General features: G+C 26.0%; 6 protein-coding genes across 9 annotated transcripts; all 6 read right to left on the bottom strand.

The window, feature by feature from the left end:
- Positions 1 to 34,577: 34,577 nt before the first annotated feature.
- LOC112593123 (probable ATP-dependent RNA helicase DHX34) lies at positions 34,578 to 52,225 on the bottom strand. The gene is made up of 17 exons (XM_025337418.1): positions 51,732 to 52,225; positions 51,550 to 51,668; positions 51,313 to 51,479; positions 51,015 to 51,218; positions 50,632 to 50,919; positions 50,361 to 50,565; positions 50,088 to 50,302; positions 49,039 to 49,233; positions 48,791 to 48,982; positions 48,479 to 48,727; positions 48,287 to 48,403; positions 47,982 to 48,157; positions 43,503 to 43,613; positions 43,304 to 43,425; positions 42,989 to 43,229; positions 42,784 to 42,923; positions 34,578 to 34,751 (listed from the first exon to the last, which is right to left on the bottom strand). The coding sequence occupies exons 1-17, from the start codon at positions 52,223 to 52,225 to the stop codon at positions 34,624 to 34,626; spliced, it is 3,363 nt and encodes a 1,120-aa protein (XP_025193203.1). The 3' UTR covers positions 34,578 to 34,623.
- Positions 52,226 to 53,223: 998 nt separating this feature from the next.
- LOC112593124 (methylmalonic aciduria and homocystinuria type D protein, mitochondrial) lies at positions 53,224 to 58,227 on the bottom strand. 3 transcript variants are annotated; one of them, XM_025337420.1, is made up of 7 exons: positions 58,074 to 58,227; positions 57,621 to 57,868; positions 57,097 to 57,201; positions 55,685 to 55,748; positions 55,498 to 55,607; positions 55,162 to 55,375; positions 53,293 to 53,387 (listed from the first exon to the last, which is right to left on the bottom strand). In XM_025337420.1, the coding sequence occupies exons 2-7, from the start codon at positions 57,768 to 57,770 to the stop codon at positions 53,293 to 53,295; spliced, it is 738 nt and encodes a 245-aa protein (XP_025193205.1). In that variant the 5' UTR covers positions 57,771 to 57,868; positions 58,074 to 58,227. The 3 variants fall into 3 exon arrangements, with proteins under 3 accessions (XP_025193206.1, XP_025193205.1, XP_025193204.1); XM_025337419.1 differs by having other exon boundaries at positions 57,621 to 57,780; XM_025337421.1 differs by lacking the exon at positions 58,074 to 58,227 and having other exon boundaries at positions 53,224 to 53,387; positions 57,621 to 57,770.
- A 2,654-nt stretch (positions 58,228 to 60,881) lies between these two features.
- LOC112593161 (phosphomevalonate kinase) lies at positions 60,882 to 66,469 on the bottom strand. 2 transcript variants are annotated; one of them, XM_025337491.1, is made up of 5 exons: positions 66,183 to 66,469; positions 65,847 to 66,125; positions 62,603 to 62,811; positions 62,393 to 62,539; positions 60,882 to 61,022 (listed from the first exon to the last, which is right to left on the bottom strand). In XM_025337491.1, exons 2-5 carry the CDS (start codon positions 65,951 to 65,953, stop codon positions 60,889 to 60,891), a joined length of 597 nt encoding a protein of 198 aa, XP_025193276.1. In that variant the 5' UTR covers positions 65,954 to 66,125; positions 66,183 to 66,469; the 3' UTR covers positions 60,882 to 60,888. The 2 variants fall into 2 exon arrangements, with proteins under 2 accessions (XP_025193276.1, XP_025193277.1); XM_025337492.1 differs by having other exon boundaries at positions 66,245 to 66,469.
- LOC112593163 (phosphopantothenoylcysteine decarboxylase) lies at positions 62,980 to 63,570 on the bottom strand. The gene has a single exon (XM_025337495.1). The coding sequence runs from the start codon at positions 63,549 to 63,551 to the stop codon at positions 62,994 to 62,996; it is 558 nt and encodes a 185-aa protein (XP_025193280.1). The 5' UTR covers positions 63,552 to 63,570; the 3' UTR covers positions 62,980 to 62,993.
- Positions 63,542 to 63,903, bottom strand: LOC112593164 (cytochrome c oxidase assembly protein COX19). The gene has a single exon (XM_025337496.1). The coding sequence runs from the start codon at positions 63,824 to 63,826 to the stop codon at positions 63,554 to 63,556; it is 273 nt and encodes a 90-aa protein (XP_025193281.1). The 5' UTR covers positions 63,827 to 63,903; the 3' UTR covers positions 63,542 to 63,553.
- On the bottom strand, positions 64,363 to 65,313 carry LOC112593162 (39S ribosomal protein L21, mitochondrial). The gene has a single exon (XM_025337493.1). It carries the CDS (start codon positions 65,022 to 65,024, stop codon positions 64,440 to 64,442), a length of 585 nt encoding a protein of 194 aa, XP_025193278.1. The 5' UTR covers positions 65,025 to 65,313; the 3' UTR covers positions 64,363 to 64,439.
- Positions 66,470 to 72,089: the final 5,620 nt, after the last annotated feature.

Raw genomic sequence — 72,089 nt, 5'->3', positions numbered from 1 at the left:
GAAGCTATTAAAAATTACAATGAAGTTCTCTAGAGGCATCATATATTTTTCAGTAATGTTGAAATTTCAGCTTTGGACTACAAAATGAAAACGCTTAGTATAAAGTAGTAATAAAGTACCTGAGTCTTACCTTAAGTAATAGAACAATGTAACACAGATTTATATCCAAATATTCATGTTCTATTGCAAATAGTCACTACACTTCCTTTAAGTGCAGATACAGAGGAGCAATCATTCTCTCCTATCAGGTGCCTTAAGTTGTAATTTCATTCAAACATGGAAAAATAACACCTAACTGGCTCGTTTTGCTCAATATTCAAAAGAGTATAGCTATAAATTATATTATTTTCAGATTTTGAAAAACAATACAAAAGAAATTAAACTTAGAAATTTTATTTTAAAAAATTAACAATTAATTAAACTCTAATTTTAATTTATAATTCACTTTTATTATTTTTTTAATTGTGAATTATCTCTTTGTCCTTTCGAAATTATGACTCTCCCTAAATTTTAGTTCTAAATCCTACCTTTAATTTTAGGGATTGCAAGGCAAATACTGATTAACTATATGAGTAAATTTTTATGTGTGCGTATTATTATTTATGTAGTTATTGATGTACACCTAGCCTTTTATATCAAACATTTCAGTCATGTTATTTTGGAAACTGCGTCCGAGTTAGGTCCCAATTTTAAAATCTCTACACTAGTTAGGTCCCGGATTTTTATAAGTACTATACTAGTTAGGTCCCAGATTTTTATAGGTAGAAGACTAAATCTTGAAATTTTTTGATAAGTAATACACTATACTAACATTCTCCTTCCCATTTTAACAGACTTAGGACTGTTTGTCTGTATTAGGACCACAGGTATGGTTAAAAATGTTTTTTACAGTTTTTTTTTTTTTTTTAATATTAAAAACGTTAAGAACCATGTATAAAAATACATATTATATAATATAAATATAGCTATATAGGTGTAAGCGAAAAATTATTAAAAATATAAATTATTAGAATTTTGTAAAAAATAAATTACTTTTATGTTGATAAAAGTATTAAAAATGTTAAAATAACTATATAATATAAATAAAAATAGAATAATATTTTTTGAAAAATCACTTATTTGTTGGTAAAAATGTATACGACATTAGTTTTACAAAATCGAATTGATTTATTATTCCTGCAATTTTTTTATTCATGTTGTCTGCTATAAATTTTTCTTTTAGTAAAATGTAGTTTTATTATTTTTTTACTTACCTATTTAATATATATTTAAACTATATACTGTCTATTTTTATACTTGGTTCTTAACATTTTTAATATTTAAAAAAAAAAAAACTGTAAAAAACATTTTTAACCATACCTGTAGTTTAAATAGATCATAAACAGTCCTAAGTCTGTTAAAATGGGAATGAAAATGTTAGTATAGTGTAATACTTACCAAAAAATATTCAAAAACTAGTGTAATACCCAAAATAATTCAGGACCAAACTAGTGTAGTACCTATCAAAATTCGGAACCCAACTAGTACAGTACCTGCGATTAGCCCCTAGTACTCAGATCCAACTCGGATGCGCCGATTTTGAATACGCATTGCTAAATAATAATAAAATAGTAAGTTATTCACAAATAAATATAATGAAACTAATGAGAACCTTAATAGCTCTTCCGGAATTTTGAACTAACAATATAATAATATAATGGCCCTTAAAAATAATAATAATCATTCATAATTTTACTAAATAAATAATAAAACATCTATAAATACTTCAGTAGATATTGAAAAACCGTCGGTGCACAACACACAGACACAAAAAATAAAATAAATTAATATTGACTTATGAGTAAATAAACATGTACACACTTTTGAAGTAGGTAGGTAGTGAATATAATTATAACGATAAATTGTTCAAATATTCGAGTCAAACTAAAACGACATTATAATAACACATTATTACAAACCATTTGTAGAATTAGATGATATATATTAAGAGCTATAAATAAAGAACATGTTTAATCGCAATAGATTATGTCGCGTTACGCACGTATATAGTATGCGCGCATGATAAGTGCGATTTTATAGAAATTGGGCCGAATAATTGTTACAGAGATTCAAATGCTTTGGTCCTAGTTTGTTTGTTTTTTTTTTTTTTTATCGAACTGTCATTTTGAACCTTAATCACTATTTTGTTACTAATTCATTTTCACATTAAATGTTTTTTATTTCACCTTAATCAATTAAGAGGAAAAAGGAGAAAAGTGGCAATTATTTCTACGAAACTTGAACATTTAATAAGAAGACTTGAGCTACAATTTCCTAAGAACACATTACATTGTTATGTAAAGAATATAATATTATTAGGTTTAGGATTTTTCCTATATTTTTTTTTTTTTTTTTTTTTTAATTAAATAAGAAATGAAAGATTAATGTATTCGTTTTAAACAACGAAAAAACCTAATTTATCGAATTCAATTATATCGTTCTTTTAATTGATTTAATTTGTGTTTTACAATATATATTTTGCTTTAATTCTATAAAAGTATAAAGCTAATTTAAAATGTTAGTGTAGTGAAATTTTATTTTTATTTTTAACAATAACATTTTCAAAGATAGCATATTATATTATGTTTATTATGAGTATTTTAATATTGTGTTTACTAATAAAAAACATCAAATATGTTTCTAAATATATTTTATTTTGTGTTGTAGAATAATATTTTATCCGTTTCTTGACTTTTAAACCATACTTTATAATATAAAAAAAATTATGAAATAACTTATCAGATATTGTTTTTGTAATACGTATATTAAACGTCAATCAAATATTGTTCTAAAATAACTAAATAATAAATTTTTTTTAAATTGAAAGCAATGACTAGATAACATATTTTTCAAGATTTATAAGTTATTAATCCGTCATACTAAAAGAACATTTATCACATGATATATTTATCGCATTTATTGATTATTCCAAAAATAACAGTATACCTAGATTCATAAAAGTTATATAATATGAACTTAAAATGTTTACTTTGATTTTTTTTAAATTGTTTAATATTTATTTAATTTTTAGATTATTTTGTACTGTAAAAAGTGTATTATAGCGTATTATTGATCGATTAAAAATGAATATTTCTTAAGTTTTTATTTTTTATCATTACGTAAGGAATATTACTGGAAACCATCGAAAATGTCTGATAAAATTTTCGTCTATTTTTTTTTTACCAAGTATAACCAAATATCTACGTGAATTCCACCTTATTCAAGCCTAGGTTACGAATTTCCATTTCCACGCTACAAGTGTAATTTTGTATTTGTTCAAAGTAGAACACTATTCTATTATTCTACTTTTCTCATTTATTTTTATGGCTTTATTTTAGATTCAAATAGGTTTTAGCCACTTTCTCTTTTCTCTTAAAATATGATACTTCCATCCAACCTACACAAAAAATGCTTCAAATTTATTTTTATTTTCATAGAATTCATAAAGGTATAACAGCCATTATTTCGATAAACTGTGATTATATTCGACATATGCTATTTACTTGGTAATCCTTGGGACAAGATTAAACATTATGATAAATGTCATAATCAATATCTAATTATTTACCTACTCAGTATAAATGACAACTATTTACCATTAAAATATATTATTGTATGATAATCTGAAGACTATAATGTTTTTAAATATAAAATTGAAAGGATGTTTCTCCTGTTATCAGGAATCGTAATATAGATTTCCGATTGGATAATAGCGTGGTTCTATCAACTTTATAATTTTATTCGACCATGTTATTTCCATCTATTCTTGAATCAATTTATTATTGATGTGTTTTTCATTAATATGTACGCCAATTAATTAACTTATTTTCGTTGTCATTCGTATCTATCCACTATTGTTTCGTTTTTTATTTAAATACGATTTCAATTATATTACCTTCTTGTCAAACAAATTAATTAAAACTTAATAAAATTCTATAAATATTCCAACAGATGGTTATATTATTTTTAATTGTTGTAATAATTTGTGTACAACAATAGAGGTTTTCCTTTTTATTAATTAACTGCCAGCTGAAGTATCAAATTATAATTATTTGTATGAACCATGAACAATAAAAACTGTTTTTTATGCAAAATTAAAATATTTGATTATTTTCTGTTGGATTTAATTAAAATGATAGCGATTCATCGTGTTTGGTTCGATGATCAATTTATTTTATAATCATTCATGTCTGAAAAAAAGTGAAGTGTGGATTATTATTATTTGGTTAACGCTTTAACAGTCCAGTTTAAATAAATTTATCAACGAAAAGATTTAAAGCAAATTGAATAAATGTTGATAATAATAAAGATGTATCTTATATACAAATATTTTATGTCCTACAAAACATAATATCGAATATAATAATATTGTTTTTTTTAGTGATTAAACACAATACTATTAAAAAAAAATAATAACTATGATTTTATTTATAGTAAAAATTAAACCGTGATTTGCTATTTTTGAAATTTAATTATATTATGCTGAGAACAAAATATGATATATAAACCTGAAAAACTAAGAAGAAACTTAAATGATTGTAATCAAAATATGTATGCAAAATAGTTTTAATTGAAACAAGTAAATTTGTATTTCTCTTTTACGTTGAGCTAAAATTATTTCGTAATGGAATCTTGCACTTGAAAAGCAGTAGTTTTTATGTTCGTTGTGTTAAAACCCATATTAATTCCATGATTGCAAATTAATGAGGCACGTGAAAAGAACCACCCTCGTAAGAGAAAACTATATGCATAATGCGTTGAGTGTACCAAAAATTATTTACTCTGAACAAACCTAATGTTATGAGTGCGTTGAAATTCAAAGGAGTGAAAAACAGTTGACGTAAGCTAAACGTATCAGAAATAATTTATTGTAAACATAAGCTAAACATCTTAGTTTATTACGAGACATAAAAATGGTATAAAAAATACCCTTCGTCTAGTACCTTTATAAAACGTTTGAAAAATTACTAACATTACAAATGTTACTTATAAAAAGGTTTCCTACAGTGCAGATTTTTTTGTGTACAAAAAATAATCAATTTAGTATAATATATGCAAATACATGTATAAATTCATTTTCATATACATAAAGTCATATTATTATGTTCACATCAAGCGCCGTTAAAAAAAACAATTCTATAGTATAATATACGAAACGCGTTAAAAAGTGATGTAAATAGCTCAAACGTCCACTCTGTAATGGTACATTAATAAACACTCGTATAATAATTTATTATCGTAATTAACTCAGGTAAGTATTAAAAAAATATACATTCAATAATTCAGATGTAATATAAATTAAATTAAATATTATATATTAAGTATTACGTGGTAAATAGGTATATTTTTTATAAATTCTAATTTTAAACTCAATGAAGACGTAAGTAAAATGATGCTGTCTGTAGAATGGTTTACATAGTATTGTAAAATTTAAGTAATTAATATATATTTTATGGAAACTAACAGACGAATAAATGTATATATGTTATTATGTTACGAACATTAATATAGTGCAAAAATAAATAAACTTATACAAAAAAAAAAAAAGTAATTAAAACTTTGCATCTATAGTGTGTATGAGTTGTAATGCAGTGATGTATGTGAATGTAAATTATAAACTGATTTTCATAAAATGCAATTGTATATTATCATCAAACGTCACGGACACCCTTACGTACTATTCAACATCGTTAGTGTTTGCATCATCGTCTTGAAATTATTTTTCTTAGTAGCATAATCATTAATCATCGTAATATTCACAAATAATAAAAAATAATATATTGTATATATATATGTATATAAAATTATGAATCTCTCAACACCATTAATATTTGAAAATATATAGTTTTAAAATAACTACAAATTTTTAAAAACTAAAATATCATATATGAAGCCCTAAATAATGTAACAAACATTTTTATTTTGATATGTTCGGCGTTAGTTTAATGGACAACACATACGTGTATTACGTTCTCTAAAAAGGTTTTGTACCCGGAATGGCTTCAGGGGAGGATTCAAGGGGCCGCCCTTCAAGCCCGTATTTCTAAAAAAATTATCCTCTCTTCCAACTAAGTTTCTAAAGCTGCCACCGTTGTGTATAATTATGATACTATCAGAGATTTCCATTAACTTTATTTAAATACTTTAATCTAGCTACGTATAGCAACTTACCAAGGAAAAAATTAAAAAAACTTATTAATACTAAGATAACTAATAAAAATTAATAATATAATAAACGCAATGTTTTCGGGAAAAGTTAAATCAATTTACCTTAATGCACTGTAGTAAAATAAACTACTTTAATATTAGTGTAAAAAAAAAATACATAGTAATATCGTAAAATATACAGACCTCATCACTCAGAATCATTTTTAGAATACAATAATTGAATCCATATTTAACATATTATCTATTACAATGACCTACTCGACAACTATTGTACAGCAGAATAGTACTCACTTGCTCACTTTTTAATTATATTTTAAATTTTTTATATAAATAATTTTTAAACATTATATGTATTATACAAATATTATTAAAATAAAAATTATATCTCGGTATTATTATATTAACAACACTGTTATCTTTTTAACAAATTTAAATAAAACTATTTAATTTTACTTATTTACATAAGTTTAATTTATGTATAACAAGATGGATTATTGATTTATCTCGTTAGTCCAGTTGTGATTTGTTAATAGGGATATCACAAAAAGAATTATTTAAAATGGATAATTCATTTGATGCAAAAATAAGAAATGTTATATCACTTATATATAAAGATTGTTCCATTTAAAGAACACCTTTCGTAGTAAAATCCAAGTAACCAGACTTTTAATTTTTTTTTTACTTTGCTTATTGTTATAGTCATCAGATTTTTACTCACAAAGTAACAATTATTTAAAAAAAAAATTATAGATGATATACTTATTTTTTAAATTTAGTAATACAACTTTTACATGTTGGTGATTTAGTTATAGAATTGTTTGATAATTATTTTACATATGTGGTAGGTATCTTGTTGCTGTGTATTATTTCATTAAAATTCCAAACCAATTTTTTATTAGTCAACAATTTTATTATGTTGAAATTGTTAAAATATATTGATCAGAAATTTCATCTAGATAATACACTAGAGTGTTATGTTTATCCACCTAATATTAGTGAAGATGTCAACTCAAAAATCTACCTGGGATCAACTAAATAATACTAATACAATAAATAACAAATAACTAAACAATAACGTAGGTACTTACCTAATTTTACACACTTTTGATAAACTAATAATTAATAAAATGTAGGTTAAAAATATAAATTTCATTTAACTCTTTATGAAAATTAATCAAAAGTTAAAAATAAAATAAATAAGAACTTTTCATAATCACCTGATTAAAAACACCATTATACATACAGACTAAAATCTAAATCATACTTAATAAGAAAATAGTTTGAATATGAAGTAAGTAGTGCTTATTAAACATTAAAATAACTGTACCAGTATACCTATTCTAAAACCAATGGTAGTACCTGACTACGTTTTACATAATTATTTATTATTAATTATTATCAATTATTTTATGTATTTTAAGTTATTTATAAAATACGTAAACGTTTGTTTTAAAAGTAATCTTTAGAATTCTCTAATAGTGTTAAGAAACCTTGTAGAAATGTAATAAAATCTTTTGTACAAGTTATTTAAAAGCGGTTTGCCTTTTAATTAAAACTGATATACCTCGATATAGTGCTACATTTTATGTGTTTTCATTTTTTGTTTCACGTAAAATCAGGGTACACGGGTAATTTAAATATTTGAAACAAAATTAAATACTAGGTAATACAACCATAATGATTGACAATTGTAGTATGATATTTTCATATTTTATTTGACATTGAACATCAATAATTAATAGAGATTAAAAGAAAACTCTTCACTCAATTTCGACATGATCGTTTCACAATTGAATTTTTGATCCAAGAATGGACAAAAAGATCTATCAAATAGAACACGTTCAATTTCATTCCTTGTCACGGAGCTTAACTAAGAAATTCAATACAATCAGTGACGGACGATTTCGAAATCGAACATTTTTATTGTTTTGTCTTTGGTAAAAAGCATTTACTATCACACTATAAGAGCTTATCATATATCAACACGACGATCGAAGTATTGATGATAGTTGTCGAGAAAAAAAGTGGTTAGGCGATAAAATGAAAAGACAAAGAAGATGGGAAAGAAAATCAAGACCACACGAGGGCAAAACAAATCGCCACCAATTTGTCAACGTTGATTTCCCATGTTGCCCCAGAGTTACGACTTAGTAAAAGATTCAAACGTACAATCCAAAAATTAGGCTCGTAAAATTCCTGTAGACGATGCTCGCATTGCGCATAGTCCATTCAATATCGATACCCGTCAGAGAGCATAAAAAAATACGAAATGACCGGAATAATATTTTATACAAGTATACCTATGTTATGTTATATGGAAACATTGAACGGAAAGTATCACATTATCTTTTAGATTCTTATAATGATGCGAAGAATTTAATAATTATGTGTTTTTTTTTGTTTTAATTTTTTATAATATCTGTAATTATTTTTTCTGGTACCTAGCAAATATCTTGTGAAATTATACACTGTGCATGCCATTTATTTTTCTCACTAATTAATTTACAACAACAAAAAAACTACAAATAAAATTTAATACATTATATTGAAAACATATTGGTGACTGAAATTTTGAATTTTTATCTAATAAATTTTAAATTTTAAATTAAATTTTTTTTCATGACTTATTGACCATTAAACAATAGTTACAATAACCATTAGTTGTGTTTTTTAATTATCTAGATTTTCCTAATTTTTATACATATCAGGTTTTTTTTTATTTAGGGTGTTACATAAAGTGCACAATTTTTAATATGCAATAAATCAGCTAAAATCATTGGCCTATATTATTGAAGACACTATTAGTTATATATATATACGAGTACATTGTAAATACGAATTTTAAAAATAGATGTCAACGCATATTATAATTATTTTTAGTTTTAAATAAAACTAAATAACATTTTAAATAATATCTTCTCAATAATCCAACTCTGCTTGATAGGAGCTTCAAGTCTTATCTAACTTTATTCCCCACCCCCACTATCCTGACTATCCTATTGATCTGGTTTGATCTGGCTTCTACATTTTAACCTGGTGTACTGTCATATCTTTCTTTTTCACTCATTTCTGGCCCCACTAAGTTTTTGAATTTCCGCCTAAACATGTTGTTCGTGATCAATAATACTAAACATCGTTAATAATAAATACACATGAATACATAATAATAATATAATATAGTATATTAAATATTCTGTAATTTAAAATACAATTTATTATGTGTTTTATGTTTAGCGCCTCTTGTTGATTACTAAAATAATATGGATTACAGAACTTAATTTAACCCTTAGCTTCGTTTGTCTAATTTAATTTTCAATAATAGAAAGTAGCCGCTACACAAATACATCGATCTAAAATAACAAATCTACACTCTTGGAATTGTCATGTCACCAACCCAATCCAATTATCCACGGTTCCTGCATTCGTTTTCCTTAATTTTTTTTGTACGCTTGACTTTCATCGTTTTTATCGTCACAATCCAAAATTGAAGTCGTTAAGGATGCGGGCAATTGTATATCATCTCTTAGAAACCTCTGTAGTGATTTATACTTGCCCGAAATAGGGAGTCGTATATATATTTCAATTATGCATTCAAATAGCTTACTACAAATGTATTTTTCTGATTAATCTTATCGACGACTATGCGTCTCGGCACAAATGAAGAATGACTTCAACCATATATTCGCATTATTTTATTTTTTTTTTAAACTAACTGTTTGGTAAGCATTCAAAAATTTAAATTTAAATCAGTATAATAATATTATATTCAACTATACGATTGCTGTGTATATTAACTTAAATATAATACTAAACATTTTTTTTTTTTTTTTATTGCACTTTTATGCCACAAAATATAATAACTATAATATACTTTCCAACTAAGTTCCTTCTTTACTTTTTTTCATTCATAAAACTTTAAATAAACTATTACAAATCGTGCTTCCATATTTTCTCTAGCATATCTGTTGTTGGCAACAAATGATATTTATGTATCTTGTAGGAACATAATAGTAGTAATATATATGACATTTGTCACAAATCGTATTGTGTATTTTAGATTGCCAATATAGGCAATAATCTCAGTTTACATAGAAACTACATTTATTTTTAGATAGTACAGAAGGTTAAATTCGTCTACAAATTCTATCTATTATAAATATTATTGTACATCCGGCATATACATAATATATATTATATGTTCAAAAAAATGTTTATCGTATATTCAATCAAAATATTATTGTATAATAAAATAATAATATAAAATTATTAATTTTAATCATAAAATTTAACTTTCCTTATATGTTTATACAGTGTCTAAACGATGGATTACAAATTCTGAATCTAATTTTATTTATATTTATACAAGCTTGAAAGTTCAAGATCGCTAAGAAATTTTCACTTTTTTATATTTGTCTTTGTAGTAGATACGTCATAGTCCAATTCCTGAAATTATATTATGTAGTACAACACACTTTATGTACTACAAAAAGCAAAGTGCGCTTTAAAAATATTTATTTAGGTAAAATATTACAACATTATTTTAAATTTATTGATTTATTTGTATAAATAAACTAAAAGGTTCTAATATTATATATAATACAATATGTTAAAAATATATTAAAATAAATTAAATCAATATATTAATTAATTATATATAACAATTTAATTTTGTTTACAGTTATAAAATAATATATTTATATTTAATTTATATTATTCTTTTCGGTTAAATAAATTCACAAGCATTAGTGCTATAGCTTTTAGAGCATTGATTTTTTATTTAAATTCGGGACTATGCGTGCAGTATGAAAATTCTAATATTTAGTAGCTGATACATACGATCTAAAAAAAAAAAAAAAACAAGAACAGTTGCTCAATAACTGATTGACGCGGCTTCGGCGGTTATCGTGATTTTGATCCACGTAAAGCCGGTCGCGTGATTGTGGATGCTCGCCATAGGCGTAACTAGACTTTAAAGTTAGGGGGGGGGGGGCTTCAGCCCTAGGATTTTTATTATAAGTAAATTAAGTGAGAGGCTCTGCCCTCCATACCCCCCAAAACACCTTATATTCATTGATTATACATGTAATATAAATGTAAATTAATATTTAATTATAAAAAAAATAATAAACCAAGTAGTATTGAGGTTAAATATTTATATATTAACATATTATTAAGTATTATTTTAGATATAAAGAATTTAACGATTTTTAGTTTATTGACAACTTCTTAGTAGGGAGTATTTGTGTAGTAAAAATTACACAGCATGATACGTCTTACACAGGATCATTACATACAATAATATAGTTTAAATTAATATTTTTCCAAGATATTAATAAAAAAAAAATAAAACGATATTTTAAATTTAAGTTTAAAAATGTTACTATAATTGATGGGAGTGTGGGACTAGGAATTATGACAGGGGGGGGGGCTAAAATTTATGTTGGGGGAACTAAGCCCCCCATGTCCCCCCCTAGTTACGCCTATGATGCTAGCACAGGTGTGAAGCCACACAAATAGGTTGGTTAAACGGATACGGTGAAAAATTTCTTAACCTTCAGTGGTTGGATGCGACTTGGTGAATCCAATATAGTAGAATCCTCGTAGAGCCGTTGTAGAGATCCTTGGACAACGGTCGGAACACTGTTAGACATGCAACGGTCGTGACACCAGAGAGTGATCGCCGGCGGCCGATGCTCGTCCTGCGCGACTTATCTTCCCGTCCCAACTTGGCCTTTACGGCGTTGGTAGGAGAATTGACGATATTGCGTCTTTACCCGTGGTGGTGGTGGTGACAGTGTAGACCGGTCGCTGCGGTGCCTGTACTTAGTACTGGCAAAAGTTACGTACCGTGTCATGATATTATAAAAAAAAATAAAATTCCAAAGAACTATACTTATAGTAAAATTATTAATTATTAATGAGCTCTAACCGTCAAACTTAAATAATCCTTAATTGATTTATCAGGACCTCTTATTTTTCACGATTTTACTAATATTAAAATATTCTCTCAAATCTACGTGTTATTTTAAATGATATTCTTAAACTACAGACGTAGTTATGCTCATTATTGGAAGGTAGTATATGTAGGTACCTAAAAATTTGTGATGAGAGAAAATTATAATTTTATGAGTTGAGAACATCGATTTAGGATACTTGATAAAGTAATTTATCTATATGATAATAATATTATACGCAACAATATAACTTCAATTTGATTTTTTTTTTTTACGTTCCGCTATAATATCCTCGACGCTTTCATATCTTCTACCAATCGTCTTAACAGAGCCCCTGCCGCTTTATTAAAAAATATTTTTGAATTAAATATTTGATTAAATTTCAACTTACCTACAGATTTTGACAACCAATACGTAAAAATTTAATCATCTGTGAGGTATATTGCTTATTGCTATGAACTTTTACAAAATAGCTGTATGATTACAATAATAAATTTTCTGTTTAAAACTATATAACTTGTTTTAATTATAAGAGAACAAGATTGAGTAATATTATATGAATGCCCTTCAATAACTTAAGCTCACGTCAGTCATCGTGTATTTACAATATTGGACCTAAATGTTTAACTGTACTATATTTTATTTGTCTACAATTTTCTACTAAACGTGTTTCTGACACTTTGACGCATGTTGGGCCCATTTCAAATATTATTGTTGTTTAATGTATTATTCTGTAACTCTGTTTGTACTGTCAAGCACTCAGTAATATTTTCCTTCATTTAAAGAATGCACATATACTTCCTCGCAATGTTAAAGATTTTCTGGAACGTGCCATAACCATGCATAACACGAACGTAGGTACACTACACTGACCTTCATTGAATGTTTTACAGCTCGAATCGGTATAATAATAATAATATTATTTGTGTGTGACCTAAGTTCCATTAGCAGCCAAGTGATTTTCCCATTATAATTTACTATTTATGAGACGCCACCATTGAGTGACTTTCTCCTAACGCCTTCTAATTCCTCACCTCCATTAAATCTGATTACGGTAATCTTTACTGTTTATTGTACATATTATAAATAAATAAAGTTAATATTTTTAAATTATTACTAAATATTTGAAAAGTTAAGCAGTATCATAAGCAATCACTAATAGATATAATATCAATTAAATGTTTTTTAATTAATCGTAATAATTGATGCGTAGAATTAAAATTAAAATAAACCGTATATGGTAAAATATAAGTCGTACAACATATAATACTAAAAAAATTAAACTAATTGTTTCATATTTATAGTAGAATTTAAAATAATTTAAATTTATAGATTTTAAAATTATATTTATATAATATTATTAATAAAATCTAACTTCAACAACATGTGCTATTAACTTTATATAGAAGCATCATATTATTATGTTAATCAATTTATTTTAACTTTTTTTTTTCAATAACTTTAATACCACTCACGGATATTTTATAATATTACTATGAGATAACTTTATAATTATATGCTAATTCAACTATAAATACAACCTTTACCAAATTTTCATCAAAGAAAACTTGTTGGTTATTCAAATTTTATTAAGTAATTCATATTCTAATTTGCCACTTAAATTCTGTTCAAAGCTATAAGCTAACAATATTTCTTACTTGCAAAAGTCAAAAATTTTTGGTATAAAATAATAACATAAGTCTAAAATTCCTAAATATATCAATCATAAACGTAAAATGTGTATAGTATATTATTTTAATAAGTTTAATTTTAAAACTATATAAATAATATCTAATAATAAACTTTAAAAAAATACTAAAACAATAATTACACTATATAACTATAATTCAATAAGAATTATAGGTACACTCTTTACTCAAAACAACAATTGAAAGTGTATCTAAAACTTTAGGAAACATTTACAGCATAATTTATTTACCATTTAATCTGTTTAAGTATAAAAAAATAATATAATATTAAGCACAATACACATGCAGTATACTTTTCAAACAATTATTCATTCAATACTTAAGTGTTAACCAGTGTGTTACTAAAAGTAAATTCACCATTATACCTACCATCGTTATAATTGTAATATTTTTTTAACCAAAATTATAGGACTTATAAAATATATACAGATGCATAGATTAAAAGCATTAAATGAAAATCAAATTATATTGAAATGGCACACAGTTGTAATATGGAATTAAAAATGGTTCGATTTTCATTTAATGCTCTAATAAAAAGTATTGTTGTCGATTTTAAAAACTTAAAATAATATTATGATAATATGATCAATTTTTTTCTTCAGTTATAAAAATTGGGGATATCGCTTTGATATAAATGAGTAGGTGGCGAAATTAACTCGTTATGAGGTAAGTATTAGCAATGGATATTATGTTAAATTTTAATTCAGTAGAAAACAACTGCATGCGAAAAATTTTCTTGAGCAAAGATGGTATGTTAGCCCATTTTAAGTGTATTTTATTATATTTTGGAATTCCTATACAAACAACATGTGTGTGATATTGTACCAAGTTCATAAGCATTTATTTATCTTAATGTTTTCAAAATATACTAAAAAATTTCAAAATAAATGCAAAAAGCTCAAATTAAGTCTAAATGTTGTGGAAAATTTGTAGTGTATAAAAATTAATTTAAGTAATAATGTAATGTTTCAAGTTTTATGGTTGAATTTTTTTGAATTATCATAAGATGAAAAAAAAATTGTTAGAGGATAAATTGCTATTATATGTATGTTTGAATATCCAATATCGTTAAAATCTTAATTTAAATTCATTAAACTATGTGGCTTTTCACCAAACTTTTTTTTTTAATTTTCAGTAATAAAATTTATGAGAAACTTTATATTAAATTTTCAAACCCTAGGCGTTAAAATTAAAATTTTATGAATTTAACCCATGAAATAATTTTTAAATTTCCATGATTTTGATAAATTTTGTAAAAATTTAAACTTTAATCGCTTATACAAGATTTATGACAATTTATAATTTATTATAATTAATCCAATCTATTGTATAACTAATGAGAAAATAAATTATTAATAACAATATATTATAATATTATATGATAAGTTTATCCTCAGAAATATAGACTAACAAAATGAGTTATCTTGCATGAATTAAATAAAAATTTAACACATCCATTATAGTAACGTGTTCACTACAAATATTATGCTGCATATCAACTTTTACGGGTTTTGATTATTAAATATTTTAGTTTTAGTTTTCAATGAATTCATATTTTTTTTAATTTTTACTCAATTTTTGTTGATTTGTTTTGGCATTATTTATTTAGGTATTAAATATAAATTGATATTTTTTTTATTCACATTCCATCAACGTTTAAGCTAGCTAAATAATACAAATTACACGAATTTACTAGTTTACATGATTTCGGGTTAATGCAGAAATGCATCATTTGCCGTAATACAGGAATTTCTTATTGGAATTTTACTTGAAGCGTTTGAAACATGCAGCTTATTGAGCATCTATATATTGCGGTGAAACGTGTTCGTATAATCGTTTTTTTCGGTGTTCTTAGCGCATCTTTTTGAACGACTGCGATTTTTATTGGTGAATCGTTTTTGACCGAAACGATTATCAGACGACGAATATAGTTTTATAGCTATACGATATACATTATATATATTAATCCTAGATCGCGAATGCCGTAAAAAATAATAACTCACCGAAATAAGACGAAAAAAAATAACGGCCTATCCTGTATAGAATGTAGTACAATATATAATATAGTTCCTCATATTATAATGTGAGGTTGTACATCCTGTCGGCCATGCATAATATAATCGATCTATACAAGTACATAACAATGATGGTCGTAAAAAAAAAACAACCGAACATGCAGTCCGGAGCGATGGTGTATACGATAAAATAATAATAATAATAATCATAAAACAAAATCGAACAATAAATGATGACTAATAGAAAACAGCCTTAAATTCATGTGCGTGTATAGATCGTGTTTTTACAGAATCCAGGGCGTTTGCCAATTTCCATGAAACCCATTGAAAGTTTGAGTTTCTTCGGCCACCAAAAGTATAACCGAATTACTAATGGCTGGTATATAAATTTAATATTTTATTCGTTTACAAGACTGCAGTGTCGTATACATTCTAATACATAAATAAAATATATATATAATATGATAAATTGTTTTACATGTATAGAAGTATATTATAATCGACACACGTCTACTGGCACCAATTGATCGTAACTACGCGATTTTATTTTTTTTTTTTTTTAAATAGATTTACGAATTTTTCCTCGACCATCACAAGCACTATTTATACGTACACGTCACTTGCGGTGATCTATATAATACGTCAGTTTCCACCTGCATCGCCGCCACCACAGCTGTAGTAGTTACCCAGCTTTTAAACTAATTTTACGTTCCGTCAATATTTATTTTGGCTTCAACATCGAAGTAATGTTATATTATATTATCTATCTCCAATATCCAATAATAGTTCGTCACAAACGTCGAACGTCTATTTTTAATAACACGAGCAGCTATCCGACTTTGACACCGCAACTGTGATAGAGATGGGCATCCGCTATCCCGTATAATATGTATATATTGTGTGGGCACATACTAAATCAGCCGAAACTCGTAGCTCCCTCCAAAAGAAAAAAAATTGTCTAGTTGGCTCGGTATGTGTGTAAGAAAGAGAATGCAAAATGTCATACCTAGATCTTTTTTGTTAAACAGTGATTACGAAAATATTTCTTATCTTATAATCCAAGTATTTATATTTTTAAAGAATCATGGAATTTTTAATTGATTTATATCTTAAGTCCCTAAAAAAAAATTCTGATACGTAAAAATTGAAAATTAAGATTCACGTAGCAAACGTAAAAACATAAAACAAAAACCGTATATATTACATAAGGCACACTGGTACACAAGACGCATGCGTTGTATATTAGTTGTATTGTAAGTTAATAATAAAATAAACAATATATTTGACACATGCAATAGATTAAAAACTGAAAAGATATTTTATTATTTACTTAAATCGATAAAAATATAATACATCGATTTAGAAATTCAAAGCTATCGTTAAATGTTTGAAATATTTAAGTTTATAATATTACGATAGTTATATGGTCATAACAATTATAAAATATAATTTAAATAAAAAATATGAATAATCTGTTATTTTGTAATTGTCAATAAAATATCTATAAATTAATTTTATATCAAATATGCCAGGTGCAGAAAAATATATTAAATGAAACCGTTTTTATTTATTTATTTTTTTTTTTTTTTTTAAATTCAATATTATACTTTTAACGTTTGATATTTTGATTGGTGAAATAATTTTAAAAGGTTTCCTAATTCGAGACCACTTTTTTCAGAATATTGTATACAATATAAAAGTAAAAGGTAAAGTATAATACAAATAAAAATAAAAGCAAAAAAATAAGATAACATTTTTTCAATTATCTTAAAAGTTTACGGAAATTAAATATGAATTAACAGACTATTAATGAAAAAAAACATCCTATGAACTCTTCTCTTCTCCAAAAAAAAAAAATATATATATATATATAAAACAAATATGTGAGGTTATTATGAATAGCCAATCTAACTTTAAATTATTAATTAAAAAAAAAAAAGCTTTAACCATAAATTCATTATTTTCACAATATTTTAATGCCAAATTGATTGAATTCATGATAGAATAAACCTAAGAAAATAATTATGAATATTCATGTATAGTTAAACCAATTTTAGTTAAATTGTTTATTTAACTATAAATCGTTTAAAATCAACAATAAAAATGATTAAATATTACAGTAATATGAATTAGATATTTAATTTATAATAATATAGTATCTATACCTAAAATACATATACATATTATATAATCATTCTGTTAAAATAAAGGGTTAACTATCTTAATTTCTATTTAAACAAAATGATTATAGTTATCACATAATATGTAATTACTAATTATAATTTACAGTTAAAGATGCTGTGATTACAATTAAATTAAATTTTCACTTTTTTCTCATTGAATGCCAACAGTTATATTTAGCTGTTGTATTTTGCGTTTGCAATCGCTATTTTTTATACTGTTTAATGTACACCACACCTAGTCCAAATTGTTCTATATGTGACCACAATGTTACTAGAGAAATGAATCATGCTTAAGTAAAATAAGTTTACTTTTTATGTGCATATAACATACTACACCGTAAAAAATCAACAATCACACAATGAAAAAAAAAAAAAGAAAAAAATGAAAAGAAAAGTATTTCTAATTATCGTATAGGTTGCAAACATTGCAATTACATGTATTAACGACACTATCAAATAGTTATTATTAAAGAACTCGATAGGTATATCTTAAACTATACCGTTGAATAAACGCATTAGTATCATTAGAATCCGCCTATTCGCAATAATTTCTTATGGTTATTATATGAATGAAAAAATGGAAAACGACAATTTTTTTCTCCAAAAACCTTGTGCCGTCTGCTTGTCAATGACACTTTCAGACGCAACCGTTTTCAAGTATTATATAAAGTTTTACGCACAAAACTTCGTTCGCATTGCGACGACATTCCAGTGAAACAAGTCTCGAGTACACGTACGTATATACCTATTTTTACGCATAAACACTTAACAACGAAACGCGTTGACAATTATTATCCCGGGATTACTCAAGCCGTAGCGTAGCAACGCATCTATTGATAAGATATTTATCAATCACCTACGCTGTTTATTTCAATCATTGGTTAAAAATTCATTATAGTTATTATATAGTCTGTGAATAAGATTTGTAAAATATAAGTAAAATCTGATATAAATTAGTAGTTACGTAGTCGCCAAATCCTTAAATTCCGTATAAAACACATTGTCATTTATATGCACTAAAGTATACATTTATTAAGGCCCTTATTAGTTGATTATGTAACGAACAACTGAAAAACACTGAAGGTTATGATCAAATTCCTTGTTAATAAAATGTGTTTATTTTTCATTATTGAATGTGTTGTTCCTCATTAAGTACCTACGTATAATGTATATAATTTATCAGGAAATCAAACATTGACCTTTTTATTAATAGGGAGCAAAATTTTAATTACGATCACTATTAATGATTACGTATAATATGTGAACAAATTAAATAAGTAACATAATACTATGAAATATACTAGTAACTCGAGTGTGCGAAAATATATGATATCGAATAACCACTAGATATTTTTGATGAATAAAAAAAAAATAACATAAAATATATAGCAGCGTACACTGATTACAGATGTGAATATTTAAATAAAGGCCATTATTATATCGCAGAATAAATTAATTTATTACAATACGTTTCAATAGTTAGGGATGTCTGTCTCAGACAGAAGAGACCGTATCGGTGATTTATGATTTGTATAATACGAATCAGTGTCGACGCCCAAAAAAACTAAAAATCGAAGAAGTAAATAATAAAATGTAATGATGGAAATTATAAAGTAAATGCGCACACTGTTGAATAAGACTGTGTGAAGTTCATCAAGATATAGGATGGAAAAAAAAGGGAGTTCAAACATGAATATATTCGTAGATGGAAAATAACTGAAATACTTGGAGAGATTACTATATAGTGTCTGAAATAAACGACCGAAGATTCTGAGAGTGATGCAATTATTTAATGGGCCAAGGTATTAGGATAAAAGCATAGACCCAACTATGATCGATATTTTTTCTTTTTCGGAAAGTTTATATTTTCATTTATTAATGTGAGTATGTAAAAATCTCCTCAATGCCCCTCTACTAAATATAAGTACGTAATAACTTTATAAGTTATAACTTGTAGCAAATATAATATTTATAATATTAATTTGTATACGTGTTTATCTAAATATAGATATTATTATAGTTATAGATTATAAGTATATAAGTAAGCTAATCAGAATTTTGTATTTATACACATTTTTTGTATTTTAAGTTACCTATATATTTCCAACATAATATCGTGATTTTTTAATCATTAATAATATTTCTTTCAAAATCAAGACTATTCAAATTTTTGGAAATAGTCTTGCAGTATGGGTAATTATTTTTTTAGCCAATTTTTTACACGTCTAAGATGAAGGTAATATTTTTCATGATTTATTCATTGTATATTTGGGAAGCTTTAACTTTCCGAGCCGCCACTTAATGGCGCATAAATCTAAGACAAATAAAATATGTTTTTTTTTTTTTTAAATATATAGATACATAATGATTGGCAGAACAATAATTAATAATAATAATTTGCGGAACGTAAATATAAGCAGTGGTATTATATTGTAATCTAAGAAAATTATTTCACAAATTAATCACTTTAATAGTTATTCGATATTAATCAAATTGTGCGAGGTTAGACTAAGAGTATTATATTATTTCCCATGTGTATTTATGTATTGTTATTAAACAATTTTATTATTTTATCATACAAAACTTCAACCTGTGCCATCACTAAAGTTACACATAGTTTGTGTTCTAGAAAGTGAGGCACGTGTTGCTAAAAATCACACGTCTGGGATTTAGTTACACTCAGCGTGTTCCGACAGCCACGTCTCTAAAATAACCACTTTGGACTCGAAAGTCTAAATTAAATTATTTACTATGAAATATACTACAACACTGGAAATAAAGTAATGGAATTATATTTCTTGTCTAGTACCAATCATATGTTAGTGACATAATAAAAGAGACGGACAAATTAAAAATGTATGAAAAATTAATGAAACATTCAAAATACAAAACGTACGATCCTAAAACGAACTACAGACAAATCGTGGTCGAGTTCACCGATTTTAATAAAATAATAAAAACAATATCACATATTATTCATATTGGTATCCTATGCGCTTTATGTATAAATTTATTTATAAAGTATTGTATACTTATACACGCCCAGGGTCGTAATTAATTAGTCTAAAAGCAACTACCTACATATAAAATATATCGAATCATAATAAATGCATCAACACTACAACAGAATTTAATATTTTGACAAATAAATTGTGTTCAAAAAGTAGCGCTTCGGATTATTTCGGTCGGGCTTTTAGCGTTAATTGACTCCCCGATATGTCGCACGTTTCTAACTAATGCGTATAACATAATACAGTTAATAATGTAGTTATATAGGTACCCACTGGACGCTAATAAACGCCATAGGAATGGGACGGCGTGACAACGCGGCAGTGTCGTCGGCTGTATTGTATTTATCTTCTACTCGTATATCAGACTTTATTATGTCAAAGGTATAAACGCGTAGTTATAATGAATTTGTGAAAAAAAAAGAAACACACTATAAATATATTTATTATAGTAATCGCACACGTTTAAAACCGTTTCTGTTTCCTATAGCTATATATTTGCATCATACATTACGTAGCTATGTAGATTTTTAACTAAGAGTCCGTATCATTTGGTTTCAACTTAAAATAATATGCTTCTACTTTTTCTGAAAGAAAAAGAAAAAGAAATAGTATTATATTTAAACAAAATATGAGTGGATCTCCCTGCTCCCCTCCAAATACATACACTCACAAACAACACAATTGTATACATAATCTCAGATTAAAAATTTGGTTAAGTATACACCATGACACTCGTTATAATAAACTTTAATTACAATACATTTTAAGGGGGATTGGAACAACAATGACAGCCAACATAGCGTATAAATGATTGCACCTAACCCCTAAGTAACGTGAAATACACGTGTAACCAGTAACTATAACTCCGTCTAGCTATTCGGATAATGGGCGACGGTTTCTGTCAATTGATGAAACTCATAAATATACTTACAAGACAATCGTTCTGCTGGAATTTCAACATGCTACTATTGAGTATTAATGAAATAGACAAAACGACGACAGAAATTATCAAAGTGCAAAATCACCGCTTACGATTTACGAATGTACCTATACCTATTAAATAAACGACGTTGACCACCGATGATGAATTTATACCACTCGCCGATGTGCTTGTTAACCGTGTAATATGGTTTAAGTCATTAAAGACGTTTAAATAAACGCGTTATCACAGTTACGTCGTCTATCGTATCACATGCCTATCGTCACAGAATAATTGCTCACTATAACCATGATCTAAAGGAACATTTCCATATTTGGTCCAAGCTCAACTTTTTTACATAACATTATAGACGACGTGGCTATAATACTGCTTTTACTCCGGAATAAATAAATGTATTTTTCCTGTCAGAATACATTAATATTTATTGAATTTAAATAGTTAAGTGAATTTTTAAATATTAAAAATTAAACATTGACGTGTTGTATGTGGCACTATAAATTTTACGTCTAATATTTTATGTAATTGGAAATAATATAATATGTCGCTTAGGGTATAATTTTATTTGGGTACCGAGCGCAAATGAAATCATTGATTTGAACCGAATTTTGTGTTTATCCTACCTGCATGTTTGTCATCGTAATACAGTCATGCAATGGTTATTAGAAACTATTCGTTTTTGAAATATAAAATTTTTATAAAACATGTCCCCATGGGCCTTGGCTTATTTTAAATTTTATCTAAAAATGTGAAGATTCAAGTCCGGCTTTGATATTATATACATTTGAAACCCATCGCTTTAAAGCACCCACACAGCACTTACCCGCACCAGGCGGTGGATGTCTAAAATTGAAAGCCGTGCAGTGACAAACTTCCATCTATTAATATTATAGCATACCGTCATGGCTCGTCACGCTATTTCGGTTCGGCGGACCGGCTAAACGCATCGATCGTCCTTGGCGTTTGAACGCATCGTGTGTTCCGGTCGTTATACCTGCGGCCGGAAATCCGACTACGTTAGGGTCGAACGAAATAACTCCCCGACGTCTAAAGCAGTGCGCTTTCACGGAACAAATACAACGGGACCGTTTATGTAGGATATATTGCCCGGCCGAAATGGCTAAACGGAAACGTATTATTGTACGGTAAATTGACAATATTCCAATATACAAAAAACAATCATAAAATAAATAATAAACATAACCCATTCATCTCAATAGGTCGTTGTTGTATATAGATATGGGTGGCCGTCAATCGGTTAAATCTGTATATTTTGGTTACCCGAATCTGATTTAAAATAATTCACAGGAGCTTTGTACCATTCCCACCGATTAATAAAAATAAAATTAATGAACATAATATAATATGTATAAAATATGCGATTTCTATTTTATGTAAAATAACATTAATATAAAAGTTTAAAATAACAAACTTACCTATCAAAAACACAATTTTACGTTCATTTATAAAATACATATTACCATGTACCTAATTGAAAATAAACATAATAAGCACATGAAAATAATAGTTTTCACGATAAACCAAATGTTATAAATAAATTAATTTGACAAATTTCAAGTAAGTTTAAAAATTATAACTAATGTGATGTAAATAGGTATCTATAGACAAAAAAACGTTTGATAAGATAATATCTTTATGTTGCAACCGTAAGTTTTAACTTAACTAGGTATATAATATAATATAGTATATTATTATATGATATTATCACTGTTTACATAGTTTTCATCTGCAATTTTGGCTTGCACGTAGCGAACATCATAATCGAATCATAATTTCTGCAGGCTAGGCCACTGCTTCGGACCGTTTTCGTGGAATGTTTAAACATTATATTACGTAATATATATTAATATTATAATATAGCATATTCAACAGTACTCAGGGACTTGGTTTGTTGCGCAGATAACGCTATTATGATATTATTCGCGTCGATAGGTACACTTACAACTGCAAACTGGGCAAAGCGGAATACGGCCTTGATCGGCTTGTAGATACATACCTACCTATAATATCATCATAATTTATTGTAATATGCACTAAGCTACGTCGTCATGCAAACGAGAAAATTTATTTGGACATTTTTGGGGTGATCGGCATCGTTCCGCTGTACACGTATCATAAACCTTTAACCGCAACACGGCGACTGCGATTCCGTTAGGCCGCCACCGTCACGATTTCCTTAACGGGATACCATTTGGATTTCAGTTTGACAGACAATTTAATCCGCCTGCGTTTGCGCGTGTTCAGCTATCAATCTCTTCATACGTCGTATCTCCGCCAATTTGTCCCGTTTCCGTTAGGTAGCCCGGCCGTGGTAACGACGCGATTTCACTACAAACTACAAAAGCGATCCCTATCCATCAGAATTAAGAACGGCATTTTCGTACATTAGATCTAGATTGCGACGGACGGACGAAACAAAAAAAAAAAAAAAAAAATCCTCGATCGTTAATTATTTACAAGCGGGCGTATCGGACAAACATTTTGTTTTATTTCGTGATAGACGTTCAACTACATCTGTACATACAAGCATATTTTATTGTACATCAATATGAATACTAGTATATATAAGTAAACTTTTTGACTAAACTAAGACATATTTTATTGAACGACGACACGAATTCACGATGTGTAAATATGTATATATTAATATATATATAATATATATATTATATATGATACTGCACGGCTCACATAATCGTACCGAATAACCCACGTGTTATTCTATTTTCAATAATTTGGTTTTTTCTTAAATAATGTATACCTACTATAATAACAGGTCAAACTATAGAATATTAAATTCTCTTCACGAACCATTCAATATAATACAGGGTTTGTATGGCAGTGTGATATTAAAGCTAACTGTATGATATCTCATGAGTCATTTCGAGCATTATATTAATATAACGGAGAGTACAAAATGAAATTCGAGATTTATGTGTATTACCATCTGATGTATACAATTACTCTCCTGGTTAAAATAGAAAGCCACGTTTTAGTCGTATTATTTTTTTGGTTTATCGAAACTCGCATTACAAATATTAAAACTGACATTGTCTTGTGTTACTAACTAACCCGAAAACGCCTTAGCTAATAATTAGTGCAGTGTTAATTTATATAAATATTTTAAAAGTTTAGTTGCTAATTTCTATGAAGTGTCAATAAGTTGAGTATAAATTAAAAATTTTAGTTAGGGGTGAATAGAAAAACCAATGTATACTATATGTTATATAATATACTATTACATACACGCCACGGCCCACGGGTGGTAATTGATGGAGCTTGGAAGGTTATAAACCTCTCCTCCCAAATATTGAATAAACCTCCATAAAATTAACACTGCAATTATTATGAATACGGGCGTTTATTACAATATGTTCATAATTATTCATAAAATAAATTAATTAATAATCAAACCTAACCCATAATTTTGTGCAGAAATATTGTAATTAAGTCAGTTTTAGTTACCTTAAACAGCTTAACCTAGTATTTTTTTCATAAAATGTGTGTTTAATTCATATAAAACATAACGATAAAAGTGTTGCTAATTATATTGTAAGAGTCACAAATATTCACAAAGAATATGTTTTAACACGGTGTGACGTAAAAGGAAAATTACAGACTAAGTCATCGCAGTATACCTACTACCATTTCAGAAATATAAATTATATTATGATATTTATATCATTTGAAACGAATGATAATTCTTTAATACCTTATTATTTATGTATGTATAATATACATATACATATGCATTGTATAAATATATACGATTTTCTTTAATGTTAACGTATTTGTAGTATGAATACATCTGTTTATAATTTATTCGATTTCGATAAACGCGTGCTTATACTAACTATTTATTTAGAATTCACGTTTCACTTGAATCAAACTCAAAACATTTTGAATATTTAATAAATAATGAATAATGAGCGAAGTATAGTCAACAATATTTCCTAATATATTTTATGTTCCAACTCCCGTATAGAACTCCGGAAACGATAAAATACTGTAATATCATTTTAGTTAATTGCTTTATCAATGTAATTAAATTTATCATTAAATTGAAGTAATAAAATAAAATTAATCGAACAATACGAAATATTTTTAATTTTTTTAATTGTGCATTAAATTTATCAACAATGTTGTTATTGAATATGATAAATTATTATGGCTTCGGCTCTCAACAGAAGAAAAAATTTGAAAGAAAAAAAATATCAAACATTTTAGTTCTTATACATAAGTAAATAATCATTAAACTGTACTTATGAGCCTATGACATATAGCCATATAGGTAAATCTACATATTATTTTCTATAATCTATTATTTTAATGCGTAGATGGTACCTACTATAATTTTTACCATGCGGTGAAATGTAGTGTTATTATTTATTAAAAATGAAATATACTCAGCAAATTAAAATCGGATTTCAAACATAATAATTTTAAAGATCAATAGTTTCAATAGTTTGAGTAGATTCGTACTTCAATATTCGTATTTCTAATTTTGTAATAATCTGGAAAAGATGGTTCATACAATTTTCGTTGAAATAGCCGTGTATGATAGAAATATCAAATAATAAAAATTTGGTACCTATGGCAGTATGCCCGATAAAATTATTCTAAAAAAAGAGTCGAGTTACTTTATATGTTACAAATTATAATATTATGTAATATTTATACGCGTAACGCTTATGCCAATACAAATTCTTCGAATCATATTTTTCCACTAAAAATAATGAGAATGTGAGTATACAACACACAACATAGTTTTAAAAATAAACTAAAACTACATATTTTGTTATAACTTATAATTTATTGTAATACACTTACATAGTTGCATATCTATTAATACATATCATCGCTCAGCAATATGTTTCAAATAGTCGATGCATTATAACGTAGAAATATTAAACGGATCGCTGAAAATGAAAATATTCTATAATGTTCGGTATTTATTACTCAGTAGGTACATATCCACCAGCTATTGCCTTAAAATAACAACCAAATGCGGATTAATATTTTAATAGATGTTCGGTTTAGCTGAGCGGTTATTGATAATAATTATGTCATTATTCATTAACAATAACAATGACATATTAATAATATTTTACGATACGAAACGTTTTCAATTATTTTAGCATTAAGCAGAGGATGGGCTATGGCCTATGGGTATCGACCACAGTAATATTTTCAAATGCTTAATGTATAAATATTCAATATTATAATAAAGTGTAGCATTTCCGATCATTTTATTTTGTATTTCTGTAATATTATCTAATACCGCCACAAATGTATAAAATAATATTAATCCTTTGTCGGTAAAAAAAAAATAAATGCCAAAGAGGATTCCATATCACCAAATCACCCGGAAAATACGGCATTGTTGTGTTTATTTTCTTTATAAAATACACAACTTTTGTTTTTGCTTTAAATGTCTAGGATCAAACCACGTGATTTTCTTGAAAAAAAAACAATTCATAACATATTTCATCAAGTTCATTAGTGTATTAATATCAAACCAAAAAATTCAATCTAATAATATTTCTGTTACTTATTTCGTTTATAATATTGTCCAAATATTTGTAAAGTCATAAACTAAATAGGTACCCATTTATTATTTGTTTATTAAATGCGACTGCTTTATTTCGCAATATTAATTAACGCATAAGAAAAAAAAAAAAATCTCTTTTGATTTCAAAATTAAATTTTTAAAATTTCTCAAGTGGTACATATTATATTATATTATTTTTCAATAAAGTTATGGTGTTTTTTCAGTCGTTAGTAAATTGCAAACGAGGTATTTTAATAATTTTGGTTTTAATACGCAAATATATTGATAAATAACTGTCTAGCCGTATTGTAGTATCATATAAAATAATTGGAACACCGGCGAGGTTTGCGAGAAAATTATTTGTGTATCAATAGCTATTCCCTCGCTCCAGTTAATACACATAATATAATACCTAGTACTTACACTGTACAATAAACACTGATAAAATTTAATTTGAACGTTATGAAGTTGTTCTCTGTAAAATAAGATAAAATGACAAATATTTTTGCATGATTTTTTATTTATTAGCGCATTGAATAAATTTTCCTGATTAAAAATGTACGTATACGCAATACATAAATGTATCTACAGCAAAATTCCGATGGAGAATAAATCATATATTTTATCGATGTTTACTTTGCTTAACTAAATTTTTTAGGCGTAATAAAAATTAAAATAACTTGCTGTAAACCATTGTAAAAAATTATGTAATAGTTTACCAAACACGAATAATATAATCTTAAGAAATAAATTTATTTCCGCAAAAAAAAGCCGCACTTCAATATCCAAATGTAATTATCAATTCGCGTTGGAAAAATTCGGTGTGTTCTGTCTGTACGTAGAAAAATTCTTGAAAAGATTGCAGAGAAGTTCTTCTATGGGCAACATCGTAAATATTGTTATCTTTCAAACAAACAAACAAAACCATTATACTACTTATCTACTTGTTAAGTTGTTTTTTATGCCAAAGTCCGTGATGTGTGTACCCTAGAGATGTTTATAGAACTTTTTTTTCGGTTTCCTTCAAACAAGTCGTATCGTCGGGGCCAACCGTGCATTTCAGTCACCTATATGGCCATATTTTATTAACATTATCCAGTTTAAATATTATACAGTATATTATACAAAAAAGCGGTATTACATATTATTGTGTATTATATGGTACATAATATATACTTAATATAACGTACGCGCATTTTCAGTTAAAAATAAAAACTAAGCAACTGTTAGAAATTTTTTTTTTTAAAAGACTTGTCTAAGCAATAAGTTCCCTGCGTTATGATTACGGTCAGATAGCAAAAATGAATGATAGACTTGTCAAAATAATTGTTATTTGTTATACTATGTAATCATTTATTTACCTGTCGGCTGTCTTAACTGTGTATATTTATGCAATAAACTATGTTTGTCGTAAATAAATAATATACAAAATAACGAATAGTTATAATTTACTCTGTAATCAAACATGATTTTTTATTTTTTATTATTATTACATGTCATAATTCGGCTTTTATCTGGTCAAACCTAATTGTGACCTCAACCTTATTTGAGTAAAATTGTATAGCGTCTGAAATACTTTAATACAAAATATTTATAATTATGAAATAAATATTATTATTAAAATATAATTAACTATGATTAAATATGCTTAAGTAATAATAAAAAATATAGCGATATTAAGTGTCTATAGTTTTAATTTTAAAAATTAAAATAACTAATACTCTTAATTATAAAACTACGACAAAAATATATTTTTTAGGGTGCTTACATACATTATAATTATTATTCTCCCGCCTACAAAATATTATATCTACCAACTAGATGATGTTTATTATAATATTATGTACATCTATAATACAAGGAGTAGGTAAAATATGATAACAACGAGAATTATAAATATTTTATTTAATTATAAAGATCATATAAATCGTAATAAAATCTTATGGTAAAAGTCACCAACATTTTAGACTAATAAGATTGATCACAGTAAATTTTATCACAGCAAAAGTCAACAAATTACATTTTTCCCGGGCATTTCCGAGTTTGCATGATTTTTACTTTATTCGTAAAATATAGATACATACATTATGCACAATAGATATGTTTACAAAGTCAATCAAAAATAAAATTAAGAAAAAAAATTAGACCTTTACACACTTCATTTTTTAATTTCGTATTACACACTTAGCATTTTATACTATACACAATTCTAGTTTCTAGTAGGTTGTAGGGTAATGCAAACCTGACCTGCCTAATGTTAATTAGCTATAGATTATAAATAATAATAATAATTGTTCATATTATATTTCAATATTATATATATACCTCTGTTATATGTTTTTAATAGTAAATGTTTTTCTCAAATTACATTTTATATAAATATAGTAACATTAAAAAGGAAAGAAAAAGGTTGGTAGGTAGGTATAGATTATTTTTACTGAGAATAACGTCTAACCCTGCAACTAATAAATTGAATTTAAAGCAAAAAATGATTTATATCACGATAGCAAAAAAACATTTAAATAATTAAAAAAACTACCAATATATGCTCCATACAATAGAGTACCTTTATAATTTTCTAAAACTACATTAAAATTCTCACAAGTAAAATATCTTATTTTAGGTAAATCTATATTTTGTCGAAACCGACACGATTTTAGTCCATATAATATTTTAATTGTTTGTCTATGTTTGTTATTAAAACATATTGTATCTTGCAATAACATATTTGTAAAAATGTTTTTTTTCCTTTTGTGAAATTAAAAAAATAAATCACTATTTAAAAATTAAAAATCGTTGTAAACATAAGTATCACTATGATGAAAAAATAAGGATATTATAAAATGTTGAAATTACATACGCTTCGATGTACCTTATATGTTTTTGTACTTTATATTATATTAAATTTTATTTTTATATACCTAGAAATAATATAATATATTACTTACTGTTATTTCTTTATATTTTTTTATTTTTTTGTTTAATGGTTTTCATGGGCTGTATAACTACACGCTATCCATAGGAGTAGAGCACGGATTTTTATGCACTAAAAAGTATCGAAATATGCAGTAAAAATCATAAAAATATGCATGAAAATTTTTTTATTTATATAAAATTTACAAATTAAACAACTTACAATATTTAATTACTTAAATAAATTAAGTATATAAAAAAATTTCGTTTTAATATGCAATATATTCTGAATATTTTAAAAACATACAGAAATGTACAAATAAAATTTCACCATTAAATTCAAATTCTTATGATTCGTGAAGATAACTGAAAAAAATCTAAAAAAATGAAAAAAAAAAATAATAAGCGATTGCGTATAAATCCGCGCTATGATTATAATTTAATGCCAACAAAATTATTTTTAATATTTCTACTTGACAAAATGTTGTTTCACACAATTTTTTTAAAATTTTTGCTTTAATATGCAATATATTTCGAATTTTGTAGAAATATGCAAAAATATGCAATAACCGTTGAATATGCAGAAATATGCAAAAAAAAAATTCACCATTAAATTCAAATTGTTATGATTCGTGAAAATAACTGACAAAAATCCAAAAAAGTAAAAGGAAAAAAATATGCAATTGCATAGACATCCGCGATACATATGAATAATTTTTAACTATTATTCTACACTGAGGAATAAATCTAATGAAATATTTTTAAAGATTGTACTTTGAAGCCCGTTTGAAACGTTTAAACTTTTATAAGTTGTTTAGTCGTAAACACAACACATTTCCAATACCTATTAAATTTAAAATTGTAAAGTCTACATCGTCACTAATGGAAGTCGAATTCCGTATAAAAGAGTGGTTACGAGAATTTCGGATAAACGGCTTACTACCTTATACCGTGACCCGGTCGCGCCGATAGCGTGTATATGCACGTGGTCAGTGACCGGAGGATAGACAGTTAGACAGTTTTCGCCGGCTGCTGAGGCCGACGGCGCTTGTCGCCGGCCACCTGGTGGACGGCGGTACGGGATCACTTCGGCCACTCGATCATTTCTCCGCGACTTCTCCTCCGGAAGTAACCGCAAACGACGGCAAGTCGTCCGAACGCACGCACCTTACCGCATCTTCACGACCGCAGTTACCGCAGTCGCTGGAGTTGGACCTTGCAGCCCCATCGTGTACGTGGACTGACAACCCGCATGAAATACTATCACCGAACGGCCGACGACAGAGCGGACGCGGTGACTACTTAACGGCTGCGAGCCGCCATATCGCACTGTTCTCAGTCTGTTGTACGCGACTCTGCGAGCTCCATGATGATTGCCATCGGAAGTGAAAGTTTTTATTCGAAATTTGGAAGTCAATTGTAAGTTATAATGTGAGCACAAATTGGAAATTTGTAAGTTTAACCGTTTTCAATTATCCATAGAAGTTCAAATCATGACTAAGTGTTGCAAAACTTAGCCGTTTCACAATTTTTAAGTTTTTGATCGTGCCAAATTCTCTTACGTGATTCGTAAGTATTTGAAAGCACGGATTTACAATTTGTAAGTCGTTCGTCCCCTATTTATCCCCAAAAATAAGTTGGCCGCGCTTCATCGAGCTTTTTGAACTTTGACTGTGCACAATTGTCTTGCGCACAATTTGTAAGTATTTGTAAACAAGGATTTAGAATTTATAAGTCATCCCCTATACCCTATTTCAGGAGTGCGAATGGCCGTCAACCGTTTTAACCATAAATCTGATAAATCTACCGTTTTCTTGATGCACGCGCCGCGGTACTAAGAGAACGGCGTCGTGCCGATACTCGCCATGACACTCCGAAGTCTTCAAACACCACAAACGGCAGACGACGTGACACCTTCAAAACGCGTACGTGACCACTATACGCGTGTGTCCGTAAGGTTTGGTTGGGTCGCAACATACTTAAGCAATAAGCAATAACGTTACTTCGTACCTAGAACTCGTTTCACACAACAAACGAATGTCACACGCCATCGACGTGCATGCAATTCACTGCACTTATACAAGATCGTGAGGAGAGGAAAAATGAGTACGTCCGATAATTAAAATTCTTAAATTCAACAAGCAGTAGGCAAGTGGGTACTGCCTAGCTTTACAATTACGTTTCGGACGGGTCACTGCAATAAAGGGTGATTTGAAGGCTGCAAACGAGTTGTGTTCCAAATACTGAATTGTGTCCCTATGTATTTTTCAGGTTACACAAATTGTGTCCCTCAGTTTTTTTTTGAAGTACACGAATTGTGTCCCTCAAGTTTGATCAAACTAATATAAATAAAAATTAAACATAACTACACAAATAATTTTAATAATATAACATAAAAAGCAAACATTTAAATCAAACAATTTTTATAAATTCACATTGAGAAATTTTTCTATTGAAATATTAAAAGTATGTTAAATATTATATTTTACACGAAAAATAAGAAGTTTGTATAAAAAACGTCATATTATAATAGTAAAAATTTTAATGTAATATAACAATAATTGATGTTATTTTGCCTAATAAATATAAATAAAAAGTAAAAATAACTACATTAACAGTTTTAATAAGATTACATATTAGGCAAAACTTTGAAAGTATAGAATCGAATTTTATTCTGTAACTATTTTATAAAATATATGTTGGTAATTATACAACATTGAAACGAAAAAATTTCTCGATTTGAATTTATAAAAACTTTTTTTATTTAACTTGTGTAAAACTTCATAAAACAATTGGAACACAATTCGTGTACGATAAATTTAGTCGGGACACAACTCGTTAACTGCGGATTTGAATTCAATGAATTGTCATATTGTATGCGAAAAACGATTTTGAGCGGAGAGACAGTCTATAAGCTACGGCCTACGACACTATATTACTATGCTATGAACATTTTTTTGATGATATGTTTTTCTAATACTGCTATAATCATTTATTTTACTTTTAATATTGCGGTAGATCTATACAATTCTTCCGAAAATATTGTATTTATTATTAGTGTCTAATTATTATAATAGGTAATATTCGTTTATACCATATCATATTAAATCCTATAACTCGAAATTCGTGAACAACTTTCAGTGTATACCATAAGATAATAAAAATAAATTCATGGTATAGACAGATAATATCATATAATACATTTCAATGCGTACAATAAATTTATAATTATATATTATACCATAATTTATAATGCACAAAAACGTATTAAGTTTCCAGGAATAATATTATTTATTTATTTATTTTTTTTTTTTTTGAAACAGAATAATCCTTATACGTCATTAAAATACGTAATTTTGTCCAAATTTGAACTTTTATAAATAAATAATGTCTATGTATTTCAATAATTTTATTGAGATATAAGAACAACATATATATGGATCTCATACTAAATTATCAAGAATTTTGATTGATTTAGTTTTTTCATCGACATTTATAAGAAAATATTAAAAAATAAAATAAGATGATACAGAGCTATTTTCATCTCCTCTATCCCTCACTTTAATTAATAATATAATATTATTTTTTATTATATTTTATCCTAGTTTGAAATTTTTTCATTTTAAATACTAAAAAACATAAAGAAAAACAAACAACCAACTAGATACCGAGAAGGATGGGTTCGACCTAACCATAAAAAATGACATAGTTCCTTGGTTTCGTATTTTATACCGACTAAAAATCAACTATTTTCCTTGTTATCTAAAATCAGCTTTACTATAATCATTGATAGATATTAATATTTGGATATTCTGATCTTCTTATAAACGCATATGACAATCAATTTTATAGGTAATCAGATCGCATTATGCTCTTATATTATAATATACCCGCAGAAATTCGCACTCCAGCAACTATATATGGTAAGTTACCTGTATTACATAATGTCACCTATCACGGCACATTACGTGTGCATGATTGATGAAGATAATATGTAACACAGGCTTTTAGTATTAAGAATACCGAATACAAGAGAATAGTTAAAAGACAATTTGGATATTAAATATTTATGATGGTGTAATCGTGTAAAATTTACAATAATAATGATAATAAAAATATAAATTACAAATGTGATTTTTTATGTTTAAGCATTTCAGTAGGAGTCAAATATAGTACTTCTGGACAGTGAGGACAGTCGTAACGTTTGGCGTTTGGTTTTAATTTCACCACAGCATCTTCACGTTGTTCACCTAAAAAAGCAAAATTAAAGTTATAACTATTACAATGTTTAGAACTAGAAGGTTTACAGATTTAACTTGATTAAAAATAAACATTTAATAGTAGGCTTTAAATATTTACACTACTATATTTAAAAAGTTTTAAAATATAAAAATAATAATATAAAAACCTATTTCTATAAGAAAATTATTTAGATATTATATACATTATTTAGTTATCTGCAAGAGATTTGGTAACACAAAATCTATTATAGAGTGAATTTATATTTATTTTTTAGAAGGAAATCCTCATAAGAGTTTATTCTGAATCATTTTAATTAAGTTTTACAATAATTGATTGTTTAATAAAATTTAATATTTTTCACTAGAGTAAAATATTAAATTATCTGTCATTATTAATAATAATATGATTTGTAGCACTTGCATTTTTTTTTTTAGTATATATTTAATCAAAAAAATATATTTGATTCATACATCACAGAGTTCAGCTATACATTTTTTTTGCATTTTTTATAATATTCATGAATAACTTCATTTTTAGTAATTGTGTCAGTTTTTTAGTTTTTATATTTTATTTTTGTTAATTATAGACATAACTGAAATTTTTAAAACATTTAAATACGTATTTATTAATATAAAGTAAAATTACTATAGATATATTTCGTTTTTTCGTACCTAATGAAATGTTATAGCCATATCGGTAAAAATTTTTAAAAAGTAAAAGAACATTACATAAAACAAATTTTGCATATATTATTGAGTATTTATATTAATTTATATAATAGTTAGGTACACCTATCTAAAATTTAAGAAAACCATTTTTAATTTATTGTTTTACATAGATACTAAATTGTGTTTAGGTGTTAATATTTTAGAAATTAATTTATTTTAACATAGAAAACAATGTTCAATATTAATTATTTTTTTTAGCTGAACTCTTACATTTTCACGGTTAAAATATATCTTTTGTAGCATTATTAGTGACTTTTTAGAGCATTTATTGTAGGTTTTTAGTACATTATTTTCCTAGCCCTAATCATTATATTCATTATCATTTTAAATGTTTTTTATATATATTTTTTATGATGATAATTTTAACAGTAAATAACAAACACTGAACGATAATATATGAAGCTGTGAAACCCATTAGAACATAAAAATCAATCGCTGGAAGGACATTGTTAATTCTCTTTGAAAAATAAAATCTTTTCTTAATGTAAAATTTACAGGTAAACGTTGATAAAAAAAAGGTGAAAAATATAGACTACATAATAATTATTTATAGTCATATATTTAACTAAGCTGAAGATATTTGTTTACCTTGATACAACCAAACTTTAATAAGCCATTTTTACAAACGCTAGTTTTTTGTACTTAATATAATAATGTATTTATAACTTAAATTTTTTTTAAATAAAAGAAAATAATACTATAATTTCAAAAAGTGCAAGTAACAATTTTAAAGATTTACTTTTTGTTAATAACTTTAATTTTAGAAAAGTTTATGAAAATAAATTTGGTGATATAACGTGGCGTAGTACAATAAAATCGTATATAGTAATATTATTATTGAAAATGGAAATTTAACCGTGAGTAGCAATTTAATTCATAACTATAATACTAATGAGAAAAACCTAAATCGTCAAATTATTCGAAGCGTGTACAAAAAAAGGCAAATATATGACTGCCGTCCAATTAAAATTATACGTTCTGAAATGACAAAGAACAGTTTTGAAATGTTAGATAACGAGTATGTTAAATTAATTTATGGTAGAATTAATACCTTTATAGAAACATACAAAATGGTTTTTCAAAAAGTAAGTTCATACATTTTAACAATCAGAAATTATTTTATCATCTACAAGCGAATCAATGGTTACAGTAAATTATATAAAAAATAATATTTTAATTTGTACGTAACCTAACCTAACCTAATCAAAATAATGATGTAACAGAACAGCAAAGCTTAATTTTTAACCACATTAGAATAATTATAATATATTTGATTCTGTCAGTTAGAAGTCTAAAATATGCAGGGCAAACAATTTAATCTTAAGTTTTACTGCACTATTGCCAAATTTATTGATTTACAATATTACTTGACGTAAACAAATATTTTCATGATCTTTAATTTTATTAAGCGCAATTGAAGTTTTTCTTTATGGGCGTGAAAGAAGTATATAGGTGACAACAAGCCATCTTCTAATCAATAATACATTAATAAAAACTAAAATTAATTGGGATAATTAAAAATGAAGCAATTCCCGTTTAATTTTTAAAAAAAAAAACCGCAATTTAATATTTTTAACACTATATGCAAAGTATTGAAGTTTAGAAATATTATTTTATATATATAAAAAAAAATAGTAACAAACATTAAACACATTGCGATATTACCTTAATATTTAAAGAGATTCGCTCATAAACTAAAAATGATACAATTGTACAATAGTTATTTGAGTAAACAATGCAATAATTATTAAGCTCGTTTTATTGTGTTATAATTTAAAATTAATTACGGTTTAGTTTTTATTTATTGTCGTTAATATCACAAAAATGAGTACAATAGTTAATTATTTCCTACACGTAAACTCCAAATATCTGAAACACTTTCTTAAAGGAAATTTCATCATTTTACTAACTTCTCCAAAAAAATCCACACAACTATTCGGGGTAACCCTTCAAAAATGACGTTTCCTATAGACTTTGAAATTTACCTTACAAATTTAATATTATATATTGATGTACTTAGTTTGCAAAGTTTGTGGAAAATTATAATATATCATCTTTAGACGTTAAGGATAGTAAAAATAGACGTTTGACAAATATTTTTTTAAAGTTCTTTCACTTTAATGTAGTTACATTTTTGAAAGATGCCTCTAAACTAATATCTCAATTTAAGTAAAAGAATAAAAGATGTATTACGCTGAACTTAAATTTTCAAAATCCCCAAAATTCAGATCCTTCAAAAATATAAAACGGATTTATTTATTGTATTTAATTAAAAATAAAAGAACAGTTTTAGATTATTTAATACATACGTACCAAAATATTATGTTTGATGATTTACGTAAGCATATGATTAAAATATTATGCATCATTACATAAAAAAAAATCATTCAGAGTAGAAAAATATGTTTTGAAAAATTGCAATAGGAGCATTTAAAATATAAAGATACGATAATATGCTAATAAGAACTACAATAGCGAGAAATAGAGAATGAAAGACGTAGAGGTTAAAATGATTGATATTAAAATATGTTATTAAATAAAATCATTTAATCAAAACTATTTAAGCTATTTTTAATTTAAAACTGAATAAAATAACAACAGGTGTGTACATATATAATTATTATTTTAGATATTATAATATGTTTTTATTCCTTAAAGATTCGTAAAAAAATGTTGTTTTCTTACATATAATCAATTATAATGATTATTTCATTTTATTATATAAACAATTTAATCTAAGTCAATGAGAGCATGAACAAAAATAATGTAAAAAATTTAACTAAAATACAAAAAAGTATGGCCTGGTGTGGTGAGGTGGTTGGGTTGGGTCACTAATGAGTTTTGAGATCAAGCATCAGCCCCGACGTCGCTAACTCTCGGATGGGTGACCACCTAGGTTCTTAGTGACGAATCCATGGTACACACACATACACACACGTATTCTAACTTTATAAAACAAACCATACAAACAAACCCAACATAAAAAATCTACTGTTTCTATCCACAGCTGGTGGCCTTTAGTAACCGAGCTTAAAATAAAATTAATAAAAAAAAAAGTTTACCTACAATATATTTTTATATTTAAACATTTAAAGTTCGAAAACATTTGTTTTTATATAAATTCAATTCACTTCCGGAACATTAAATGCGTCTTGTATTTTTAAAATAGAAATTTTTTTTCAAAGTTACAGTTTTGTACACAAGTCATTATTAATATTACTTTTAATATTTATAATATTTTAAATAAACAAGACTTATTGTTTTATGGGATTTAAAACGTCAAGTGATACATGTATGATTTGTCATTTTTATAAAAATAAATTATTATTAATACATAAAGCATTATTTTAATTAAAATTCTCGAGTATTATAATAAAGTGCTTGTATGTTATATACATACCATATTTTGATATTTATTTTTAAACATACGACTTACATCATACAATTTTTGAGTAACCATTATTACAACTTATAGCCTTATAAGATATTATTAAATTCACTATAAACACGAATATACAGAATGGCGGAGCAAAAACAACCACATTTGAGATAAGCGTAACTTTGAGAGGAGACATCGCACAGTATTGCCGAACATTTCATTATTTAGTATGTGACGGGAAGTTTAGTTGCAATGGTGTAGTGCAATATTTAATATTGCTAGTTTGCCGTAAAGACATTTTTCCGAAACAATAAGTAAATTGTGGCTACACAACGCGCAATCCGCACGCAATCGATCTCCATCCGCGTGCAGTTGTTACCAATCGCAGACCTATTTTAAAATGAGTTAAGAATTTTTAGGAACATTTAAGGTAGATCTAAAGATTCTTAGACGAATGGTCTGGGTCGGTGATTGGGAATAACTGTAACTGAAAAGAGACCAAATCGCGTGCGGATTGTGCGTTGTGTAGCTACGATTGAAACATTGTTTCGGAAAAATGTTTCTACAGCAAACAAGCGATATTGAATATTCCTCTGCACCATTGCAACTAAACTTTCCACCACTTACTAAACAATGAGACGTTCGGTAATATTATGCGATGTCCCTTCCCAAAGTTACGCTTATCTCAAATGTGATTGTTTTTGCTCCGCTACCCTGTACTATGTACTATTATATTTATTAATTATCTATGTTTTTTAAAGAGCTTAAATAAACTGTTTATGTCTTTTTGGTTTTAATAATAATAATACGTAATTATCATTAAAACATATGAAAAAAGTATATTTAATAAATTTATGCGAGTATGATACGTATTTACTTTTTTTCAAGACATTAACATAATTGTTATATAAGTACTAAAATATTTAACTATTTTAATTCTGAATACAAAATCTATTTCTAGCATAATAATAATTATTAAAAAATTCTACCTTCAAATGACGTGTTTTTCAGTCTTGCAAACATACCATATATCAAATTTACGTTCAGAAGAACCAATTTCATATTACTAACTTTAATTAATTATAGTGAAGCATAAGCTTTTTTGATATTTTAATTTTAAAGCTAGAATCAAGCTTTTATAACTTGTGTAACATTAACAATAAAATTTGTGCATATCATGCTTAAAAATGAAAATATTTAAAAAAAAATAGCTAATGCCTAAGCATAGATAATGTTCTTAACATTAACTTTGATACGTAGGCTGTCCGATAAATAAGGTACAAAAATATACCGAATAATGAAAAATGAATTTATTACTTTAAAACTTCTACACAATAAATTAGACATATTTTGCTATTTTTCTATATAGTCACCATTTAAATTGATGCATTTTTCCCAACAATGGAATAATTTTAAAATGCTATCTCGGAAATATGCAGCACATTTTTCATCGAAGTACTCTGTAACTGCGTTCATTACCTCCTCTTCATTTTGAAAATGAGTTCCTCCTAAGTGTTTTTTTTAACGGACCGAACAAAAAAAAAATCTGAAGGTGCCAGATCAGGACTATATTTGTGGATGTTGCAATAATTCCCACTTGTACTTTTCCAGCCAAGCTTTAGTCTTTCCCGCTGAATGTGGGGTCTGGTGTAAGCATTTTCGGAACCCAACGTGAACAAACCTTACGAAAATTTAATTTCTCATGGACATTTTCATGTACTGTGGTCTTTGGTAGATCAAGTTGTGTAGCCATTTCCCTAATTTTAAGTCGTCTATCCGACCGTAACAATTTTTCGACCGCCTCAATGGTTTCGGCGGTGGACATGCTTATTGGTCGACCATTTCTTGCTTCATCTTCAACACTTTCTTTTACACCAAACCGATACACTTTTTCGAGACATTACGTGCGGGCCATAAACTTCGGTTAATTTTCTATGAATTTCAGTCGGAGAAACATTTTGAAAATTAAAAAACCGAATGACGGCGCGAACTTCTTCTTTTGTGAAACTTAAATATTGGTTTTCCATGTTTAAACTTACGTATTCGACGGAACACTAAAGTAAAATAGTCATGATGCATAGAATACGTTGTTTGTTACATATATTATCAATGCTGGAAATTTCAAGCCGATATCGTCTATTGTTTACGCCAAAAATAACTTTGTACCTTATTTATCGGACAGCCTACGTAATAGATCAATTTACTCTAATATTAAAGTTAACAACATACAATTAATTCTACTAAACGCATTTTTGCTGTGTTGTATGTTTGTACAACAGAGATATTAGTCAACGGGTTCGATTAAAATTATACTCATATACTATATAGTATATAAATTAAATGCACTATTATATAAAATATAAATATTTAAATATTAAAATAAAAATACATTTTAAATTTAATTTTATGCATCTAAGATTAATAATATTTAAGTTTAAATATATTTATATAATATATCATATTCAACGTAGTTAGGAATCAAGATAATTGTTGTTCATAACTACTTTACATATAAGTTACTAGTTAGTATAATATTTTAATATTAAGAAATTAATATTTTATGAGTTGAGAAATGTATATAAAACCACTAAAAATATTTTAATATTTGAACCTATAAGTCAAACACAATAATATAAACATAATTTCTTGGGAAATAATAAATACTTATATTTTATTAAATTTGTTAGTCTTAATAATTAATTTATACAGGTTCTAAATGGAGATAAGTATAAACGTGAACGGTAATCTTTAAAAAATAACTTTTGAGTAACGTTATTTTCATTTTTATTTCTTTGCGACTTTACTTTCATAACTAGGCCATTAGTTTAAAGTGTTTAGCATGATTTATAGTATTATATTTTATATCATTAGATTAAGTTAAAATTTATACAAAGGTCAAGGTCATATTTATTTTTTTCGTATTCTTTTTTTTACAAGTGAAAAGTTAATATAAAAACATTATTTAATATGAAATCAGGTATTCTCAAATATGATACACTTTCATAATTCGCCAATAAAATAAATAATATATTATTATATTTTAATCGCAAAAATAAAATATATCATCGATTATTTTTTTTATTTGCTAATAATTCGATATAAAATGCATATGCTAATAATAGATAAGATAAAGTCGAAAAATACACATTTTTGTTAAATTGCTCTTAAGACCAAAAAATAAGTGATATTCAAATGCACTTCGGAAAATTACCAGTGTATACAATAATACTTCACCTATTGTTCACGTGTTTTTCTTTATAAAATATATAATTTTCATGAATAATCGAACCACAACCACGCTCATTTTTCATGATTTGTAAATTACTTGACGACATAAAGATCGTGACAAAAACAGAAGAAAGTATATTCAAGTATTATAAAGATATTTTTATCATATATATAATATTGATTATTAACAAATTACAAGATTATATTTGCACATATGTTTTTGATGATAGTCGCATGCACTCCTCACATTATAAATTAATTTTGTTATGTAAAATTATCGATATACACACACATTTTTCAATTAAAATTAATAATTATAAGTTTTATAAATAATCAGATCGAGTGCAATTAAATACTTCCTTTTTCAACTTAAGTATTACGTTTTGATTAAGGTAGGTGCAGTTCAACTTTCCCTGCATTAATATTGCTTTTATCTTATAATAATATAATAGCTATAAATAGTTTAAGAACATCTAGGAAGAAATATAGGGTTTCTTCAATATTCTAAAATATTTGAAATTTAACTACACTTGTGATTGATTATTTACAATCAATAAAGTTATAATCGCTATACGTCAATACAGTATTATAATAATATAGTATACATTATAATATACAGTATACAAAAGTACTTGCGAGTAAATTGTATTAAAGAAAAGAAAACTTCAGTTATAATACTCGTATATACAAGTACAATGTACATACCTTCAGCGGTGCCGGAAGTAGTTTGAGAGTCACATACTTGCCGATGTTGCAGTTTTTCAAGAGCACTCGTCACTTCTATTGTGTTGTTGCAAAAGGGACAAACCCAAGGTTCATACACCACTAGGCTTTGACCCGTTAAACTGAAAGTTCATTAATGACCGTAAGATAATGATAGTTTAAAGTTTAAATATATATATCAGCTCACCAATCATATGTCAAATACGGTGCTAGTCTTATTCCACCATATTTATCATCTTCACACACCTGCCAGTCATCACCGCAAAAAGGATTAGGACCCGTAAATGATACTTGTTCGCCAGACGGTCCGACATACATGACTTTTTGATCAGCAGCTAAGAGCCTCTTTATTGTGTAACCGATTTCGGCGTTCATAAATTGTACCATGTCTACGGACAGTTGACGTTCTGCTCTCCTATTACTGCTTTCTAAAAATTCATAAGCAAATATTAAGCATGTAAATACTTGAATTGCTACAGTTTGTTTATAAAAATATCAATACTTTCGAGCTTAAGTTTCAAAAGATTATCCCAAGTATTACGAAGTTTTGAAGCTTTAAGTATTAAATTTTCAGCAGCTTCCGGTAGAGGAAATTCCAGTTTCAACCAAGAGTCGCAAATGATTCTAGAAAATACCAGTTGAACAATTAAAAAATAAATGCAATTCATGGATTATCTAGAAAATAGTTAATTAATACTAACTGAGAGAAATTCCTATTAGTGCAAATGTTTCTGCTAAATAAAAGAAGAGTCTGTGCTCCTGGCATCCGTAATGAGTTCATAATATACGCTTTGGTAGTTTCCAAAAGTGACCTAAAAATTATCAAAATTACTTTAAACTTTTAATAGACCGCAAGTTGTTAAATTGTATTATGTTTATTTTTCAAACTATGCTTAGGTTTATTTATAAATTCACAATGTTTACTCATATAAATATAGTTTTTTCTAACCTAATTAATATAAGTTTTCCGTAAGATTACAAGAAATCGTAGAAATATAAATATTTAAATTATATTTAGATATATACAATAAATATAATTACTATAGGCTACGATGTAAATGTAAATATCTCCAAAAAGTATGTATTATGTGATTAATTAATAAATCATATCAGCATAAACTTTTCATTAATTTTAATACTCAATCTTATATATTATAGATATATATTTCAAATATAATGATTTTACTTTTAACCAATAATATTAGTAAATCAATTTGAAAACCCCGAGAATGGCCCTACTATACTGCAGTATAATATTAAAATACGTAATAGAAAAAAATTTAAATTCTCAATAAATAATATTATTTAAATTACAAAGAAATAATTCGTGTTTACTTTTCATTTAAATAATCGCATTATCGTCAGAATTTTAACTTAAATTGACTATGAAAAAAATTGTGCACTACTGGTAGGAATAATTTATAAGAAATCTTGCATTTAATTTTCACTTATTTACCCATAAACAAAAATGTTTTTGCGCATAAACTAAAAAGTAGACTATTCCAAAAATGTATAAATAGCACAAAAAGAGATAAAATATTTCAAAAATTATATTATATTCAGTAAATGCTAATATGAATACTAGATGGACATTTTGAATTTTAACAATTATTTATTAAGTGATGTCAAAGGATATTTTCTCTATTCGTGTCTTCCATATGTCATTGTCTTTGCTCTTTTGATCAAATTTACATATTGTATTATTTTGTACAGATTGAAAATAAATAAAAAAAAACTATTTTAATAAAAAAAAAATTGATAAAGCGTAAATATTTTTGTTTTTTTCTTAATTTTGTTTTGTTTTTCCCAATTATTTTGACCTCTAAATAGTATCAGCTAGAAAGTAGATCCAATTTACTACTAGAAACTACTCTTAGGAGTAAAGATTGAAGAATTTATTTTACTTTATTCCGACCACGAGATAAGTAAAACGTGTCCTGACTAAAAGCGTCCAAGTTGACGCATCCTACCCTACTTAACATAACGATAACATTGCCGTCGGTCATTAATGTACATGCACGAAACAGTTAACTTTTCTCGTGGACCAGAATATATAAAACAATAACAATCTGCTGACACAAAAAAATAACAAAATTAAAAAAAAACATATTGTTAATTCAATACATCTATAGCTCCGCTCAAAATCAAAATAAAAATGTCACGATATAATTTATTTGTTTTTAGTAGTGCTAAGATTTAACTTGACCTTTAGTCAGCTAGGTAAATCTTAGAGGTAATTCTTTCTGTCTGTATTATTTAATTATTTATAACTTGGTTTATTAAAAAAAAAAAATATTTACAAAATTAAAATAAGTAGATATTTAACATTTATGTAAGTAATTTTTTTTTTTTTTAAACAGTCCTTTTAACTTTTTAGTTGAGGTTCCACATAGGTACACGATGTTTGAATAAAACAATTTTGTATGTGTATGTAAGTACATAGAATAAGTGGTATGTAATGTGACATGAACACGTAATTAAAATATGATAAATTGAAAAAACTTTGAGCCAAAAAAACCAAACTTTTTTTTTTGTAAACTAAAATTTTAATTAATTATTTACAATTATTATAATAAAATTTTTACTCGTGTTTTCGTAAGATCATAAATAATTAGAATAGTCAAAATAAGTAAATAAATAATCAAAAGAAACATAAATGTTAAAAACTTGAATTCATAAAAATATTAATTAGATTTAATATTTTAATTTTACATAAATAGAATAATGCGTGATTAATTTCTGCGTTCATTTCATTATGTAAAAAAAAAAAAAAATACTTAAATGAATAAATATATATGTTTACGACCAAATAAAAAACATTAAAATGTTCTTTATTTTTCGAATAAATAACGAGTTTAATTTTATAAATTATATAAATCATCGTTAGGAACTTTATTTTAAATTGAAATAAAAAAATATTGTTTTAAAATACAATAAAACTAGATATTACTTATAAATTAATTTCTAATAAAAATTAATAAGTTTCTAATATTTCCTACATAGCATGCGTATAATTACATGACTAATTTACAAAAAAATCAATTATTAGTAATAAATACGAATATGCTTTAAGATAATACGTACTCAAATTTAGATGCCTCGCATGTAATAGTGTTTTAAACGATTAAAACTAATTAAACCAAAATACAAACGTTAAAACGTATGTTGTTTTTTTCTGAAATACTGGTAGATTGCTTATGATGAAAAAAAAATTGTTTTCAAAAAATAATTTATAATATATTAAAATACTTTACTGTTATAATTTTAGGAAATAAACTAATACCACGCCTAGAACTACAGCAGTTAATATTTTAATAACTAAATTGCATACTCTTGTTATATGATAATACAGATTATAAATGTAATTTCAGTTGTTATTATTATAGTACATTATATTATGTACAAACGTAAATTTAGTATTTGACTAATATTAAAAATAAATTAAATAAACTTTAAAAATCTTAATGGAATTAAATATATTATTATTTTTAGTGTTGATACCTAATGCAATAATTATGATTGATTACTAAGCTATTATTTTTCATCATTAGTTTTTTATTTTATTTATTTAAATTACTTAGAATATCTCTTTTAAATATTTTGACTTCTATATAAATATAAATTAATAAATATATTTTAAAGGTTTAACCCCAATTTTAAATAATTAAATTGTATTAAATGAATAGTATCTACATTAATTAACCTAGAGTGTCCAACTTATTGAGAGTGCAAAGTTCCATAATACAAGTAGAAGTATTTTGTGGGATATTGTATTAAATTTTCAATTATTTCTACCCAGCTTATAGTTTTTAATCAACATTAAAAAAAAAAAAAACTAAAAAAAAATCAAAAATGTTCATGCCTATAAATAACTCTAAAAGTTAAAAAAAATTTTAAACATTAACGTACAATGAAAATGATACTAACATAATATAAACATTTAGTATATTTAAATTTTAATCATCTATTGTTATTATTATTATATATATATATTTTTTTTTTGAACAATAAAATATCAAATGTTGGAGAAATAATTTATTATTTTATGAATGGATATCAAATGTTATAAATATTTGAACTTGAAATGTTCATAACAAATTTATTTAGCTTTCCTGTAATTTTTTCACACATAGATTAGACAATTAATAGAAAAAACCTTGTACTAAATTTCTAAATCTTAAGTATAAAAACAAAATTTTTCTATGAATTTTTAACTAAAATATAAATTATTATTTTTCACAATTTTTATAAATTTTGTCAAAATTCTAACTTAAAGAGTTTAAAAAAAAATATTGTAATTATGAATAGATTTTTGATATTTTTAAATTAAGAAATTAACAACTTATAAAGAGCTTTGAATTAAATTTTCAAGCATTTCTACCAACTAAACAATTTTTAATCAACATTGGTAAAAAAAGTTAAAATTTTATTGTTAATAGAAAACACTAAAATAAATATTTTGTGAAAGTTTCAAGTATCAACAGTTATTCATTTTCAAATTACATCAAAAAAACAAAATCGATTTTGTCAAAAATTGGATTTGAGTAAAAATTACTGTTTTTTCTTAATTTTTATTTGTTTTACTCAATTATGAATATATATTTAAGTTTGATCTCTCTAAAGTACAAACTAGACCCAATTTGATACTTAAGACCACCCTCATTTTTGAAAATTGAATCATTTTTTTTTTTTTGACAATTTATTGTATGCTCATACACAAAAAACACATATCATGACAAAATCAATAAATGCATCGCTCCTCTGAGTCTAAAATTGTAAATCATCAATATATTTTATTTTTAACTAACCACAAAGTTGACAAAACATATATTATTATCATTGAAATTTGGATAATATTAATATTTTTTCTAATACTAAAATAATCAAAAGTCTTGTGATCTAAATTTTAAATAACCAACCACATAATAATATACAAAATAATAAAAATGTATTTGTTATTGTTATAATGAGATTAAATTATATATAAATAAAATATATTATCATAAATATTATTAAATTAATATAATAAATTAATAGAAATTTTATTCCATTTAATAACCAACTTAATTAAAAACATAATCATGATTGCAAGATAAAATTTGTTGTTTTAAGTATTAAATTTAATATGATTGGCCTGGTTAAATATATTGAAACATAAATTAATAAATAATTATACTTACATATATATTAATATTTGATGCTTAGAGCTTACAGTATTTTTTCCTTTAAACTCAGGAACATAGATTATTTCAGATTCAGTGAGTTGAAGCACATCTGCATGATTACCAAAATAGCTCATAGGATGAAGAGATACAAATGGTTTACCTTCAGTATGAAATAAATGTTCCTTAGTAGTCTATAAATAAACATTAAGAAATTAATTTAGTTTAAAATTAAAAATACAAAAGTTTAATTCACAAAATATTTAAATACAATTATTTAGTATAGAAGAGTATTTTCAAAAAATAATATTAATATTTTTAACCTTGCAGGAATTGAACTCATCACTAATTGCTATATGAGGATACAATCCGCTACTTAAAATTATTTTTAACATCATTAAGTCTTTATAGCTAATTGCAGTAGATCCTTTCAATAATTGCTAAAAAAAAAAAAAATAATTGTTAAGTAATAAGTATTTTAGTATTATAATATGATAAAATGTATAGTTTTTTACTTTAACTTGATGTTGATTATGCCGCAATCTAAAATCTATATCTCTTATATCCACTGAATCATCTTCAGCATCTAAATTATCCTCAATTTCCCACATATCTTTTTTTAATACTTTTCTCTTTCTTGAATCTTCCTCTTTGTGAGTTTTTTTCAAATCACGTAACAGTTTTAGTTCACCATGTCTAAGAGCTCTTTCAGCACTAGTCATGTCATCCATATTTTTTTCTTCATTTTTTACTAAACCACATTCCTAAAAAATAATAATAGAGCTATAATTTTATTTTCAAACAAATTAAGTATAATAAATTTTTACATCCAACAAATCTTTAAATTGTCGCCTCAGTTTGGTCATTTCATAAAAACGTTGTTCTTCAAAACCCCGTCTTTTACACCATTGACGTGTATTTGTGTTTTGACCATTACTCTTCAACTCTAGCCATTGCTTAAATGCATTAAGTAAAATTATTGGATCACCATGATCAGATTCTAAATCCATTCTTGCCCTCTAAACAAATTAAGTCATTATAATTTTTATTTATTTTATTATTTATCTTATTATACTTCGCATTCAGTATCTTTATATGCTTTATTAGTGAATGGTGTTTGAACTGAAAGAACACACGCTAATGACAATACAGGCTCCAATTGGTCAAACAGAGATCCCATTATTAACATTTTTCCAAGTGGTATGTCAACTGGAAGTTGTGATAACATTTTACCAATAGGGGTCAACTTTTCTTCTTTTGTTAATGCCCCCTAAAATAAAAAATTTTACTTAGTAATTGCACTCAGTAAGGTTTTTTGTAAAAAAAAAATTAAGATATGCTTGTTTATAAATAAAAGGTAATGATACAATGAGTATTCAAATTTTATAAGCAAACAATTAATTAAACTAAATTTAAAAAAAAATAATAAATAAATGTATTCAGTTATAGAGGATATATTATATAGCTCCTACACACAATTTTTCTAAAAATAAAATTGTATTTTTATAGGATATATTCACCAAATGGTAAATGGTATATGCTTCATATGCTTGTATACCCCAGTAGCAGATTTTTAAGGAGGGGGTGAATTGGAATTAGTAAAGCGCCAATTTTCAGAAAATTAAAATCTAGCAAGCCAGAACATAGAAAGTAAAAAAATAAAGGTCATTCAAAATCATCAAAATTATGTATTTTAATTAGCATTTATTTTGTTTATAATGTTAATTAATGTAACATGGACCAGATAATAAAGGCTCGCGGGTCGCTAGTAGCTCAACTTTGTACTATTCAAAAAAATCCCAAGGGGAGAGAAGGGGTTGATCGCCTTGTAGCCCCCCTCAATCCGCCACAGGTATACCCTCAAAAATTCTACTGATTTTATTAAATTGTTTATTGATTTTATTTGGTTATATGGCATTTAATAACTTATATATGTTTCATTCACTCTCGTGTTTTGACATAGAAAGTAATACATGACATACAATTATCATGCACCTTAGAAGATAGCCATTTAACCACTATAATCAAAATATCAGACTAACAAAGAATAAACTATAAAACTGTAACATGATAAAATATATACATCATTTTAATGCAAACATAAAATTATATTTCTCAACTTACATGTTGTTTTAAAGATTCTATGGCATTTTCTATATTTTCTGGTTGTGGTGGTTCAATGAATGGAAATAGTCGAGCATTAGGCAAACCCATGGCCACCATTTGCAATAACAATGCATCAAGGGGTACTTTTTGTAGCTCAGGTGTACTGTATTCTGCCATAGCATTAAATTCATCTTCAGAATACAATCGATAACAAACTCCAGGACCGGTACGACCTAGGTGAAATGTGCAATGTGAAAATAAAATGATAATAAAAATTAGATTGATAAATACCAGCTCTCCCTTTGCGTTGGTCGGCACTTGCTTTGCTCACCCAAAATTCCTTAAGTCTTTGTACTTTACTGGTTGAATCATAACTCATTTCTTTTACCTTTCCAGAATCAACAACAAATCTAATGCCATCTATAGTTATAGAAGTTTCTGCTATGTTGGTAGATACAATACATTTTCTCGTACCTTCAGGTGCATAATCAAAAACCTAAATTAAATAAGCAGTTTTATTATAATATTATTAATCAAAATTTAATAGTTTTATTAATAGTACCTTATCTTGTTCTCCCAATGACATTGAACTATGCAAAGGAAGTATAATCCAAGAGTCATTTTTTTCACAGTAAACTCTTGCTGCATCTACCACCGCTGTAATTTCCGCCATACCACTTAAAAACATAAGTACATCCCCTCTTTCATGTTTAGGATATTTTTTATCAATCATATGCATAATTTTTATAAAAGGAGATGGATCGAAACGTTCTGATTTCTTGCCTAGTACTTTCATTTCACTAACAATTGGATGATACTCTAACTTAATTGGATATAAGCGACCTGGTACCTACAACAAATACAGTTTTACTAACTAATATATCAAACCTTTATAGTTTATTTAATAATGAACTAAACAAACAAACACTAAGATATATAATTTACCTGTATCAATTTGGCTAATGGAGAAAAATATTTGCTGAACAGGTCTACATTTATTGTAGCAGACATAAGGACAAGTTTAACATCAGATCTTTGATGCAATAAACATTTCATAACACCTAACAAAAAGTCTCCATGTAAATGACGTTCATGTATTTCATCCAAAACAATAACATCATATTGTGATAATAAATCCTCCCCGCAGACCTAAATAAATACATTGTAAATAATTATTGCTTCAATCATTTTTTAAGAGTAAAATAATATCAATATATTTATTAATTATGTTTAACACAGTAACCTGTCTTAATAATAATCCTTCAGTTAAGAATAAAATTTTTGTGTCTTTATTAACTGTTTTTTCAAATCGAATTTGATATCCAACATCATTGTTATGAATGGATAAAGATTCATAAGCAACTCTCTTTGATAGCGATATACATGCAATACGACGTGGTTGAGTGCAAGCTACAATAGATCATTTAAATTAGAAACAATCTTAGATAATAAAATTTGAACCCATTTAAAAAAAATATACCTATTCTCTTAAAACCAGCGTTTGACAAGTATTGAGGAATTTGTGTAGATTTTCCACAACCAGTATCTCCAGCAATAATTACAACTCTATGATGTTTCACTGCTTCAATTATTTCATCTCTTAAAACAAAAAGAAGTGTTGCGTTAAAGTGACAATTTCATAATTGTTATTAATTTGCTCACTTGAATTGATAAACTGGTAAATTTTGTTGTGTTTCTCTAAGTTTTTTCAATTTGTCAAACTTTTCTTTTTGTTTAAAATCCATGTATATAAGAATCAATTCACGAAACTTAGATATATCTTCTTTAGTTAAAGGTCTCTTTTCATAAGTTTCTTCTTGATCGTATGTAGGTAATCTTGAAGCTAATTCATCATCAGAATAATTAAATTTTAGGTTGACTAAATGAATTTTGTCAAACACTTCTGGGAGATTAAGAAGATTAGAACTTAAATTGGGAATAACAGAATTATCAGAGTTTATTTTTTTCATAGTAAATGATTCATATATTTTTACGAATCGCCAAACATCATTAATATCTTCAACTAATTCTTCATTAAAAAACACTTTTTCCAAAATATGTTTATAATCCAAAAAAGTAAAAGGTCTTTTAGAAATTCGTTGACGCTTTGAATTGTGATTTCCATCATTAGGACTTCTTCGTTTTTCATGATACATTTTTCTTAAGTTAATAATCCTGTAGTATCAAATAATAAATGTATTCAATAATTTATAAATGTAAAATGTAATGAAATAGAAAATAATTAATTTATAATATAGTTTATATCAATGCCTCCTCCCTTCTTCCATATCATTTATAATAGTTCAACACCTATACATAAATTCAACACTGATATTATTAAAACTATAATAATTATATTTTTAAATTTATACAATTTATATAACTTACAAGGTACACACAAATTAAAATGTAATGAATAAGACCAACATATTTTAAAGACCAAATAAAAATTTTAACAACAATCATTATAATTAGGGTTAGGATTTCAATGTAATATAAAATAATAAAATATTCATTTCATTTTGTTAAAAATAAATATGCAATAAAATGCATATAGGTACTAAAATAAACAATGAATTTACCACTATTTTCAAATTATCATTTAGTGAAATAGAATCATTATATAATTTTAAAATAGATTAGATAGTTATTTTTTAAGTAAGCTAAACAAATTTTGTTAGTTTTATTTTTCAATAAAACCCTAATATTAATAATATTTTTTTCACTTTTTCAAAAAACTAAATTAATGATTTATGCAATTTAAATTAAAAACATAATGTAACAAAGCATCTAGCCGTTTACAAAACTTATTTAAATATCAATTTATTTGTTCATATTTAAAATATGCAAAATAAAAAATACACCATTAGTATCAATATGAAACAATTAGTGGACATAAGGTTACCAAATTTTTGAAGGAACGATATATAAAAAAAAAAAAAAATTAACAATTCATAAAAACCCTAGCCCTTATTATAGCTAATAAAAATATGTTAGAACTTAACACTAAATTATAAACATAATTGGTAAATTTTTCATGAACAGGAATTAAGATTTATCTTGATTTGTCGTTTTTAAAATAACAAATAATAAATAATATTATATAAACAAATTTATTTGTTATTTAATACAATAGTTTTAAATAAGTATCACAACTAATAATTTATAGTTTATTTAAAAATAATGACACCAATATGTTATACTTTAAACTAGAAAATAAAATTCAATCATAAGTATTTTGATGTAAATCACTAACTTCGTCCAAAATATCTTCAACAACATCAGTTTTTGAAGGTAAAGCATTTGTAAATAAGTTACCTAAAATTACAGATAAAATACAATTAATTAATATTTTAGGCTTAATTTAGTTAGATCATACTTATTATTATAAAATTAATAATCTTTGTAATAACTATATAATTAAAATAAGAAAGGTAACATTAAAAAAAAAATAATAATAATGCACTTAGAAATTATTTAAGATAGGTAATAAACAATAACTAATGTATAGCTAATACTATAATTCAACATATTTATTTAGGTAATATTAAATTTAATCTCTTTAAAAATTGTTAATATAAAATCTTACATAATTTCATGGATTACTTTATTATGGTGGAGCATAGAATCTTTTTTAAGTGATTAATACCATTGAAGATTGGGACTAAGCAAAGGTTTTATTTTTATTTTTATTTTTTTTTTTTTTTTTTGGGGGGGGGGGGGGATTTAAAAGTACAATTTTAATTTAATTTTTATACATGATTAATAAACAAAACTTTTTACTTTAAATATTTAAAAATTTTAGAGCCAGTCTAGACTCTATGAACCTCACTCCCTAAATAATAGTTATGTACCTAAATACCTAATTGAATAAGCATTAATTTATAAAACTGTTAACATAAATACTTAGTTGAACTAAGTATTACTTTTTGATTATATATTAAAAATAATATTTACATTCTAAATTATATTTATTGTGATGTTATATACATGTTATACATGGCCTAACAAAATGTGAAAATTAATATATTTTTAAGATCCTTGTTTTGTATGCTACCTATCACAACACCGTTTATGCTGTGTACTACTGTCAGAAAACTAATATTTACTGTACATTTTAATTCTAATAAGGCAAAGATTTTTGTTTTTAATATATTATTATTTATTACTTATTCAGAAATATGATCCGACAGGCTCATTAGGTTTAGAAGTCTTGGACATTATTTAGGTGTATCGATATTTTCTATATAGTTAAATATATTAAAAGGATTAATAACTAAACAAAATCAACAGATGCAATTTTACACAGAATCAAACAATTGAATGTTTGTAGATTTTATGTAATTGGATATAAAATTAAAATATGAAATAAAAATAATAATAGCTGGCAAACATGATAGAACTGCTAGAGAATGGAGATATTAATATATTAAAAGAAAAAAAATTATCAGTTTAAGTTTTCTGGAACAACATTAAAACAATATACATAACTAACAATATTTTTTAAAACAATAAATAAACTATCAGCAATAAAAATAGTATTTTACAACCTATAGATAGCTACTTAAATGATTACACAATTAATTTGTAAGTAGCGTGTATCAATATACAACAAATTTTGATAAATTATATTTTGTGGTAGGTAGTATACAAGACGAGTATCACATTTAGCTTACAATTTATGTGTATCTATTTTAATAATCTTATCAAATAAAATTATTATTAAAAGAAAATAACTGAAATATGAAGAACTTGAATTTCTGTAGTTTATTAAATTAGGTAAAGTATATTAAATTTAATTAAGTAAAACAATCGTTTATATGCTAAATGTACAAGTTAAAGTTTTCAACGTAACATTTAATACTTCATAAAAATATACAGTAATAAAAAACTTAAAACATTTTTAAATTTTAACAAAATGTTATGAAATTTATAAAGAATAAAAAAAGGTTATGATTAAACCTAGGTTTACTCAAATACATTTTTGAAATTCTTCAACTTTTAATTTTATCTAAATAATAGATGTACACATTTATAAATGTTAGCAAACTGTATTTATATTTTAGCAATAAAAAAGCTCTTTGTTGCTTACCAATAGTATTAGGAGATATTTTTTCTACAATCACTTTGCACTTTCTGCGTGTATTGACTTGATAAACAGTATGTTTGTATGGTAATTCTAATGCGGAAAAATCAATATTAGGTCCTGGGTTAATGGCTGGAAGTCCAGTATAAGGATGTATGAAATCAGCCCAATAACCAGCACTTTGAAGACGATCACTTATACCAAAAGCAGCATGTAAATACTAAAAATTAATAAAATATAGATCTTAAATGAATGTTCAAAAAAAAAAAAAAAATTAATTATTTAAAAAAAAAAAATAGTAATATCAAAAATTTCAAAAAATTGTATTATTTTTATATTTACCTGTCTTGTTAAATTTGACATGTTTGTATTAGAGGTTTGCTTTAAATTAATAGTAATCATACACAAGCTGAAATTTTTCAAATGGGGAACATTGAATCGCTCTGTGATTTCTAAATAAATAAAAGCAATTATAAAAATTAGTAATTAAATAAATTCAAAGAAATAAAATAAATAGTATACTACGTACCAGATTTTAAAAGAATTGGACAGTCTTGAGTATAATAATTTAGTCTAGTAGTTATGACACAGTCCTGTAAACATATAATTATTATAATATAAGATCATATCAAAATCTATAACATCTACTATATTATTGGTAACAGCATAAGTATGGGTAGGGATCAAACCTAAAAGGAATGGAAGAGGAAAATAATATATTCATCGAAATCAAAACCATAACTTAATTGTTGACTTAAAAACAAATCATATGTATACTATATTGTTAAACAACATTAAATACATAAAAAAAAAAATCATAAAAATGCTTTAAATTAAAAAAAAAAAAATTATGAGATAATAATCTTATAACTAGGTATAATTAATGAAATAATAATACCAGTTTGTTATTGTAACTCAGATAATATAATACTGTTGACAATCTGTCAATATGTTAAACAATAGCAGAAATATGAAATTAATATACATTATGCAATAATCTGAGGAAAATATATTTTTATCTTATAAATCTTGAATATATTAAGTGTGCTTAAGCATCTACTGTCATTTAGTAATTACCACCCTTTATGTTAAGTGTTTGATCCATAGCCTATACTTTACTTTTTACCTATTTTTACTAAATAAATGTATTTTTTTTTAAATATATGATACCAATGAACAAGGCCGGATTGGATAGTTTTAGCTCTTCAAAAAATATTTTTTTACTGGCCCACAATTTGGTATAGTAGCCCATATTAATATTCAATAGTAATAATTAGAAATAAGACATTAATTTACCTATAAGCTACCCCCACCAGAAAAAAAAATTCAGCACATTTCAAGAAAACTTCTAGTTAACTCTCATAAGTTTGAGTAAAAACTTAATGCAGCCTTCAAGATTTTCTCAAATGTATGGCTGGCCAGTTCAGGCCTGAAAATGAATAAAAAAGTGAAGACCCCAGGAACTTTTGGGTATTTATTGTTTTTAATATTTAATTGTGTTAATTATTTAAATTTTTTATAAGAAAAAATCTTATTTCTCATTTTATGCATCAAATTATATAAAATATATAACTAAAACACTGTAGATTATCATTTTTTTTTTAATAACAATTATAGTAACAAATAATTTTAAAATAATAAACTATTTTTTAATTAAAAATAAATAAATTTATTGCAATATATTAAAAATAGTTAATTTTGTTGTATGGGATATTAGGATCCATTGAAAATAACTAGGCCAGGGTCTAATCACGATCCAGACCAAAATTGGCTATACATACTACCTGAAATTCAGGTATGTGCGTGTTTATAAATTCATATCAACATTATTTTTAGTAGATTTTAAATTTATATTATATAAATACCTAAACTAAAACCATTTGAACAGTGTTTTTATTTTACTATTTTTCTAGTTATAAATTTTAATAAAAATAAACTTACCTCAGGTGCAATACCCAAATTGTTAGGTAATTTGAACTGGCTATCTTTATGTCTTGGTAGCAGCTGCCAATTAGGATTTGTTCGGAATTCAGAATCTTCAATTTTCTATCATATGAATATTATAATTTATAAATCTTATTCAAACAATCATATAATAATTTATGTAAAAATCAATTAAAAAATCTTTTCTAAGATGAAAAAATGTAAATAAAATATTTTTTTAATTAAATTAAGTTAATTTAGTTTAACTCAAAAGATTAAATAGATAATAATTACAAGAGAAAAATGTCTAGTTACCTTCCCATATTATATATTAACATTACATTATTACAATATAATGATACTATATAATAATTAGGTATCAAGATTATTTTTAAGTAGGTACTAAGGCATTAAAATTTAAAGTGATAAGTAACACAATTTATTTTTTTCATTTCTAATTACACATAACTAATTTAATCTGTTACAAATTTACTAATTTTAATACATTTTTTTTATAAAATAATAAAAATGAAATAACTTACCATTACGAGCTCGTCTTCCTGTTCTAATAATTCTTCTCCTCTAATTTCTCTATCACGCCGAGATTTTCTGGAATAGGCCCTATTGGCTAACACATAAACTATTCGTTTTGCATTGTAGCCCGACTTCATTTTTAAACACGATTGCAGCATAACAGTGCACCTTTGGGTAGGGAGGAGGCAAATTGTTACTTACAATAATATTCTAGGTAAACGTTTGTCAAAATTCTAAAATAATTGGATTCAATAATCTGTTCAAGACCAAATAAGGATACACATAAAGTATTTCACGAGAAAAAATGTAATAAATTGCTGACGAATATTTTGACTGTAGGTAATACATAAACAGACATGATAAGAATTTTACTTTTACCCGAGTAAAACAAAATTATTGCGTTTTACTTTTGCAAAGACCTAATTTTAGTTTTTTTAAATAAAGTAATACAATATACAAACCTTGAAGTAGAACTAGTAGATTAGTAAACACACGCAAGAGCCTACTAGGCTGTTGTAGTTAACAAACAATATTTTTGATTTTACATCAACTATTTCTTAATTGTTTTGAAATCATTTCTAATAAAATAATAAGTTTTGTTTTTTACGTATCAGCGAAATCAAAATAAATAAAATGTTTTCGTGACTTACGAAAGTACGAAATACGTATGATAATATTGATAATGAAAATTTATTGTAGTTATTATGTGGTTATTACGACGGGTTCATATATACTTACCACCTGATAACTGTGTTAGAGTTAAAAATGGCGGTATATGTTGCTAATTCAAATCTATTCATTATTTACCTATAGTGTGTATACGGTCTTAGCACTCTCAACCAAAAAATTCATGATCAAGTTTAAGTATTCTCCAAATTTTTCAACATTGTGTTTATCTGCTAAACCGAAAAATCAACTATCAACTTTTTATTTTTAAATCATAATCTGTTTTTAATGTAATAAAATAGCAACAATTATAGGTTTCTAAAAATATATATACAAAATATGTTGTTAGGTACTTACTAATCATTACGATGATTACAACGTAAAAATAAATATTTAATGATCTTAATGACTATTTAATACATAAATAATCAATACTTTTAAATGAATGAAGTCGTGAATTGATTCTAGTATTCTACTCATTTAGTCTATTCGGTATTCCTTTATTTCAGTCCAAGACTTTTTAATTGGTTATACGACCAGATTTGACTTTTATCTACATATTTTCATCTATTCGTTCGTTAACTCTCTCGTCGGAATGCCTTAACTATAAACACATCAAACGTGTGGTTACCTAGTTAAGGCTATGACGAATAATTAGAATCTAGAAAACAAATCTCATGAAAACAAAATAGATTATTTATCTACCTATCCATAAAAATTATTTATAAGTTATTTTAGTTATATTATTAATTTTATAGTGATTGATTCATATATTAGGTGTTATAGTCTTAAATTAAAGATTTTAGGTTTAAATCCAAAAGTTATAAAAAAATATGAAACTACAAGTAAACGACTAAAAAAAAGTTAGGTACCCTAGGTACCTATCTACATTTTATGATAAAAAATATAAATTATAATATAAGCACACTGCACAAGGTATTTTGTAGTCTGTACAAGACATAAGATACTTCACCACTCACCAATCACCTACACAAAATAATGGAAAATTTGTTTAGATCAAAATCTTTGGGCACCAGCAAGGAATTGAAAATATAATTTTTACGAGGCAACGCTATTTAACAAGTGAAGTCAGCTAGGTACGTCGGTTTTATAATACTTTCGGTAAAAAACGGTAATAACTAATAAGTAGGTAAAAGATATAAAAGCTCAAAAAACTGACGGTAGATAGCATTGTTGTTATCGTTTGAATACACATACCGAATATATTTTGTAACTAATAATAATACATAAAAATTAAAAAGCCATAACGCCCATAACCACGATTTGGTTAGATCATAGTTTATGCAAATGCAACCTATTAAAAAATTAGCCAATTGTTATATAGTTCAACCGCGAATATCGATCACATGAGTCCATTTATATGACATAAATTTAATACATTATAGGGATGTTCGTCATCCAGAGTTTGTGCCACCTCCAATTTGAAATGATTATCTGAAAAATATTAGGACATTACAAACGTTACTGTTTTGAATTAATATTATTACTAATATTACTATGAATTTTAATAATCGTCAAAATTATCGGAAGAAAAATTGAGAATCATTTGGCCGTCGTGGCATTATGGAGAATGACAATATAGATAAGTACAAAGTAGTCCATTAGTAGGTGCATTTTTTTTTTTTAAATAATTTATTTAGACTAGCTGGTTGAGCCTAGGCTCGATCGTATATATTCAAGAGTACCTACCATAAAATGTATGTATTCATTGTATATTTGTATTATATATAGTGCATATTCTATAATAATATGTTTGCAGAGATCGTGAAAATTGTATTTGTATGATATAATTTTAAAGAATTTGAAATATGTTTTAAAAATTAATTTTTGTATATAAATTAAAACAATATACCTACTATCTACACAGAAGTATGTTAATTTTCTTTTCTTTTGATATAAACAAACATTTAATACAAAAAATAGTATTTATACAAATATGTGAGAGGAGGCAAAACTTAGATTTAGGTACTTAAACACTTTAGACAGACCTATATAAAATAACATACCTATACATGTAAAAATAAAGATCAAAGTTAAATTAGATCTATCCCTTATATTCTTCGTCTATAAATACGTCACTTAGTCCCTTAGAAATAAATGTAATTAAATTAGAGCAAATTTCACACTTAATTTAGAATTAAATAAATCAAGTTTCATACATTTTTAATTAATTTGAATTTTTACAATAAATAGAAATGTTTATATAATATATATATTGTTACTTATTAAAATTATTATGGGAGAAGGAGAAAAGCAAGCTAATTATATATTATGAACGTTTAAACAGTTAGGTATGTCAGTTTAATGATGGTTAGGGTAATAGGATCATATTAAATACCTAATTAATAAGAATATTAAAATATATAAAACTTGTAATAATATATAGTGTATTTAGTATTTATACAATAAATAGTATTGAGCAATATATATTAATTTAAACAATGTGTATTAGGTGCAGACCCATATTAATTAAACAATTATAGTGATATATTGTATAACTTAGTTCTTATGCATTATAAAAATATATAAACCAGTTAACACAATATTTTTACTAGTAAATTTAAGCTATTTCAGTAAATACAATAAATATCATTGAATTGCCAGTGCATGATTCACTATTTCATTTATAAATTCATTGCAATCATTAAATTTGTTGTTTTCGACAACCCAATCCCATTCTAAATGGTCATCCAAATCACATTCTGATGCTGCATTGTCAACTCCTAAAAACAATACATATTTATTATATACATAACAATCATTAAAAATACAAAAAAAAATATTTATTTTCTTCAAACATAGTTAGAGTCAATAGAATCTATATGTCTATTTCATATTTAACCTAGGTATTTAAATATTTAATTATTAATAATTTAGGTATAAACATTGTTATGAAATTTTTAGTGTAAATTTATAGGAATAAATTATTAAGTAATAACCCAAGACTCAAATGGAAATTAACAATTGCATTATTTATGTACCTATGTATGCACACTTAAATTTCAGGGGGTACTTACAAAACATTTTTCCTTTAATCTAATACCAATTTCTAAGATAATTTCAATTGTTATTCATGATTACTACTTTTAAAAATTAGCTAGCTGTTTTATCATGATAAGTTTTTCCATGTGAGTTTACAATATTTAAAAATTTACCATATATTTTAGAAAAATTACATTTTATTTTACTCATATCAGTTTTAATATGGAGGTACCTTTCTTTAGGATTTTAATTTTTGGGTCCCATATACAAAACTATGGGGGTATCCAGACACACCTGGCATCCCTGTGTGTACTCCTATAGCTATGAATTCATAAATAAATTACCTACATATTTGCTCTTTAAAAGCTATCAACTAGAATACAGTAGCATTCACTGACAATATTTATTCTAATTATCTCCCACCAACTATGATTGATATCCAATAAGTAATATATTATAATATTGCTTATATTAATTAATGTACAGTTAATTATTTGCAATCACTGAAATCACCAATTTAATTTATTTAGCTAAAATCTTATATTATAAACTAAATATTTTTTTAAGTACAACAATAATTGTACCCTATTATTAATGGTTATCATAATATTTTATTTTATTACTTATATAATAAGTATAATTTTATTAATAAATTAATAATTTTCTAATAATTCAATAAACGATTAAATTATTATTCGTAAATTGACTTATTAATTTTTTTTAGTATTATAGCACACGATTCCTAGATATGTTTAATAAGCTTTGGTGGTATATGTCAGAAAGAACTTTATTTTTATTTTTTTAATTTTAAATTGTAGTTCAATACAACTTAATTTACCAACTAGGAATATCAGAGGTTAGATATGTAAATATAAACATAATACCTAAAAATATTTGGAAATTGAATATTAATTACAGATAGACCACAACTACAAGGTAACATTCCTCTTTTAGGCCTTCTATTTGTATTTTTTAATATTTTAGCCTGGTTAATCAGTATTATACTGTAGCCTGCACCAATAGTATCTTTATTCTTATAGTTAGTAAATTATTTATCAGAAAGAATTAAAACAGGAGATTATTTTTTCAAAGTTCAATTCTATGTAAATACCATGTATAAAGTTCCATCCTCTTTCTTTTCTTGTGCATTCATCTGCTGTGATTCTAATCAGTTTTAAATTATCAAAACTTGATTTGAACCATTCAATATCAGTTTTTCTTCTAGCATCACTCACAATCCAGATATCTTTTGAGTGATCTAAAATAATAAAAATTTGATTTTAAGAAAATAATACTTTTGGTATTATTTAAATATACTAACTTTGATCATACATATCTATTGCCATACGGCAAAAATAACCATGATCATTTGTACGTAAATTTTCGCTCCATTCAATCATTGCCTTTCTATGTTGTTCTTTCATTTCACCATCACTGAGAAGTTCATCTAATTGAAGTGATTTAGTTTGGGCCCAGTGCTTTTTAATAGGGCCCGAAAGACGAATTATTACGCATTTATCTGATCCAATTCTATAAGTTAAGTTTATACAATTGATAAATTTACATTAAACTATCATAAACATAGAATTTTCTATGATATAATACTAAAATAAAATATTCAACAACACAATATTTTTTTGTAACCTTTATTATTTAATTAAGTTATAAATTACCTATTTATAAATAAAAAAATTTTAAAAGTTCTGATTATTTTACAAATTATTAAGTTTTTCTAAAATTTGATTTACAATAGTTTCAACTTCGGCCATTGCACCAATTCCATGGTCACCACACATTAACGTCTTAATAATTGGAGGAATTAGACAATATCCCCATGAAATCAATTTATCCACTTGATCTTTAGTAACTGGATGATTCCACATTTGAGTATTCATTGATGGACAAAACAATACCGGTTTTGAAACATTCCAAGCTCTAACAACACATGTTAATAAATTGTCACAAATTCCTGCACTCACTTTAGCCAAAGTATTAGCACTCAAAGGAGCAAGTACTAATAAATCGGCTTTTTTGGAAAGTTCAATGTGTAATACGGGATCTCCTCGAGTTTTCCAAGCATCCCATTCATTTTGATCAGTATAAACATCAATTTTTAAATCTTTTCTAATTTTATCGACATCTATAAAATGTTTACTAGCTTCCGTGATGACTAATGTTGTGCTAATGTTCTTTTGAATGAGTTGAGAAATAATATCTGGTATTTTGATTGCAGCAACACTAGCACTGCAAGCAATCAGGACATGTGGCATGATTATTGAGTTGTATTATTTTTCTTAGTATTTTCAACATCAGCCAATCCAAGCTTAGTCCATTCTTCTTTTGCCATCAAATCATTTTGCATACGGCAATCTAAATAATTTTTGGCTTCTTGACGACACTGTGAGTTGTCCCCGTTGTGAACACTCAAACAAAACATATATTTGTAAGCAATTTTTTTGCATTGACCTTGGTGATCTAATGGAAAACTACCCTTTTCAGGAGGTGTTGGCTTAAAACTTTTTTGACCAAAAGTTGCAGAAGACATTTAAGTGGAAATGCAATAAATACCTAATAATAATAATTAGGGTTCATAGAATAATACAATTTTGAACTACGGAATATAGTTATTAATGGAGATTATAAGTAATATAATAAAATAAAATATTAAAATAACACTTTAAATTATACAAAAGATTACATTTATAATATATGTGTGGTTGATATATGAATACTTAACTAGCTATCAATAATATCACAGTTTACAGAATGAATGTGATAAGAACAATTATATTGATAACAATATCACACTTTTTCAGCTTTATAATAACTTCCAATTCCAATTATAATTAATAGCCTATTAGGTATTTATTATTATAATAATATACGCTGTGACGGAACTTAATCATGCAAATATGAGTAAAAATTTACAATTTTCTTTTCATTGGATCTATAAGTTATAAATCAATACTTCATCAGAATAGGAATATAGAATGATCCTTAAACAATATGGCTAAATGTAAATTAAATATATTTAACCAATTATTATTCATATACAAAGCATTAATTAATTATAAAACAATCTAAGTATATAATATTTTATTATACAAAGGTATATCTTAACTACAATCAATTCGTACAATATAAAATCTAAGCTATAATTATATTACACGTCTTCCCATTTCCTGAACATCTTTTCTATTATCAATATTTTGTGTAATAAATACAGAATTGATCCTTAGCATTGTAATTTCTTTTCGTACAAAGTTGATTCTCATGTATTGTTTCCGTTTGATACGTTCGAAGTTTGTTCTAGTGTGAGATAAGTCTTTATCAACCACCGTTGCAGTGACTTCCACAGTGGCTGGGTCTAAAACGGGCCTACCGATCAGCGTGAAGTCTTTGCCACCAACCAACAGAACTTTTTGCAATTTAATGCGGTCTCCGACATTTGGCGGCCAGTAACCATCTATAAGTACCAAGTCGTTGTCAGTAACTTTGAACTGCTTACCACATATGTGTACGACAGCAAACAATCGGTTATTATTTTTTACGGCTTCGTTGACGGTTTGTATTATGCCGTCGGAAAACGTTTTGTGTGCAATCGTATTGTCGACAACATATTCTTGACTGACTGGTGTCGAAAACGACCGTGTGTTTAGACCCGATGCAGCAACAGTTATTCGGTTTGTGGGTACGATTTGAAGAGTTTTACTCGCTAGATTCAGTAATTTATTGCACAACATTATAGCTGTTAAATATGTTTACACACTAACGAATTTAGTAATAGATCAGACAGTAATTAATTACATAGATAAATATTGTAACGTCGAACTTGAACTAGGTAATACGATACAAAATAATTAATGTAATAATATTATGTATTAAGTATTAAAACTAAAGTTTAAATATTGGGATTTCCGATTTTCAAGTATATACTATACTACATAACCTCACAAATTCCGAATGTATTATCTGGATGATAAGAATATCATACAATTTTTTGTTGGATGATAATATTAAAAAAAAAAAAAAAACGTAATCAAAAATTTCTTATCAGTAAACACAATAACATTGCAACTTTGCAACGTGAATCAAAATAATATGTTTTACGTAATGACGTAGTGTTTAAAGAGTACTTTAATATTATGACTACTAAAAAATCGAATTTAATGTTAACACAACTTTTATTACAGAGATAGTGGCCAGACTGTCAACATATCAACGTGTGAAACGGAGCTGATGTACCGATATGATTATAACGACTACGAAATATCACAATGAAAATAATAATTCATAACACCAAATAACAATTCCTGTACAAATATTCTACGAGTATTGAGAATGTGACATAAAATCGAAATCGCCTAATTTACCGGACGTCCATGAAACATTGAACTCGTATAACGAGACATTGATACGTGATATTTTACTGGTATTTGTTTTATTAAATAATTCCGTTGTCAAATCGCGCGAGGCGAGCGATAGATAGTCGCTCGTTTGACGACGTTTAAATAGGCTGTCTACGTTTAATGTCATCGATTAATAATATATATCTCGGTCGTCACCTCTTGTGTAGAGCGTCCGTGATGTAATCCTTTCCGCATTTCCGCTTGCCGCTGAACACATACACGACCTTGGGGCGCCGACGTTCGGCCATCGCAACTCCAGACATAATCTGCTTCCGATGATGTCGACGTATCGACAGTGATCAGTGACGACTGCAGCTGTGACCCAACAGTCCCAAACCCCAACACCTGAGCAGTGAACGTCTAGCGCGTGACTCGCGACCGCACGCCGACTTACCGCGTGTCAATGGTTCTTAAAACGGGGTCTGCTGCGTAACTCTATGATAATATTAATATTGTAGTAATTACGTTAATTTATTATTATTATTACATTACGTTTTTAATGGATTATAATAAAATCAATCAAACATATTTATTTTTTTAAATACGCACAGCACCTATTGGATCGATGTACGCGTGCTGACGCTTTCCCACGAAGCCCAAAGATTCATTGAATTGTTTTAACCTCTAAACCATCGAGGTGAAACGCATTAATCGTAGTCTTAAATTTCGAGCACATTATAGCCATTCACAAGTATATTATTACACTTGCTTACTTCCTTGGTAGTTGGATTTTTTTATACCAGAGTCGATGAGTCATATTTATAATTTTAATAGCGTGTTTGTTAGATAGGTAAGTAGGTATCCATTCCGACTGAAATGTGCGCGTGGTTAATGAATCATAATTCATAATTCCATCTATTTTATAACATATTTTATTTTAATAACACGTAAATAGGTACCTACCTAATATATTATGATAATTACCTATTGTGTTAATGCAATAATACAGTAAAACGTGTATTGCAACGTTATAGCATAATGTCATGAATAGGTACGAAAAGAGCTAACGTTATACACATGCAGTCATGCATAATAAAACTATAATACGATAATACTTTTCAAGTGCACGATTGCATGACTGTACTATATTTATAAGACGAACCTTGGCCTTAGTTCGATTCCAAGAATATCTTCTATATTATTCTTATTTTTATTTATTTATAAACATTATTATTTAAAATGTTACTATTATAGTAACATATTATAGTTGGGTAGATTAAATAGGTGTGTCATATATACATATTTTATAATATTAATTATTTAAAACCAAGGTTTGTTCGATAAGTTATAAATGGAATATAAGAAATTAGATTAAATAAAATAGAATATAATATAATTTATGCGTTACTAACGTCAATATTTGTAATAAGTTATCAGTATGATCGAATACATCTTGTATTGACTTATAACAGCTAACTTAGTTGATCTCATAGGCATCTGTTTTTTGTCTTGAATCCAAGTTTGTAGAATTAGAGGCACCCTTCTGATGTTTGGAATTTCTGGTGAAAATTTTTTGATTGGGTTTTAATCCAGTCTTTAAAATTTAGTATTCCGATCGTTATGTGTTTTGCCTATTTCTCATGAACTATGGCGCCTTATGTTTATCTGTAGTTGTTTTTGAATTTGGAAATTTTTGTTTTTTTCTAAGAAACTGATGCGGTTATACTGAACATTATAACTGTTATATCGTCAACAAAAAGTGTCAGTAGAAAGTTAGGGAGTTCAGATATGTCATTGCATTATGTTATATTAAAAAGGGTTGATCCTAGGACTGATCCTTAAAGAATTCTAACTGGAATTTTGTGGCATAGATTCATCACTCGGTACTATTTTAAAGCGGTATTTTTCAACGTTTTATCATTTGCACCCCCTCACGGCTTCATTAACGCACCTTCAACCATAAATTGACACTGTTCATTTTCACGCAGAATAAAAAAGAAATTATAAAATAAATTTTATTAATTAATTATCAAAACCTAAAAATTTGAATGAATCGGACAAATGGTACATAAAATCCATTGTACACTGTCGCCGCCGCATACTATGTTATATAGTATAAAAACTCGGTTTTTGTTTGTGTAACATAACAAAAATTATTCATTTTTAATAACGAAAATTGGTTTTATGTAAATTAGCTTCAAGATCATTACTTTCCACAATTTGTATTGGATTTGTTCGTTTTTTGAATAAATAAAACTGAGATAACAAACCGTTACAAATAAATCAAATTCTATTTTTCTGTTGTTACTTTTTTTTTTGTGTATCCCCTCACACCCTTTTGCTAATATTAATTATCATTAGGTAAATCACCTAATGATATTTAAATAAAAAAATATTATATTTAGAATATATTTTACACTATCGTCATAACTATAAATCATTTAAATCGATAGGTAATAAAAAAAAAATGCAAAAATAACTAGATTTATATAAAAGTAGAATCAGTCCTGGAAAAACAAGTTAATAGATGACGCAAGTTGTCATTTTAGATCAAAATTAGGGATATAAAATAAAGGTGTCAAAAACATACCATACAGGTATACCTAGTTAAATACCTATATTGAACTCGTATTATGAGGTGTACTATATAGTATATATACTATTATTTAGTATGGATAGGCGATGTTTTTGATAATAATATGTTTATTTGTAATTTTATGTTATAGCAAAAATAAATCAAAATTTACGAAATTATTATTATTATAATATAGACAATTTTACTACTAAGATAAAACATGAAATACAACTTACAAGCCATGGAAAACACTTAATCGGCCGAGAGTAGGGATAGCTAAAACAAAAAAGAACTTCGTAAAATGGAAAAGAAGAGAAAACTACATACTGGGATGCCCAATGAAAGATAAATGTATTCTGTTATCCAAATCTAATCAATAATCACCTATATTTAATAAAAAAAAAGATTAATAAAGATAGAAAGGATAACTATCTTATTCACTATCTTATAATATGATGAAAACACTATTCAAGCACACCCATACCACATTTGTATATTCGTTATAAATAATTATCATAATATAAGTCTAAAAATTTTGGGTCTGTTTATCTTAAGTAAGATTTACCAAGTCCAATTAATTAAATTATATTATTGTAGTTAAATTGAATCATGCCACGGCGCCACTTATTTAAACTGACCATATCTGGATATATCAGACTTAAACATAAATACTGTACAGTTACATTTATTGTCTTAATTTTTAAAATAAAAAAATTGACTGTACTCTTTTATTCTTTTATTTTTTTTATGAAAATTTGATTATTTTACGATTATTAATGACATTTTAATATTCATTGTCATAAACTGTGTTTATATGTTAAAAATTACGAGTGCGGAGTGAGTTATGTCAAGAAGACGCGATACATATGTTTATAAAGTAAGTAGATATTTTTAAGTTAATACTTTACCTATTCGTAATAGATTTTCTAAAAAAAAAAAAATACAATTATATTTATAGATACGATATTATCTGGAAAATATTCTCAACCTAAAATTTAGTTATATAATAATTTTTAAACTCTAATTTTAATGTTAACAAATTATTTTAGTTTTTCTTAATGGAATTTTGATATACTTATAAGTCATATTATGTTACTTATCTCATAAATTATAAGTTGGACAGTGACATACGATGTATAATACGGGTATAACGTTATTTTGAAGAATGAAAAATGGTAGCAATTTCCACGGGTAAAAATTTTTTAAGATGTAAATATAAACATATAATTTTTAGTTATAGAGGTTTTTCTATAATATAATGTTTTACAACATTTAAAAAAAAAATATTTAAAAAGGTTTAAGTATAGTGAGTTTATTAACATTGCTCAGGTTTTTAACTACCTACTTACACAATGGGTAAAAATATTACTATAGAAATATATAAATAGAAATGTATTACTTGTTAAAAATTTTAGTTCAACTAATCTTCTAATTTGATTCCTTGAAAAAATACTTCTTTGCAAATTTTTATGAATGACTTAGGTAATTCGTGATTAATTCTTTTTAAATTTTGAGCAGAGCAATCAAAATATGCATTTTACAATGATATGTATTATTTATTTTTTTATTTTTGATAAGTTTCTAGTAGAAAAAATGTTTAGATTCTTAACTTAGGGGGTAACTTCTGGTGTAAAATTAAATTTAGTTGGTACTTTTAGGGAAAGAAGCTTAGATTAAAAATATCTTAGTATTTTAAAAATAATCTAGAAAATACATAAAAAATTAAGGCAAACTGGAATTTTTAAGTAAAATAAGTTTAAAAAAATTCGATTTTTTTTTTTTATTTAACTCAAAAACGAATAATCGTAAGAACGTTTTGAAATTTTCATCAAATATTTATAAAAGAATTTTCTTATAACACGAATCTATAATAATCTATATTCACACACTATTTTATAGAAAGTTGGTATGGCCTTAAAAGTTAACTACAATAATATAATATAGTACTAATATATACATTATTAAAATAATTAAATATTGATAATATAAAAAATGAAATGTTTTCGGAAAAAAATTATATCAATCTACTGTAATACTAATATAGCAAAATAAATTATTTTAATATCAAGATAAAAAAAATATATCATGAAATAAATTGCTATTATCTGATGCTCCGAATCGTTTTTTTTATACAATGATATATCATCGAATTCAGATTTAACACGTTATCCATTACAGTGGCTAGTGTCTCACATAATAGTCACATGATATTTTCTGTGCATAAGATTGGTATTTACTTGCTCATTTTTGTGTGTGTTTGTATGTATATATATATATATTTATGTATATAAATCATATCAAAATCTTATTTCTTTTACCAACAGAAACCCTTTATATAAATAAAAAAGTGTTCGATTTTTATTAGCTAAAATGCAATACTTTTGTGAGACATCCTATAACAACCTATAGAGATTGGAAAATGTTATTGATATTCACCGAGTAATTGGAATATTACGTGTGCAAAATTTGGTGAAAATTATCTTAAATTCAAGTTAGACTGGTGACCACAAGATATATAATAATAAATTGTTATAACATTGTATGTTCTAAAAAGTAAATATTGACTATTAAAAAATGGTTTTCTCCACAGTAATGCACTTATATTGCCTATTCAATACGCCAATATAAGTCTGAAAAGGAAAATAAGTAATAATAATAATTGACGAAACGTTTGTTATAGAAATCTGAAGATACCATGAGCGCCCCCAAACATTTTTCTAGGGGGAGGGGAGACAAAATTGATTTAAAAAATAAACGAAGATTTTTTTATATGTTTTATTTATAGTACATTATTATGTTTCGTCATTATTGCATTTAGGTATTGTTATTATACATTTTGTTTATAGAACATTATTATTTTTCGTCATTATTAAAAATAGGTAACAAATTAAAAATTCAAGGGGGAAAGCAAGTGCCCCCCTCTGGTTGATCTTATAAATGGATAAAATTATGATGATATTTTCATTGTAAAAAATTAATGATTTTTTGTCATATCAAATTACGAGTATTTTGTATTATGCTAGTCTATATGGCATAATATATAACTTATTTCATAAATTATGTTCTATACATTTTTTATTAACTTTGACAATTATAATTTTAACAATGATAGTTATGTATGTTGAATACGTTCAATAACCTATAAACCTTTATATATTATGTTTCACAAATGTCAGTTACAGAGTCACGCAATCTCAATCCAAATTTTTTGGTGTACATAGCTATAATAGAGAGCAAATTCAATTCGTATGTTAATGTGGTATTCCATATAACGCGCAAGAACCCTTACAATACATAAGTTGTTTATACGAGTGTTCTTTATGTAATATTGATAACGTATACCATCTAAAATCCTCTCTTCTATTATATAGGGTACATGATTTTTTTTTTTTAATTTACATTGAAAATTCGCATAAATTATCTGACGTAAAATTATAGCACAATAGAAGTACACATACCTACTTATTTATATGTAATTCTTGTATACATATTCAAAATGCTTTTGTGCGTGTACATTTTTTAATATTCTTAGAAGATTGTTTAACTTATTTTATTTAAATTTGATAAATGTACATAAATATAATGGTAGTTATACATATGTATATCAAAAATAGGTATCAAACAAATATTCTGCTTAATTTTATTGTAGTATTATATTCTTGAAGTTGTTTTGTCTGGTATATATAGATGAATTAATCTTGATTAATTTTAAATGAAAAAAGATGCTTTTGAACGATACATGATTAGGAACTGTGAATAAATATATAAATATTATTAACGTTATCATTACCATGCAGTTACATAACTTTTATTTAAATACTCGAATCGACTAAATGTTAATTCAGTGGAATGTAGATAGTAGATACCACTTACTCAGTATGGTG

The sequence above is a fragment of the Melanaphis sacchari genome, unplaced genomic scaffold (genome assembly GCF_002803265.2).
Source record: "Melanaphis sacchari strain LSU unplaced genomic scaffold, SCAv2.0 Contig1_pilon_pilon, whole genome shotgun sequence".
NCBI lineage: Eukaryota > Metazoa > Arthropoda > Insecta > Hemiptera > Aphididae > Melanaphis > Melanaphis sacchari.
Note: the sequence above shows the minus strand (reverse complement) of the source record. Positions and strands in the feature narration are given on the sequence as shown.

Excerpts from the sequence above, each read along its gene's own strand:
- LOC112593123 (XM_025337418.1), bottom strand. The coding sequence starts at position 52,225 with ATGTATCATGAAAAACGAAGAAGTCCTAATGATGGAAATCACAATTCA. Across the intron at positions 51,219-51,312 it reads AAGGATTATTATTAAGACAG|GTCTGCGGGGAGGATTTATT; the intron begins GTTACTGTGTTA and ends GTATTTATTTAG. Across the intron at positions 48,728-48,790 it reads AATTTAAAGATTTGTTGGAT|GAATGTGGTTTAGTAAAAAA; the intron begins GTAAAAATTTAT and ends ATTATTTTTTAG.
- LOC112593124 (XM_025337420.1), bottom strand. The coding sequence starts at position 57,770 with ATGCTGCAATCGTGTTTAAAAATGAAGTCGGGCTACAATGCAAAACGA. Across the intron at positions 55,608-55,684 it reads TCCAATTCTTTTAAAATCTG|AAATCACAGAGCGATTCAAT; the intron begins GTACGTAGTATA and ends TTATTTATTTAG. Across the intron at positions 53,388-55,161 it reads AATATCTCCTAATACTATTG|GTAACTTATTTACAAATGCT; the intron begins GTAAGCAACAAA and ends CTGTAATTTTAG.
- LOC112593163 (XM_025337495.1), bottom strand. The coding sequence starts at position 63,551 with ATGCCACATGTCCTGATTGCTTGCAGTGCTAGTGTTGCTGCAATCAAA.
- LOC112593164 (XM_025337496.1), bottom strand. The coding sequence starts at position 63,826 with ATGTCTTCTGCAACTTTTGGTCAAAAAAGTTTTAAGCCAACACCTCCT.
- LOC112593162 (XM_025337493.1), bottom strand. The coding sequence starts at position 65,024 with ATGTTGTGCAATAAATTACTGAATCTAGCGAGTAAAACTCTTCAAATC.
- LOC112593161 (XM_025337491.1), bottom strand. The coding sequence starts at position 65,953 with ATGTCTGGAGTTGCGATGGCCGAACGTCGGCGCCCCAAGGTCGTGTAT. Across the intron at positions 62,540-62,602 it reads AATAGATATGTATGATCAAA|ATCACTCAAAAGATATCTGG; the intron begins GTTAGTATATTT and ends TTATTATTTTAG. Across the intron at positions 61,023-62,392 it reads AGGATGGAACTTTATACATG|GAGTTGACAATGCAGCATCA; the intron begins GTATTTACATAG and ends TATTGTTTTTAG.